Genomic DNA, 71,307 nt, shown 5'->3' with positions numbered 1-71,307 from the left:
CTAGAAAACAGCTGAAAAAGGGAGGAGAGTGTACGGCTGACGAATATATGCTTCGAGATCGATTTTGGTGCAGCGGGACTAGACCACTGCTTTTCGCTGTTCGTGAAAACTGCCCTCGTTCCATTTCACCGGCCACCACTACCGCTAGGGAAGTAGGTTAAAATACGATGATACGAAAGTTACGAGAGCAGCACCTGCCCTACTCCAATGCCCGATTTCGAATCTCCGGAGGCTCTTTCAAAGAGTCATTTTTGCTGGACCAGTGAGATGTGACACCGGTTTTTAGTCATTATTAATATCACAAGGCGTTCTTTGGATGTTTATCCCAACGAATTGTGATAGCAATAAAAGAAAGATATACTTTGCCATATAGGAAAAGTATTATCTCGAATGTGAGAATATTAACACAAAAATATTGACCTAGTGTGATTTACATTAATAATACACGCACAATGAAATTGATTAAAGCCATTTATTGGAAAATTCGAGAAAATTCGCGCTCCATTTATACGGTGTATCGTAAAGCTTTTTCTTTTACAGCAAATGCACTTTTGCGATCGTAGAAATTAATTCATTTTACGGCGGATATGGCTGCAATAATGGAAACGGTGGGTTTAAACTAACGTCGGGTAAAAAGAGTTTCATATTCAATTGTTTTATAATTAAACTACGGCAAAATATATAAACCGTAGTGAGCAAGGAATATCGCAGATTTAAAAAATTTCCATTGTGCGTTTCTTGATGACTTAATTATTTTTAAAACAGCAAGTATTTATCAAGCTTTTAAATATTTAACCAATCAAAACGTTGGCGCTTAAATACTTGACAGAGTACCGTTTCTTCTTGACTTTTGGTCGTTGCTGATAATTACTTTTATCATTGACTTATGTTCATACGTTCAAATTACTCGTTATTCATGAACAGTAATTCGTTTGAGCCTACGTACATCTCGATAATCGACGCTGTTCCGAGATGCCGTAAGATTCGGACAAAATTGGTTTGGTTCAGGAGTTACGACAATGCGTATACGGGAGATATAGCGAAATGATAGATACGACGAAACGTACACAAGTAGCGCACAGCATCGGCTCAATATCAAGGTTAGTATCAATTTTCCGCTAGTGAAAAGTTCGGCGCGCGTGCGTTAGCTTCCACTCCACTTTTTTCCTCTATAGATATTTTTCTATGAATTTTAGGATAATACAAAAAGTTGTTATGTGCTCTAATACAAATTAGTAATATTTTTCTCTCTGTATGAATTATATTATTAATATAGGACTTGTTATACTAATGAAAAAATTATTTGGATTTATATTAGGTTAGAGTTAGATCAGGTTAGAAAAAATATAATCGAGAATTTATGCCAGTATCAGATTGGCAAAATTGAAGAAATGATTGCCGCGTAATCTACGATACCAATGCAGAGATCAAATTTGTTCATTTTTATATCTTGTTATAACATCACTCTGCGGTGAAACCTTTATTTCCATTCCGCTGACAAATTCAGGAGCGCGCGTGTTTATATGAATGTACATCGTGTCGTAATGTCCAATTTCTAATAAGGTTCTCTTCTTGTATCTTATAATTTCCTTTTTACATACGCGTTGCAGCCGAATTATATAATATATGGAATTAATTTATTGTTTTTTATTAGTATCGTCAGTATAAACTGAATAATTTCCATATCTCCAAATATCCGGGTGACCGAAAATTAACACCACTGTTTTCTACTTACGTTCATTGCATAAAGAATACACCGTATGACCAATTATTAAAAAAAACTCATCTAATAAATAGAAAAATTTACGTTTTCTATAAAATTACTTGTTTACTTGATTTAAATTATTATGTATTTAAATTTAAATTTTTGTAAGCGTTTATAATTATTAAGATTTAATCAACTATAAAGATTTGATTCGCCTATAGCAAAATTGCGAAATTAATGCGCTGAAAAGTAGCGCATTTTAGTTAGGTTAGGTTAGTCCTGAATATATCACGCAATGCAATTCCTTATTGGCAGTATTATCTATAGCTATAAGTGCTCTCATAAGAGCAGGTCATCATAACTTCCAGTGTATTGACAGATCTGTCACACACATCTTCTATAAATTGCTTTTATCAGAAATATAACTGACTTCTTCTTTATATTTTATTACTTGGAGATTTTGCTTTCGACATTATTTATCACGATAAATTTTTATTATTTTAAACGATTTTGTGACATACGCCGACTTCGTACTTTTTCCGAGCGTAAAAAGAGCTAAAGATTATATTTGAAATTAAAAAAAAAAAAATAGAAATAAAAAACAGAAATTTATTTAGACTTGTTTTTGTTTCATTCTCCTGATATTTACATTTGAATTAATGTTATATAATTTATTATAAAATAAATCACGCAGATGTTAATCTCCTTATCGTTAAATCTGTCAAAATACGATATCCGTGTGTAGACAGCCGCTCACAAACGAAGTAAATCATGTAGCATCTATCAGTGCCGTAGAAAAGGAGCAACAATGCTTCGATAGTTTTAAGAGAAACTCGACACTTTTCGAATTCGATTTAACATGCCTTTTCCATAATAAGATAAATGACAACCCACAAAAGGACTCGAGAATATTTGAATTTGGGAGAAAAATTAACTTTTAAATTTTATTAGAAAAAAATGTCCACATACATCTAATAAAACGACATACATAGCGCGCATAATAATAGCATGCATCTGTGTAATCGCCCTCGCATTTGCCGGAGGTGTGTATGCGTCATAATATTTACGTATCGTTATCTGTTTCTCAACCGCATAACGGATATTCGCACGAACGTATACCGAAGCGCGATAGTCGATATCAACTTGGCCGATAGTTACGAACGAGTCGCTCGAGTAAATAGACGGGGACAGTTTTGACGTACAAACTTGGCAAGTGAGATTTCAATGTATATCGACAGCCATCACGAGGTTTACGTGCATCAGGCATCATAAATGCCTCAATGCTTGAAATCGAAATTTGAGGTCATGAAAAATTTCATACAATTGTGTTTGTATATTCCGAGTCTTCATGCATCGTGAATGTTGATTAATTGAGGAAGTAACAATAACATCCTAAATATTAGTTTTTCTCATCTTCGGCAATCATGCTTTCACTTTTGAAGGCTCTGCGCAGTGACTGCTGAAGCGTCCAGTTGGATGGTCTAAGACCAAAAAATTGGCAGGTTTTTCAACAATAATGTTAAGGGCAGTCTCCTCCACGTTGGAGCATTTCAAGTCTTTGATAAAATGCCGATCATTTACATAGAAAAATATAACGGGTTATAAAAATATTGACTTATTTTTGTTAATAAAAAATAAACAATTTTTACAAATCAATATATTGTAGAGAATCAATAAAAACATTTAGAGATATGATACAGTCGATTGGGCGAATATAGTGATCGCAGATTTTCAAAACACGCATCGTTTCGAAAAAAAAAAAAAACGCGGTTACATCAATAACATATATAATGTTTCCAATTGTAAAAATCAACTGATTATTAAAATATTATTTTGCATGAGATACATTTTTGCCTAAGTATTACCATCCTTCACTTGAAGAAAAAAAAAAAGAACCAATTACTTGATCGATTTTCCTTTTATTTTTGATAATTACCGTTTGAATATCTTTTGATGCTTCTTTCTTACGTGTCCGAAATGTAAAAACAAGTTTTTAAGTTGTTTGTTTTACAATTATCGAACAATTAATTGCGTTATCTCAATCGATAAAGAATTCCAAGAAAAGACAAAAGGAACAATAGGAACAGGTTATGTATCCGGTAGATAGGCAGGATCATGTAGAAAGCGATTTTACATTCCGCGTATATACATTCTAAACTGACGTGAAATTGCGCATCGCGACAGACTTTTGTAGAGCTCTCTTTGCTACACGATGGAAAACTCGCGAGGTATTCGGAGCAAGTTTAGCAAGCAGTGGCGGATCCACTTGAATTAGAGCGGACGAATATGTGAACATTTAATACTGACCCTCTTAACTTGAAAGTGCTCCGGTCTCAGGTTCTCAATGATTTCCTGGTCGGGTTTAGCGGGCTGCGGGACCGACGATCGGAATCCGTCGAGTACACCCTTGATCGTGAACTTCTTCATCGCGTCTGCCAAATGAGGTCGACCACACGGGAGAATCACATGTGCAACCGCGCCGTTTATTCGTGCGTCCGCCTCGTTCTTTCTTCTCGAATTGAAAAATTCAGCTGTCGTCCTTTTGATTCGAGCTCAAGCTCATTCGCGGAAATCCGATGACATGATAGCTCCGTCCTCGTCGGCTCTTGAGGCGCAGCGAACACTACTACGCTACTAAGGCTTGGAGATTCCTCTACATTTTGACAGTACGTTAGCAGACGTGTCGACGGAGCCTCGCAACGTGTGTCGCGCACGAAACGACGTACACGGTATGATAAGGGCGTTTATCAGCCCTTACGTTAACGATTTATCGAATGCGAACACGGCAGAGACGTGGCGAGAATTGTTTTCGTACTTGACGGCAATGCAGTGTTGTTCAATCGCGCCAGGATCAATAACTGGCAACAGGCTCATGTGGACTTTCGCACGGCCGCGAGCGCAAGCTGCGCAAGCCCAATGCGAACTGCGCTCGGTTACGCAATCATACGCCAATCGCATCCGCGATTGTTCACCATTGGTCGCTTGCACGCCGCTCGTAACTGCGTGCAGCAGATAATCGACCAATCGTGGACGTACGATTTGACACTCGCGAGCTTGCATGAAGATATACCTTCATACGCAACTTTTATATATATGTGTGGTGGGCTGCACCATTTCATGCCAGTATTGGACGGGCGCTTTTTCGCGCATGCGCGGCGCAACAGCAAATGACGTAGATAGGTGTGAAGAAAATGGATATCAAAGTTTTAACGGAACCTCATAAAAAAAAAAAATAACAAAAATAGGTTAAGGCATTCGACCAAATCTTAAGATTCTTTATGGTGAACTTTATAACATACTGGAAAGAGAATAACATGGAAAATTCTGCTCTTTTTCTGACACTGTAGCCACAGTACTTTAACTATATACAGTTACGACAGTAGCTGTCGGTCCTTTTGATATAAGAGGTAATCGTGACGGTCAGCCATGTTAGCTGTACGAGAGCGCTTAATTTGAACGATGTTAAGAAAAACGGTGCCACGTTTCAGATAGGTTATATCGTTGAAAATTGGTCAAGAGCTAAAGAGCCTCGTACGTCAATTGCGAGTAGCAGAGATCAAGAGACAATCCGAGCGGAAACACACACAATTTATGATACAATTATACCCGTTCCAATGAATGAAACAATGTCGTGCGCTTACATCGAAAGAAGCGATTTCCATGCCTTACTGTACTCAACGTTCATTGACGACAATTCTGAAACGATATTGCGTTATTCAACAGATACAGTCACTTAAGTACGTGTTATTTGCAACGAGACCGCTGCTCGACTCTTCAAGGAGCTATTGCGCTCCACAACTACGAACATGAAGACCGGTATTTATAGGGCGCTATTCATATGACGTTTTCGATTTGCTGACTCGACTCGGGCATTGTTTCAAAATCGCTACAATATTGTAAACTATAATATACGTAACATGAATTATAGATTGCAATACTGCAAAGTAAAGATAAGCAAAATCATCGATGTTTGAAAAATATCGCTTATTAAGACCTGTTCTACAATACATCACCGTCGGGTAGCTAATGAAGAGAACTCGTTCTCGAAAAATGAATTCTTTCACTGAATCATCGGTTGCGTTCCGACATACGGAGTATTGCAGAACAAACCTAAGAATGCGTCCGTACTCGAGTTTGTCGGATGTGCCGAATGGCTGTCAGATAGAGAATTTCTAGAGTCCCTAACATTTTCTCTAGGTGAAACACCATCTTCAATGAGCGAACACCGATGGTATTACTAAAACTCTCCCAATAGGGAATTTTGGCAATACCGTCTTTCTGATACGAGAAATGCTAAAGTACGTTCCGATATTTATTTCAGTACTGCGAATCTATAGTTTGTGTCATACATCTATAGATTTGAAGTGTTGGCAGTGAATATCGGAGCACACTGTAGCGTTTACCGTATCTGAAAGACGGTATTGCAAAAATTCCCTAATAATTGTTAAACCATCTTGTTTTAACGATAGTTGCCTTTTCAGAAGTTGTATAATTCAATAATATGAATTAAATACTTCATTCAGAGCATATGTTGAATCAACAGTGACATTTCACGTTGTAAGGTATATTTTCGGTGATTTGATAGTTGATTTATCATGCATTTTTAAAAAACGGAAGATTTTTAGTGTAAACGTGTAATATAAATTATACTTTCTTGTTAACACTTTTTGTATTTTGTTTGCAAAACTATTGCGGGTGAACCTTTGTGAACGAATCGTTTCAGAATTTTCACCAATTGGATATTATTAACGTTTTAGGATCTCAAAAGCAAGACGATTATCTGAAGAACAAAACAAGTTATTCGTCAAAATTACAACACGATGGCAAGCACGGGAGGTAAAGTAGTTGCTAATCTGCGAAAAAAATTTGTGCTTGAGACTCAAAAAGTAATAAGATGGTTTCCTGGACATATGACAAAAGGTTTGAAACAGATGCAACAACGACTGAAAAATGTCGATTGTATTATTGAGGTCCATGATGCACGAATACCACTTTCTGGACATTATGCAGATTATTCAAGGACCCTGACAAGCTTAAAACCACATATATTTATATTAAACAAAAAAGATTTAATTGATACAGACTATTCAGAAAGTATAGTCTCTGTATTAAAAAAAGAAGGACTGTCCAATATAATATTAACAAATTTGAAAGATCAACATTGCAAAGAAACAAAGAAAATTATGCCTTTAGCCAAGAAATTAATATTAAATTCAAATCGTTATAACAGAGCAGGAGAACTTTCCTATTCCATGATGGTTATAGGAGTACCTAATGTTGGAAAGTCTACTTTGATTAATCGTTTAAGACACAATATCCTTCATATGGGTAAAGCAACTAATGTTGGTGCAGTAGCTGGTATTACACGCGCTGTTTTAACCCATGTTAAAGTATCAGAAAATCCGACTATATATTTGATCGATACACCAGGCATTTTAGTTCCTGCCATTAGAGATATCCATACTGGTCTCAAACTGTCTTTAGTTGGGTGCTTGAAAGATCATATTGTAGAATCATATATACTTGCTGATTACTTGCTTTACTGGCTGAACAAAGAAAGCCGTTATGAATATACAGAAGTACTTGGTTTATCCGAACCAAACGATAATGTGCAGTATGTGCTTACATTTATTGCCGCAAAGTTGAAAAAGACCTTACGATTAAAAGAATCATCTGGGCAATTAATAGTCAAACCAGACTTTCAATTTGCAGCAGATTATTTTATTAGTTTATTTAGAAAAGGAGAATTAGGGCTCTGTTGCTTAGATATAGATTTATTACGATCACGGCAAGACTGTAATGTTAAATCAATTAATAACAATGTATAACTATATATGTAAATATATATATTATTATGTACAAAGTGTGTGACTGAGTAGTTTTATGAATATATTTCATCGATGACGTACAACGATGATTCATTAAACTTTGTTAACATTTTATTGTATAAAGAAAAGAGACGGTGAGAGAAAATCTTGCTAGTTAATTTTTATTTTGCCAATTATCATCATATTTTTAAAATTCTGGACATCAGTATGTATGTATCTCTAATATTATTTATTCCAAGTGGTTATTACCACGATGTATTCAACTAAAAATGTCTCATTGTAAAACTACTATATATGTCCTAACATACAATGTACTTATTTGAATATGAAAGTATATGGAAATGAAAGTAACCATCAGTTATAGAAGGTTAGATCTTTTTGTGATATTCTCTTATTACGTCAAGAGTTCTCCCCACTATGGTGTCTTGTCCTGTTACCTTACACTGTTGCTTATCCGAGAGTAGGTCGGCATCGTTTTAATTCATTTCTGCTATGAAAGACGTTGTATCATGCTTTCGAGATAACTGTACATATAAAGATAGGAAAAAAAAGAGGCAAAACGTGAAAATGAAATAAGATCATTCGGTAGTTTAAGAAATCATATTTTTGCTTTTACATAAGTGTTTAAATCCCAATACGAACATTTGACATCGTGTATTCTAAGCGTTTTAAAAATCATTATATAGCCTAAAGCAATATCTCTCAGGATTACTTTTTAGTGAACATGTTTGCGAGAGTAACGTTTTATCCTACCTTGTTTTACAACATCGTCATGGAAAAGATCACAGCTCGAAATTGGTATGATAGAATAGATGAGACTGTCATACTAGGCGCTTTACCGTTCCGATGGATGACGAAGCAGGTATGTGTAGTATAAAAAATCTAAATATCTTTGTACTATCTTTAAAAATTTAATTGAATATTTCGATTTATTTCATATCTAATAATAGTAATTCTATAAAGAAATATAAAGAAATATATTTAATTATATTAGCGTTTGTAGCGCAGCTTTAATAAAATATGAAAGAAATTTCTAATCAGTACTTTGGTCGTAATAATATTTTTAACTTCTCTCTTTATAAATATTAAATAAAACATCATAAAATAGATACCATTAATATATAACAGTAATATTATATATTGTTAGTAATTTCTTCATTCACGAGTACCTCTCGAATTGGTACTAAAATTCATGGGTATTAAAAAACGGATATTCGAGTATCGAGAATTAAAAGTCGCGGATGATACTTCATTAATTATTAACTAACAATTAACCTATTTTTGTCATTCGTTATAAACTTTTGCAGCAATTTAATTTATCCTGAAGTACTTATATAACGGTTCTAGATTACCCAAATAATTTGCAAAATGATCGAGTTCTCGTTATCATTTTTGGAAGATACCCGAATATCCGAATATTGACACTGCTATGTATGCAATAAACGTTACTAGATTATAATACAAATAAATTTGAATTGAAATTGCTACATCATTTTTATTTTCATATATATTACTCTTTTTTTTATATTTCAGTTAATCAATGATGAAAATGTTAAAGCTGTTGTATCGATGAACGAAGATTACGAATTGTCTTTGTTGTCTAATACAGAGAAGGTACGAAAAGATATAAATTTACGAAACAACTCATTAAAAAAATCAGAATATAACAAAAATAATTGAAAAATAATTTTATATTCGTATGAAAACACATCTTTTTCATCAGGAGTGGAACAGGCACAATGTGGAGTTTCTGCAATTAGCCACAACGGACATTTTTCAAGCACCTTGTCAAAAAAAACTACAGAATGGTGTAAATTTTATCAATAAATTTTGTAGCGTACCGATAAGGAAACTAAATGATCCAGGTGCTGTTAACAGTTATGATCGAAATGGCACAGTTTACGTTCATTGTAAAGCAGGAAGAACGAGAAGTGCGACACTAGTTGGGTGCTACTTGATGATAGTGAGATATTTTATATCATATTAAATATAATATTAAAAAAATTTGAATTATACCGATAGACGTTTTTTGTTCATGTATATAGAGAAATAATTGGACGCCCGAACAAGCAGTAGATCACATGCGAAGCAAAAGGCCGCACATATTGCTTCATACAGCACAGTGGAATGCACTAAAGCTGTTTTACGAGAAACATGCAACTATAAAGTTATAATTATTTCAAGAGTTACGTTTGGATGTATTGCGTGCTATTGTTTAACATACATGTATAAAGGATTGCCCAAATTAATTTCTAATTGATATTCGTACTGTTCTGTTATTTTGCCGTTGCATACAGAATGTCTGTGTGTTAGAGGGAGAAGGGGAAGAGGACAGGAATCAAAGTGATAAATATGAGTTTATCACTGCCAACATTTTAGCATATCAATTATGAGCTGATGAGTGCTCATTAATGTTTGTTATTGATGGATTTAATTTCTTTTTACATGTGCTGATGCGAACTTGGTAGCCTCTGCAATCGCTCTTTTCGTATGCATTTCAATAAAATCACGCGACATCTGTTTAGATTTCATACATGCAACTAGCATGGGCTCAAATCCTTTAATAGGTCCATATTTTGCATGAAAAATTTTAAGTACAATATCCATCCAGGTTTGTGCATTAAATACACTAGAGACTATTTCCTGCAAATTATAAAAATTATTCGAGAAGAGGCGATTATTAATTGAATTTAAATGTATATTATATATTGTATAATTTACTATATAAATACACAGTACCTGTGGTACAGAACACCGTGCTTTCATAGATCCATTATTATGCGACAGAACCAGCACTGGTGTCCCAGAGAAGAGGGATACAACCTCGTGCAACGACAGATATGTAGGATTTTTATCTAGACAATGCACGATAAAATAAGACGAATCGGTAGCGGTAGTAATTTCACGAGTTACAGAAGCTCTATAAAAAATATCATTGATTAAGAATTATTCTTCGTAATGAGATTTTGTTTGGATATTACGTAATATATGATATATCGCGTACTTTTCAATCTCTTTCTCCTGCAGCCATTTTTTCACACTCAAATTCTTTAGATGTGTCAAGCAGTCCATTTTAAATAGATAAGATAATGATATTTGTTCAGTCCGGTCATTAATTTTCTCTTTTATTCGATTTATTTTCGCGTTAAATGCTTCGTAAGTTAATTCGGTACTTTGCAAAGTATTTTCTAGCTCCGTAATTTTATGCTGTATTTTTTCAATAGCTTGTTTCATACGCAGAGTTCTCGGACCAACGACGGCTTTAACCGTGCAGTTTGTTGCTCCCTTTGAGGTATGCGTCAAAAAGTAAAAATGTTGTAATACACCTGTATTATGTACATGCGTGCCACAACACGCTTCCCTAAACATACATAATCACTAATTAAATATCGGGTTGAACCGAATTCTATGAATTCGTTAGTTAAATTTTAAACTCACTAACTTTGCTTTCAAATCATTAGCGTTAATCTCTACGATTCTAATATTTGTGTAAGGATATATTTCTCCAGGCACCAATGTAATATCATCCTGTGCTAACAGTTGGAGTGAGTTTAATGTTTGTACAGTCACTGCAACATTAGACTGTATAACATTATTGATGCGATCTTCTATCGTTTTCACTTGCTCCAATGTAAGTTTTTCACCAAACGGATTGAACTCAAGTTTTAGGCTGTCTTTATCAACTGTACAGGCACGTTGATAAACCGTATGCAAAACTTCTTTTATGGCTGCATTCAACAAATGGGCTGCTGTATGATGTTTCATAATATCAATTCGAGTCTGTGAATCTATGTTAACCGAGCAGTCATCTTCCATTGTTAAATACAGTTCTGACGTTCTAAAAAGTGCATGTATTTATAGTTGCATATATATGTAGACTGCAATATACCTTAGGATAACTAAGAGAGAAATATTCTTACGGTATATTTGTTTCTTCAAACTGTCCGAAATGAATCACATAGCCATTTACTTTCCTGACATTGTGTATATTAAAAAGTAGATTCTTGACGTGTATATTTCCTCGATCTGAAACTTGGCCACCCTCTATCGAATAACATACAGTTTTGTCCAATATAATGCCAATCTCATCTTTGCTATTTAATATATCACTGACATTTATAGCTGTTTTGCTATTAACATCGTTAGGTTTTGCAGTATGGGAGTAGTTCATACTTGCCACTAATTTCCCTATAACACATTAAATGAATATGGTTTTTTAGTAAGTTAATAATGCATTCAGTAGAGTAGGTACATCGTATAGAAAGAAACATCCGTATGGGTCTACTTTACCATTGATAATGATACCAATAAGTTTGCTGTTGAGTGCTGAAAATTCATAGTTACTTCCATTATGCATATAATTATATTTGAACGAATCATCTGTTTTAGGTACGTGATTTTCTTCAAGTATCTTCAAATTATCTTCAGTAAATATAGCATTATACTTGTTGAATCCAATCTTCGATTGATATCTGCGAATATCCAGTTGATTTTTAAAGTCAACTTCATCAAAGTGTAATGACTCGATTTGCGCCAACTCTGTTATAGTTTCTGAATTAAGCCCGTACGTATCATACAGTTTAAATGCAACAGTTCCAGGTAAAACGTTGGTTTTACGTCTGTAAAAGTCATATATAAATGAATATGATATACTTGTATCGATGCTTTGTGACATGTAATGGAAAAAATTTCTATCTATAAAACTTTTATATCTGCGTATAAATATCTGTCTTACAAGTCTTTCAACACAGTCTGTAGATTTTTATAGCCATCAAGTAAACCGGAGGCTGTCCAATCAGTAACCGATGCTAATTCAGGACGAATTTTCACCATTTCCTTCCATCTTTTACCAGAGGTATTCCGCAATCTATTGTACAAGTCTTGCTCAAACTGTATTATTTTATCTACCTAGCATTGCATCCAATAATATTAAAATAATATGAAACAAGTCTTACCAAGTCTTAACCAAGAGAATAAGTAGCAGTAATTTTAATAATATTATTTCAAGTTACCTGCTTAAGATTATTGTGTAATTCTTCATGAGCCTCACCTAAATTATCAGCTACATGACGGACTAGCTCGGCAAGTATGTCAGTTTTTCGAAATATTTTCTCTCCTATATCTATTGCATTTCGTAATACTCTCCGTAACTTTGGGCTGAAAAGCGTATGATATTTTTAATTAATTATCTTTTCATCATTATCTATAATACACATTATGCATACATGTGCATGTTTGTATGCGAATGTATTATTGGACAATAGAAATCCAAATGTTAAGCCATACTGTTGCTCAGGTAACATATCATCAGCCAGCGCAACAGCAACCATTCTTGCATGATCTGCTAAGATTCTATAACCATAGTCAATTTTGCCTGTATCATCGTTATTAAATGTTCCCTTGTATTTTGGAGCATTTGAGTACTTTTGTATCGCATGAAACAATGGCTGGAAAAGATCTGTATCATAATTTGACTTTTTTCCTTGCAGCAATGTAACTAATCGTTCAAGTCCCATGCCTGTATCAACATGATGTTTTGGTAAAGGTATTATACATCCGTTTGCAAGCCTAACATAAAATATTAAAAGACTGAATAGACTATTTTATATCACACGATATAATTAATAAGTTTTGTGATAAACAGTCAAGATAATGAAAAAATATATCAATCAAAGATGATTGTGCTTAACATGATTTAAGTGACTTTAGATATCTAATAGATCTAACAATAATGCGGGAATTGATATAACTTACCTTTCGTATTGTATAAAAACTATATTCCATAATTCCAGAAGATCTGCATATCCTTTATTTACTCGTGCAGCCTGATTGACAGATCGCTTCATATAATCTACATGTATCTCTGTACAGGGTCCACAAGGGCCTGATATACCCATTTCCCAGAAATTATCTCGTACATCAAATGGTAAAATTTTGTATTCTGGAAGACCAAGTCTTAACCAAATATCTTTACATTCTAGATCAGGCGCTATGTCCAAATCCTTATTACCACCAAAATATGTTACATACAGATATTCTTTGGGTATACCATACACATTTGTTAAAAGATTCCAAGCATACGAACAAGCATCTTCCTATGTATGTTAAAGAATAAAAATTTTTTTATAATCTATTATATATTTCTCTAAAAAATAAACACACAATATGTATTATACTGTACCTTAAAATAATCTCCAAAGGACCAATTGCCAAGCATTTCAAAGAATGTATGATGATAACTATCTTTACCAACAATATCAAGATCATTGTGTTTCCCACCGACTCTAATACATTTTTGCGAACTCACAACTTTTGTCGCAGGTGGTTCGTAATAATTCAAGAAAATTCCTTTAAACTGAATATATATGTTTTAAGAGAAGTATTCCTTAAATTCATTAATACAGGTAAATTTATCACGATGAGAAAACATACTTGATTCATACCGGCATTAGTAAATACAAGTGATTGATCAGTAATTGGAGAAACAGGACTGGAACGAATAATACTATGTTTTAGATTTTTTGTAAAATAATCTAGAAATTCCTTTCGGATCAGGTTAGCAGATTTATAATTTGCGACATGGCAATACAAGCGAATTAATTTAAAGGAGATTATTCTCTTCGTTACAAGATTGATCATTGTTCACAAATAATACATGACATATAGGAAATTAAAGTAGTCAGTTTCTACAAAATATTGCAATTATTCTTTAATTCCACCGCAACCATCAGATCCACCAGGCACAAATCCACTCAAAGCTTGTTGTCTAGCAAGTGATCCGTACTAGTATATTAATATTCCGTTGGCGGCGTTGAGATCGCATAGTCGATTGCTAAACAATTATAAATACTATATACTCGGTTGCTCAGTTACTCGGCTGCTAAAATAATACAGTTGCTCAGTTGGTCATTGCCGTTGCCAACGTGATGGCGTAAGTTATCACCAGATTGCGCCACTATCTAGTTACATCTGTAGATCTATCATTAGGATTTTCTTTTTTAGTCCTGCTAAGAGTCCTTGTACTTAAAGTGTATTGTATATTTTATAGCAACTTGGTTGTAGAACTTGGTTATTTTTTTTTTTTAAGAATTATATGCGTGATAAACAAAGAGATAATTTAAAAAGATGATTTCGGTACATCAGAAAAATCAGAGATTAAAGTAGCAATTAAAATTCATAAATTAGACTATACAGAGACATTTGCTGTTAGTTCCAATTTTGCCGTTTATTGTTAAAGATTAATCAACGAGTAACTTATATATATTTATTTTTATGCTTAAAGCCAACTGTATACTTCAGGAATATTAAATGTTTCTGTAAAATTTATTCGTGCTAATTTCTTTCAAAGTAGTAATGTACAAAATATACAATGTAAATAATATATGATTAATTTATCATATTTAAAATTGGTTTATTCGAAAGAATGTATGAAAAAATGTTATGCAAAATTTTCGTTTTTATATTTTAAAGGGAAAAATGATGTTTTTTTTTTCAATCATACAGGAGACACCCTATATATCTCTAGTAAAACCACACGGACTTTTCTGGTTAGCTGATAGAAAAAGATAAACAGTCGAGTGGAGTAGCAGAGGAGGCGGCAGATGTATTTCGCATCGGGTCCTTTCTCGGCGTCTTGGCCTGCCTACCAGGACTTTGCTTTATGTGGACACTTTATGCCCCGATTGCGAGCGACACCGGAACGCTCTCAACTTCCCGCCGCCGATCAGAATCCTTTTCTGATCGCAAAACAACGCGCGGTTTAATTTAAGATCTTCGAGAGATCGTGTGTTTCACCTATCCTCCTGACTTACTTAGTTGACATTGTGTTTAAACACGAACTTCTTGCAAAGCAAATTTGACGAAATCGTACGACACAAAATGATCGTTCGAATAAGAGAGGATTGTTGCATCAGTTTTTCTGAATTATTCGGATTAATATTGCAATAAACATAGACATATCGCTCGAAAGGGTCAAGGTAAATGTGTTCTTTTGACGTGGGTTTCGGCGTAGCCGACTGCATTTGAAATTCAAATCAAGCGGTAAGGTTTACGACTTCGGCTTAAAGTCGATGGTAATTTGGTGCAAGAATCGTGGAGAGCCTCGCTGTACCTTAAGTGAGTCTACGTTAACGCGGAACAATTGATCGAACGTTCATCGATCGTTTACTGTCGCACATAAATTTGAACGTTTTTACGATACCGGCACATCTGTTCATACGGCGAGTATTTATTTGCGCTTATCTACTCTATCCAATTCGTTCGTGACGGCTAATGAAATTTTGCTCTTTTAATTGGATATACAGCCGATAGAATAGATCGCGGAGATCGTCTCGTTGGTAGATAGAGACACTTGACACGGGGGATTTGGTCTGTCAACAGAAGATGGAGTGAAACCATGCCGACTAGAGACACCCGCTGAGTCCACGGATTATCCCTACGGACAACTTATCTCCCACTGCAACACTCGGCACTTGAACTGGCCGAGAGAACCCCGAGGTATATCAGATGTTAGCGATAAGGGTCGTTTGAGCAAAATAACAGATTAATATTTCATCAGTTACGGTGTTTAGTTCGAACGGATGATTTCGGGATTAGCACTCGGAATTTTTCGAATAATTGGAATTTCAGGACCGGCGGTTTTTTGAATTTTCGTCAAAATTAGTTATCATCGTATGCTTCTGATCGATTCATTCGAACAAAATTCTATCGCCTCTAATGCCTGATTAATACAATGATTTTTGTGATGTTTCCCGCGATAACACTCGAGATTATTAGTTGACGACAGACGTCGGAGTATGACATCGTATGTAACTATTGCTGATGCACTTAAAACTTAGCAGTTAATCAGAAACCAATTACAGGAGGCGGAACTAAATGAGTTTAATCGCATTAAATATTAAAAGCATTCTGACGATACTGCACTTGTCTTTGTGCCGCGCACACGCGAGTCAGTCATCACACTAGTCAGGGTGGTGCACACGTGCCGCACCGGCTTCAGCTATTTTCTTTTCCCGTCTTAATACCCATGGGAGCAGCGAACCATCCCCTCTGTGCCACGAATACTTTGCATCGAATCTTGTTGATGCGGGGTGGGCGAGTAATTACAGCGATCGAATTTCCGATAGGCTACGATATTTAATAAAAATTTATTAAGAGCGACTATGTACAAGATATTGTAGAATTGGTAACACGATCGAACATAATTACTCGTATACAGATAAATTGTTGAACATTTGATGGAAATCAGCGAGAAAAGTGTTAATCCTCAATTTTGCAATAACTATGTACGATGTAAAAGATTAAGAGCGATATTTTATAAATTAAATATAGTTTTTTTTCGTTTGTAAATACTAACCTATGGTTTCTAACTTGACACAATGTTTTCATCACATTTCACAATGTGTCATAAAATGTTCATTGTAATGTTATATATGTTAACACATATCAGACGCGCGCGCGCTAAGAAGTCCGACAACTTGGTTACAGTTTTATAAAATAGTGTGACAATCACGAATTCGTCTGTGTTATAATTCTATATATAACACAAATAATAAAAATCTTATTCGTATGGATATAAACTGCGAAACGAATTCCTATTAGCGATAGAAACGCACGGTGTGAAAAGCGGTTTAACCTCCCTTCTCTCTTCGTCCGGTATAAATACATAAAATCAGGCAATCATCCTAAATGGGCGCCTCGCTCGCTTGCTGGATCAGAAGCGTCTGCCTGTCGCCTTTTTCGCGCTGTCGTCTGTCGCCTGTCGTTTGTCGCGCGACAAGGGAGTATGCTATGGTAGTAGTGAAAACGAAAAAGCGTGGAACGACGTAGGAAAAGCGTTTGACAAGCACAATTTCCGTCTCGCGCACGTCGCGCTCGCTGCTTTTATTACTTTCGAGCTCGAACTTCTTTCTTCCCGGGAAGATGCGTTATGTTGCATTGGCTTTTATTGTATGCGCACTTTTATCACCAAATTATTCCTACGTATATAATCATTCATTCTCATACACACACATAATCATCATTTATTCATCCGTTTTCTCACTCACTCCCTCTCTCTTTTTATCTCTTCTTCTTGTTATCACTATGGAACGTCATTCGACGTTCGTAGAACAAGTTTACTTTTAATGGCTGCCGATAATCCACGAAAGAATAGAACCGACGTTGTTCGGCGCGCAGCCTATTGAAAAGCCTAGAGAAAAACGAGCTGATTTCGATTTTAACGCGGTCCTTCCCGTCACCGCAGCCGAAACCGCAAATGATCGGAAATAGAGAAACTACTTCACAAGATAGTCGAAGGGAGTCGGTTTTTACGGGTAGGGCAGGAAATGAACGGTGCTTCGACACTGTGTTTTAGGAAACAAAGTATTTAACGGGCAGTCGCGCAGAAATTGACCGGTCTCGATCAAAAGATACTACCATCCAATTAGGTGTTGTTGCGCCGGGCTATTTCCCGAAATGGAAAAGTATATTTTACCGCGAGAGGGTCGCTCTTTTATCTTCCTCGGAATAACGCTTGTTCGTATATTTAGATGTACCCTTAATGAGAATTGACGCTGTTGATGAATCAAAGTGTAACTGCCACTGTCGGAATGTGAATACCTTGGACAAGCGAGTCGCAGTTGAATTTATTTTTCATCCCAACTATCAATTTCCATAAGCGCAACTCGTTGCCGTCGCGAAATTGAGCTGCCATTCGGCGGCGAGCGATACGATGGCGCGGGGAAAAAGCGTATAGCTAGAGCTTTACGCGCGTTTGTGAGGCGCAATCACAATAAATTTTCTACGCTCGGTGTAAATATGGCACAGCGCGCTGCTCATGATTTTATAAACGTATCTCACGCTCCTGTGTGCGCGCACGCATTGCTGTACGGTAATGTTTTAAGAATAGCGATCAAAAGGAACGACTAACGCGACTTATATATTTTATATATTATGCTGCTTTCTTAGCAAATAAATTTCTATTTAAGCGTATTACTCGACCGCAAAAGAGATCGGCTCCCGTTATCATTAATAACGAGTAACTTTGCCCAGCACGTGCTCAAAATCCGATAAAACAGATAGCAATCTCAGGAATAATTCTGTATATTGCATTTGTACTATTTGCAACGTCCAAATATATCATTGAACAGAATGTTTTATATCTGTTTAGAGAGGTATTTAAGCCGAAATCTAATTTCTCTATTTTTGATGAAAATAATTTTGATGTGAAATCATTTACTGGAAAGGGAGCACACGAAGGAATAAGCGTCGTACACTCAATATTAGCCAATCTAATATTGGATTACTTTTTAATTCAACGAACCTTTCCTCTCGGTGGCGATTGCCAGCACGAGAGATGAAATAGGGCGGCATGCGCGTGCATGAGCATAAATTAATTTCGAGGGTGTGCACCCGACAACGGACGGAACAACTGAGCATCGAGTATTTGCATAATTTCGCTTCATTGATGTTCAGGCGTTACACGGCCGATTCACGCACACGATGCGCGCAAATACTGCCAAAGAGCTGGCTTGAGCTGAATTTTACAATATCGTGATATACAGTCATTATAAATTTAAAAAATACCTTTGTGCGTAGCTATTAATAAATTACGTGTGCGTGAACAAATTGACGGCAATTGAAGATATAGCAGTAAAAATATTCTTTTTAAAATTGGAGGATGTTTTTCATTTTTCTCTGCTTTTTTATCCTCCAAGTTACGGTCAACGACTTGTTAGATTGTGGCGTTGCATCGCGGTGGCTCGCAGGATTTCATAGACGTTCGTGTCCTAATTGGTCAGCGGCGTGGCGGTTACGTTAAAAACTAGAAATACCGTAGAAAGGCTCGGGACGAGAGATTAGAGGGCAGCAATGACGCATCGCTCAGAAGCCCAGTAGTATTTGTCGGTGGCTCAACTGCTGAACACTTGAGATACTATGAATACATCGCTTTTCCTGAAATATATCGTCTTTAAGAAAAATCGTACGGTAAAAAGAACCAATGAGATTCCTTCGTTCAGTATCGGCAAATAATTAGTCATTAGGTGAATAATCTTTAGGAAAAAGAAGAAAAATATAATTCTATATTTTATATAATTATTACATCGTTCTATATAATTTTCTCTCGCAAATAATACTTTGTCTCTCTTGCACGTATGAAATTGTCGTTTGCAATATATTCCCAAATTGATTAACCGCACTTACCAAAAGATTACAACAACCACCGCTCATTAATACCGTCTATGAAGCAGATCGTGTATTATAATCTCGCAATCATGATCCACGGAGACGTTATATGCGCGAAGTATTCGGGACTTGAGTTCCTGGCAACGATGGTAGTGTCTCCAAATAATTGGGCGGGACGGCGAGCCGCATCTCCACTGCAATTATAGGCAGTAAACGCGGCCACATCCGGTATACAGGGAGCTCCTAGGTGAAGCGGCGGGATAATTCCACGAGAAAAGACACACCGATTAAGGGGATCGCAGAGAAAAAGGACTCGCGNGGGGGGGGGGGGGGGAAGAAGCGAAAGAGGAAGAGCAATAGAGAGGGAATGGGGAAGAAGAAAAAAAGAGGAGGGAGAAATTGGCTGGTTACTTGTATAAAGGATTGAGATCCTGCGACAAGATAGTCGTTTCAAGCGACAACGACGAGATCAAAATAACGGGAAATCGAGGGATATGTAGGAATTTCTTGATGTTGACACCAAGTGATGAGTTACAGTAATTCAAACATGACACTTCCTCGGTAGTTCTTGAACGAATCAAATGCACGAGCATAACCGGTAGCATCGGAAGAAACGAAATGTGTTTTCACTGGGACATGTAGGAATACGACAAATTAAATTTATAACGAGCGATGAAGATGTAATAAAGAAATCGTGATGAGAATACTTTGTTGTTTTATGTTTTTATCTTAAATAAAGTTCATTGCAGTTGACATAATAAAACATTTGAAATTACGTGGTGCCTAAAGAAATCATTAAGATTGATAATTATCCGCATGTCGGAAAATGGATCAATTAACAGGAATGATCACCAAGCAACTGTGGATATATAATTGTTTCTGCCATAATTAACAGAATTCTTCTCAAGTGCAACCAACCCATCGGCAACAATCATACCCGCGAGGAAATTATGCAATTTCAGATCGAAATATGTGTGTGTGTGTGTATAGCAGTTAAATTATTTTATATGCATTTCGATTCTTCTCCGTATATACAACGTATTACACGTATATACTTACATAACATCACATCGTTTACTATTAATAATAATTACGACTTAACGTAACTTAAAATTATATTTAAAATTTCATACTTGATGATGATAACGACGATGACGACGTGTGTGTGCGGTAGCGATATACATACACACACACACACGCACACACATACATACGGAGTGTCTCGTAATAGTTGCTTAAAAAGTATACCACGATGTTTCTAGATCAAACTGAAGCAACATTTCCGTTTGACATAATATAAATTGAGATAACTTTTTCTTAGTTACTAAATTGTTTAGCGAACGAATTCAGATCAATAAGTAACGATTGCGTTCTCTGTATGTCACCCACCTCAGCGGGCCTCGAGACGATTCAATACATATTGGTCGTCAAAAAATCAAGTAACCAAGAAGACAGCGTATTTAGCAATTTTTGCAAAAGGAAAATGTTGCTCCATTTTGATTCAGGAATACGGTGGCATTTATTTAGACGAGTATTATGAGACACCTTGTGTATAATAATATTCCGGGATAATATAATCTTGATTGCATTTTGCCGAGCTCGCACGAAGTAATATATATATGTACGTATACATGTATATATATACATGCATATGTACATACACATGTATATACAGGACGTATCTGTAACAATTAAAGGGAACGTACGCCGTCGATACGTGCATTGGCACGACAGCACTTTTGCGTATACAAGTATTTCGTATCGTACAAGTACAGTCTAATTACAGTAACTATAACGCCTAATATGTACACAGATATGTCACGTTGGTTGTATTTCCTCCGTTAGGCTCACTCGATACGAGCCTTTGTTTTCATGCTTACGGCGATTAATGATTTCTTCACTTCCTCGAGTTAATCCTGCGATGTCGCATGAGGTTTTGCCGAATTCAAGAATGCATTATTGATTCAACGAAGCGTGCCGAGTATTTAGAACCGTACGTCAACGCTTATTTTTCGAGCATGTAAATTGTATTTTCTATTTTAGAAGATGTCGTCGGTATCGGCTCACATATTTTAGAGTTGATAAAATTAGTAGCGCTGTATGTGCCGATACTATTTCTCTCGCCGATAAAACAATAATTATTATAACTACGATTTTGCGCGTCTTCCTCTTTCCTCCCTGCTGAATAAATATATTTAAAGAAAAGTATGAGACAATTCAGAGAGAATAGGCTTTGACGAAACGATATCTTTGGATATTTGCAAGGACAAAGGCCCGTTCCTTCAGTCAGAAGTCATAGAATATGCAAATATGTAAAAATGGCACATACCACATTAATTAACCGATGTATTAGTAATCAAAGAACGAAACTTGAGAGCCTTTAGATTTGAGAAAATTTGCATATTCTAAGGCTTCCATAAAATTGTGAACTGGAAAAATAGACGCTGGCTCACTCTTTCTAGACGTGCAGGAATAACATTTATGATCGAATCGAACTTCTCTCGCGTCCGTCTCTTCTATTTAGTAGAAAAGATCGAATATGTCAGCTGTGAAGAGACATTATCGAAGAACCGGCCCATTAAGGCGAGATCTGGAAATAACGTTCGGAGAGGCTCTCTTATCTCCGAGACTCTATTCCGTCGCGATTGAAAGACAAGTACGTGTCGATAATGTCGCGTCAACCGAGGCTAATCGGCGATGATTATCCCCATTTCGGGAAGGAGAACCGGACGCTTTTAATGCGCCCTCGATTATTCGTACATGATAAATCCACGACTATTATTAGTGTCGTGTGATACCGGTTGGTCGCACGTTAAAACCACTCTTTTAAAACGTTACGATCATATGGCAATAAAAACCTTGAGCCGTTGGCTAATAAATACAATTGTGGGAGTACGTGCTGTGTAAGGCAATTTATAATTGATTTCGCGGTGCTCCTTTTTTTTTTCCTTCGTGTTTGTGTGATGATGGTTGTAGCCTGAATATCATAAGGCAGAAAGAAGGCAATACTAGTATAGCCTACGATTCGCGCGCGTAATTATTATTCTAAAAAATCTCTTCACTATAATATTATCTTATGACCGATTCTCGTATGCAAGTGTTCTCTATTTTGCGAGGCAAACCAAAAGGAAGTCACACCGAAATCAATATTTATAAAGATAAATGCTATTGTAAAAACGCATTGCAGACATTGATACTTTTTACAATAAACTTTTTTGAGATATTAATTTTTCAAACATTTATCGTAAAAAGTGACGAGCATGAAATATCGAGTTGAAATCAATAAGAAATTCGCACCAAGAGAGACATTATTCAGCTTATTTCGTTTTACAAGACCAGTCGGAAAAGTAAGTGATAAATTTTAATGATCAACGGTATACTTGCCAATTGGTGTAATTTCCTTAGGAAATAATTGCGCTCGGTGGTACCTGAAACGTAACCGCCACATTTGTGTGTAACAAAATTAACGTCTTTATTCAGCACAGATGTTGAATTATTGAACGATATTTCTTAACCGGCCGTGGGATGCGTCTATATCTATAACGTCGTGCGAAGAGAACCTTCGAGAGGGATCGAAATTGTTTCGCGATTTATTTTTGCACTTTAGATCGCAAAGCGAGGGGAGGCATGCATTTTTCCCGTAAGAAAGGACACACAAGGAAGATGCACGCCGAAGATTCATTCGGCGAGAGTCTCTCGAATCGTGGGTCGCTTCAGCAGATCGGTTCGGCGAGCGGCTGCGGCGGTCCATAAGGGGAAGCCCACTGGCCCACCGCCGTCAGGCCTGTCGACGTCTGTTGCCTTGTGTCTAAACTGGACACCGGCGCGCTTCCCGGATGTCCAGATATACCCGTCGTCGGATACGACACCTTGCCGAGAGCTTCGGCCTGCAGAGACAACATTAGCCGATTCGCGGCTTGCCTCTCGGCCTCCCTTTCCTCTGCTGTCTGCCGCCTGGAACAGAGCGCCCGTTGTTCCGTTACGTGTGAAGAAGTAACTTGAAATGTTTCGACGCTTCGAATCGTTCGGTTGCTTGCACTACAAACGGGATCAAGAGGCAGTAAAGGATGACAAAAATGGAATGACAGTCGTTGGGCGGAACACAAAGAGGGGAAAGAAAACGTATGTAATAAAGTTAATTCAATTCGTCACTAAACTGGAGCCACCGGGCGACGTCTGTTTTCTAGCGTTAAGTCTATTAGGGCGCCGCAAAATGGCCGACTCGTTGGTTGGTTAGGTCGATAGAGCTTGCGCGCACGACCATGCAGCAAACACGCGGTAAAGCTTGGTTTATATATCGTCACCCGTTAAAACATTCCTTTTAATCTCTGGACGTAGATTAGTCTGCTAATTAAGGTTTAAAAGTTGAATAACTTGGATAAATTTAAATCTATTACCGTCGAGAAAGATAGTTTTCTTCGAAATTATTTTTCAAAGAACAAGGATAAATATATAATAATGTCGAAATTTATCGAGATTATTTTTCTGCTCCGCCGACAAATCCTCGTGACAGGAAGAGCTAGAGAAATTGGGCGCAGTTGATTCCGACCTTTCCCGATAACGGTGGTGATTGTTATAATTTCCTAAAACTGGTTTTTCTCTGTGTATCTCCCGTGAACGTCTCTCTAAAGACCGGTGGCGCTCGTCTCGTGTCTCCTCACGAATTATGCCGCGTTCCGGCCTATCGCAGGTACCATCCCGCGTTGACCCTCTTTTTGCCTACCTTTTTGGTCACGAGTTGAGCAACGACGACTTGACTCGAACTTCCTGTAATTTTCTTCACTCAATACCTGGATATAACGAGAGAACGATTGTACCCATTGGTACCGACAACGACGATTATTCCGAAATTTACTTTCCGATTCCCAAAAGTCGTCTTTGAGCGAACAGCTTCGACCTACTTCGCCGTAATTCTCGCTGTTTATCGCTGAAAATCGATCTCGTTAACTCTCACACGTTTATCTGGACATAATCTATCCATTTATAACGTAACTTTTGTGTCAAAGCTAGAATATAAAGATACATTAGTTTCTCCCCTCCTCCTCTCTTTTCCTCTCCTTTCTGAGGAGAAGGTTGATTCGATAGTGAAATTTTCATCCAATCAGTTCGGCCGGGTTAATTATCGTGAGTGATATGTAAATCACGGGCAACATTTCGAGAATAAGTTCCAAATTAAATTACACGCACCAATTCGAAAGAGTAGAAACGGGCAAGATTTAGCGCGCGTTGACGACGCTTTTATTAGCACCGCGCAATTGAATTTCACTCACGTTCCCCCACCGCCGTGAAATCCACTGCGGCTACGCCATTGCGCCAGTGACAGGTGCACCTACGCCGCTGCAAGTAATTAACGCGGTTAGCGATTAATAATTGACGACACCGTGCCGATTACATTTTGCAGCCCCGACGCAGCCAGCCTCGCCCCATTCGCTGCGGCCGGCATATAACCATATTCTCTCGCAACCTGGGACACATTACTCTTATCTTTATACTTTGGCGCACACTTTACATGTCGGTATAGAGTTCGCCCAGTCCCATTCTGTTCGATTAATTTCATTTATCAATATTTACTTGCCTTCGCGAGTACTATTCTACACGAGCGACATCTCAGTACGATCGTTTCAAATAATAGTACAATTCTTTTCTCTCGCGGAAATTTAGACAACGTTTTCTTTAACATTTCGACCAAAAAGAGATGGGTCAGCATGTACCGAGCGTCTTTCGCTAAAAGAATGGTATAATTCGGTGCGTCATCTAAATTTTTGCAACGGAGAAACGTTGTTTCATCTTGATCCAAGTACGTTACACACGTTTTATGCAACTATTATGAGATGCTTTATATACCATTCGCTAAATTGCACCTCTTCTTTATTTCTACTTGTATAATTTTTCACGCGCGGAAAATTCACCGTCAGAACTCGACGAAGCCACTCTGGTGGTACCGCGTGATACCGATTGATTTTTTATAGTACCCGCCGCTATATTACGCGCCCTCGCGCGATACATCGTTTGCCTGCCGAATCGTGTTCGAAGCGGTTACCCGCTTGGTCCTACACACTGTAACGGATGAATGTTTAACGAGGCGAATCGGTGGGGTTGGCAGAGATCGGAACGGATTCGAACGTTTGACAGTTTAAAAGCCAAGAAGCTCTCTCTTGCGAAGGAGGAGGTTTAGAGACCGAAAGAGGTGACGCGGAGGATTGGCAGTCAAAGCAGAGGGTGGATGAGAGGCGGGGACGAGCGCGACGGCCGGGGGCCGAGAGGCTACATTATGTACGGGGACAGAGCTAAGCTGTTAGGTACCTGAATTATTGAGTCCGAGTTATCTCATCTCTGCCTACCAGTCATCTCGTTATTTTAAACGCAGCTGCTGGACCGCGTACGTTATGACGATTACACGACGATATCTTATCCGTTCAGACTTGAATCGAAGCTGACGAACGGTACTGAATATAATTCGAAATTCGTATTTTCCAAATCTAAGATTTGAACTTGAATTATTTAGCTGGAAATTTTCTCGAAAAATCCTCTTCGCTCTCGAAATAACGCGGAGAGGACGCACAACGTCTGAATAAAATTGATCGATGGAAGACGAGGGTGATATATATTTCCGACTCCTATTTCTCATAGTACGTCACTACAACGTCGGGAAAGAAAAAGTTTGTCGTGCGCGCGGTGACGCGTTATTGATCGCGCACATGATTACCCTGTCGTGCGTGTATCTTTAATTAAAAATGATGTACTTGTCACTCCGGCGTGAAGTTAACTCGTCGTAACGTTCTAGAGACAAATGTATCTGTCACAGCGATAACATTTCCAAGCATATTGCGAGATAGATAACGCGTGTCGTCGGATTCCAAATTGAATTTTCTCTCTGCTCTTTTTCGCGACGACGAGAAGGTGGACAATTTTAATACATTTTTCCAAAATCACACGGATATAATCGAGAATTGAATAGTCCGCCGTACGAGAAATAGGCTTACTGTGTGTGCAAAAATTAACCTCCGAAAAGCGGAGGGGCTGCTCGTTCCTGAACCATCATCCCAAGCGAGTTTATCTCTTTATCATGACGCTTCGTAGAACGAATCCAAGGACTTCTCCACATAACGTGACGACGATTTTAAAAACGCCGAGGAACGTAAAGTGGAACGGAGAAGAGGAATGGTGAGGACGCTCCTTCGAGAATGTCGTCGCCAGAGTCCGTCTCGCCGCCGTCGAGACGCCCCCGATACCGCGGAGAACGAGCCCCCCTTTTATCTAAATGACGTGTTTTCGTCCTTTCTTATCTTGAAGAGACTCCAATACATTTGACTGCCAATGCGTTTACGGATATACGCGTCAGCCTGCGACTAACCCGCTATTAACATTCCGTTGCCTTCCCTTCCTTCGAGAAATTAGTTGCTCTCGAGAGGAAACAACGATTCCCGTCGTCGTCTCTTATAAATGCTACCACTGTTTATTGACGCCGCGATGTATAATATACATACAAGGATGGATTCTCACCTCCATTTCGTCCGCCTATTTTGAAACCAAGTCTTCACCTGAGCGTCCGTCATCTTCAGCGACTTCGCCAACGCCGCTCGTTCGGCGGAGGCCAGGTATTTCTGTTTGTGGAAGCGCTTTTCCAACTCCGCGATTTGCAGCCTCGTGAAGCTTGTTCTCGGTTTCTTCCTCTTCGGTGGCGTCCGGTTCTGATAAGGATGACCGATTCTCCTCGGAAATGCTCCAGCCACTGCGTCACAAAAAGAAAAAGGAACACTGATGAACGACGTATCTGACACTTTCCGTTCGCCGCATACCACGGTATCGCTTAAAGTACGCATTCCTAAGGTAAGAGTGTTTCAATTCAATAAGCACTCTTGAAGAAAACCGTGAGACACGATAAACTGTGCTTTGTACATTACTGGAAGCTTTACATGGAACGAACTTTTGTTTCACCTTATTTCGCGCGTGTCGATTGTTCAATACCGAAATCTCTAAAGGATATTCAATTTGATCGATCTTTCATGTATCGTTAATGCTATAATCGCGCAATATCTCGTAATTTGTATGTCATTTATATTCTCGCTCGACATCCTTCGTTGTCCCGCCTTCTAAACGACGGCTCGATAGGCGGCTATTAGAGTCATAATAGCGCGCAAGTAACACATTGATTTGCATACGTAACGAGAAAGTACATTGATATTATCAAGTTCAAGCGAGAGCAATAAGAGAGCCGGCCGCTAGATACGCAACCTGTGTAGCGAGTAAATATCGCAAAGGCAAACCGCCGCCCTCTCGTGTGTGACGGTTCCGCTAATGGATTAACCCTTTGCGGTCTAGCGACAACAAATCGCGCTTGTAACCGTACATGGGATTTCATCCGCGATTGTTGCGTATCTTTCATTTATTCGACCGGATAATCTCTTCTCTCATGAAACGCAAAGTCGTATCGTTTGCAAATCAATTTCAAAAGCGTAATAGTCTTATTAGCGTAATCTAACGCGAATCTTTGTTCGAACAATTTTGCGATGGAAAGATATTACAATAATGATCCGCATTTCCAACCTTTGATTTACTGTTAAATAACGCGAGTAATACGTTTGAGAGACCCTCTTATTACTCCTTGCATGATTGAAGGATCGCGTGCATTTGAGCGATGTTTATACGAACGTACGTTGGCTTCCATAGAGACAAAGCTTTTATGTGGAAAAATGCATAAAAAGGGCAGAAGAGACACGCGAATGCCAAATCTATACGTATTTTCACTGTTATTCGTCGCAACAAGATGTATGTGAAGAAGATAGGCCCGTTGGTTGATCGTCTCTTCGTACAGAAGAAAATCAGGAATACAAGGAAATTTTCTTGATTCACTACGAACGCGATACGTAGAGTATTTCGGCTCAAAGTGAGATTGGGTCGAGTAACTCTTCGTCTCGTCGACCATCAGTCGGAGCTCTCTCCCGCGCAATTTGCTGGAAACCGAGGAATCATCGTTAAAGGGTAAAAGGGCCATCGCGGAGCGGATATTATCCCATTACGCACCCCCTTTTTCCCATCCCAAACGCCCGTCCTTTATCGCTTCACCTCGCGTCCAGAAATAGATCCGCGGTAATAGCGAGCGATCCAAATAATAATCGTATTACGCGTTCATTTGCAATTCCTTATCCATAAACGTCAAAATGTGTATCGAGTGAATATCTTGTGCCGAAAATACTCGTAATTAACAAGTGATTGCAGCGGTATACACGACAATGCTTAAATAATATTAGCCTGCGCTAATAATCCCGATTTGATTCCTCACAATTGCTTGGCAAAGACGCGTCACTATGGGACAGTAATCGCGAGCATCGTGAAAGGACGTTTGTGGTCTTCGACCAAATTTCTCTTACATTCTTATTGCGTTTTCGCACCTGAGAGAGACGCGTTCTTGCATCATCGCGTTGTACTTATTAGGACGCGTAACGTAGCTATTATACTTCGTTATATTGTCGCGGCATACTAGACCGCGTGCTTTCTTTCTCTCTCTCTCTCTCTCTCTCTCGTAATTACCTTCGCGGAATGCTCACAAGGACCTGCAATATTCATGATCGAAATTTCATCACAAAGTACAATAAACGCATAAAATTATCGTAAATTAATGTTAATATGTCGAATGTGTGTCGATAGCAAGGCAAATTAATTGATGTTGTGACAATCTTTGACGATCAAACTGTGACCAGAGCTTCTGATACCCAGAAAGAGAAAAGGTGATCGCCTTTCTCTCTCTCTCTCTCTCTCTTCGTAAGACCAATTAGGGTTTGGGTTACCAGCCATAACTCAGCGTTCCACGATAACGTTCTTGATTTCTGTTAATTAACTGCGCTCAAGACGTCGCTTATTTCCCAATCTGATATTCAAACGTAGATGTGAGCACAATTAGCTCACACATTGTGGCGAAACAGACAGCTCATCATATTCAGAAGTAATTTGAAGGGTTGAATAAATTAAAGCAGCCTAATCACTTTTAATTTAATTGGAGACAAATTTAAAGATTTTTTTCTACAATTTTCTGCTCCAACTCTTAAAAATTGTCATGTACATTTGTCCGTATAAAATTAGCTCGCGCTCGATCGGGCTTTCGTGTCTAGAAAATATGGTTGTCGTACGGTAGCTTGGCTGCCATCGTTAATGTCGCTAGCGTGTTTAACAACAGTTTAGTCGGCGCAATGTGTCGGATGGTTAAAGCGACTTCGACATTGTGGAAGAGGTCGTTACCACGCGCCATTTCGGTCAGGATACTTCGGCTGCGAATCTTTGTGGTCGCGAAGCGTTTAACTCCAACAAACCTCGACGCACGAGAATCACTATCGTAGACATATTTCAAAAAGATATTTCTTGCAAACAAACCAGCTGATATCTGCAAGAAAGGAAACTAATGTTGCGTTTCTTCAATTATAATAATCATGGAATTTGTAAATATTTCAAGATAACATATATATTATATTATTTACTAATGATTTACTTAATAACGGAAAAATAAAATTTACGATTAGGGAAGTTTTAGCTTTTAAGGGCTAAACGTATCTTCAGCAATGTAACAGAAATACTCAGAGTCGGTGATGAAGATTCATCTCGCCGAGTTGGAACACAAGTACAGAGGGGGTTTGTTCGCCGCAAAAGACCACGGTAAGGGCATGCTTGTGGAATGATCGTAAAAACAACATGGCCGCATGTCGTCGCCTCAAAATGGTCGACGTAAATAAACGGTCCAGCGCGTACACACAGTGTCGTCTTAAGCAAAAGCTGTCGACTATTTTCTACTCTGGTCAAAACTTACAACTCTCTATAGCGAAAGGTTCTAATATACTATGTATATACTTACGTAAATACATTTTCTATAATAAATTCCAAATAAATCAGGGTAATAATTAGCTTTTTCGTTCTTCCGACGTATCGATCTTGGTTGCGGACATCTCATTATTAGTTCCATTTAGATGGGAACGCTTTCTCATCGCAATAACCACTTCAACAACCCTTTAAGTTCTTTCAAACTGCTATTCATATTTTAATCCTCCAACGATAAGGTGAGATCAAATTGACCCTACGGTTTCGTTTATTTTACAGCATGCTATTTTTCTTCTTAAAGAATATTCCGTGTTATTATTTACTTCTTTTACCCATTTCGTACATTGATTACGTGAAAAATGAACAAAGCATGGATCCAATCCCACTTTCTTGGTTACATTGAAAAACCACCTTGCCGTTAGAGGATTAAGAAGGTTCAAAAGCGCATAGGTTTAGTACAATGTCCGCGCACAACAAGAAGCAGGGCGCGAAATTTAGAAAGAAACCGCGCGAATCTTCTCTCTCAGCTATTCAACGATCGCGGTTATGCCGGCGGTTGTCGTCGTCAAGGAATTCACTGCGCAGAAAACAATTTACTTTGAAGGCCACAAACTCCATTATCAGGTGGAACGTGCTCAAAGTAATGACTTTCTCTAGCAGAGTGTGCGCAGCGCTAGTTGGCAATGTTGCGTCACCAGATGATTCTAGCCTGACTCGTTCTCTCTCGGCCGAAGGGGAAGAATCGTCGCATCGCTTCAAAGGTTACGTTTCAAGCTCAGTAGGTCATCGAGGACGAAACCGCCATCGTGGAAAGTCGTTGACCTTGATTTTTTACTTTTCCACCTCGATCTTTATTCATATCAACGTTCAATTATACGGAAAAAAAATCGATTTATACATTATAATAAAGTATTTGTCAACATTTTTAGCCCGATCATTTACAACTCAGAATTGTCTCATTATTTCGAGTACTCTTAGTGGAAACACACCGTGTTCGAGTCGCTAACTCAAAGTAATATTGTACCACATTATTCGTCTCTGAAAGCGATTTAAATGTTGCGCAATACTATTTGTAACTAAATCTTTGCTAGAAAATAAATATTAAAAAAATTGCTCACCTCGCATCATCTCAGATTCATGGACTTATTTAGGAAATAAGTTAGTAACGCGTTTGGTAATAACCAAACAATTGAATCGACATGGGCAGGCAGACAGTTAAATGGTACTAAATGGATTCGTAGAAAGCATATTTCTTTCTATAAAATTATGCTCTCCAGCCCGCTACTTTTCGCTTCTAATTTCGTCATCTTAGACACGCTTTCCGTATGCTCCGTATATTCGGCGCAACCTCGAAACGGCAGTTTAGTCTCTGCTTAATGCCTTTTGGCATCCTTCCTCTTCCTTATCCTCTTTTGCGGCTGAGAGAGATTGATCAATCACTATACCAAATTGTTGTTTTTAACGAAAAACATAACAAAGGGAAAGACCAATGGTCCTTTGGCCTTTCACCTCGCCAAAGGGTCGCCAAAAATTATGAAACCTTATCTCCCTATTATTGAGTTAATAGCACTATCGAAGAATAATATATGTTTACAATTCGTGGAAGAATGTCATGGACATTTTCGCGAATTATCATATTATTTCATGATTTGTCGTACAAGGACAGGTGGAGTGAACTATAATACTTTACATCCGACTTAAAATTGCTCATCTTTTCCGTAATTAAAGTATTTCGAGGAATCGCGACGGAGCGTTATACTCGTACGTAGGTATATTAGATACGGACTTGCAAGGATAACTGCGCTCTACGCTGTTACTGTAATGGAAGTTGGGTGGTGCTTTGTTAGTACTTAACTAGGGAAATGAAAACTAAACGTTTCCAGGAATGTGAAGCCGATGCAGTTCCAATCGAGAAAATTGCTCAAGCGTAGTCGTGAGGAAAGCGGGAGTGTTACAGTCTTTAAATTTTACTTCGACTCTCTTCCGAGAAAATTAAAGAAATGGATTTCGAGGAAAGAAAAATCATAAAAGGCGTATCTTGTTTTCTGCCGATTGTCTAATCGTAAAGTTAACGAAAAAACGATCGACCCCGATGGGTTTTTCATTTCGCGTAACAACCCGCATTTAGCAACTAGAATACTGTTACTATAAAAATAAGTAGTTTTTACATTCAGGTACTCAAATATCTATCCGGTACTTAAATTCACCGGTACATGACTGGGTGCTCTGATAACCGAAAATTAGAGTCCGAAATTGCGCCTAATATTCAGGTAATCATCCATCTGTTCATCAGTTATTGATTTCCGTAGCAGCTGATTTCCCATCAGCTGATTTCGCCTTTGGTTTCTCGGAGGTACAATATGCATTAATCACGGTAACCCAGTACCGTAAAATACTCAAGTATCCCTGAACATTATATATTAGCAGCATCTCAATACAATTGGTTTAACAAAATGAGCAGCAAGTTTTAATTAAATCTAATCGTTCGTTATGACTAATATTTATATGCAGTATACTACGTGATAATTAATTATTATATACTTTTTACTAATAATCTTCCACGTGACTTATTTCACCTCTATACGAGCTCATCCATTCTATTTGATAACGTTAGTAAGGTACTTGGATATTTAATTGAACCTATCATTACGCAACATTGAAAACACGAACGGTCGAGGCGGGACATTTCTCGCATCTAAGTCGATCGAGAGAGGGAAATGTGAGAGTGGCGAGCAGCGATCATTTCTCAAACTTCATAACTCGATATAGACCCTCGCGACCTGGGCGCTGTCTTGTGGGTGGAAGAAGAGGGGAAGCAGCGGTGCCTTACATTATCGATATTACGAGGCGTCGATAAAAAATCGCATAAAATTAAGCAAGTTCGCACGTGTTCACGATAAAATTCAATACCTTTAGCCTAGTGGGTTCTCACGACAGTGGTTCTCATGGTCTCGCTTTTCCACGACTAACGAGCGTTTAATCGCAAATATCTTTAGAGCGTCGTTACGAGGTTTAACTGCTACAGAGCATCTCTTAAACCTATCGACGCAAAGTTAATTTCTGCAACTCCTTTTCTTTAAGCCACGCGTGATAAAAGTCCCTTTGTTGGGACTTAAAATTTGGTCTAGACTTCACATTTATCACATTTATCTTGCTAACAACAATTATCCTTCTTATTTGTTATCTCCTTACGCGAAGAACTGGCTTCGTTCTCACTGGCGCTTCAAATAAGGCCGAATTCGCTGCATTATTCAATGTTACCCTCCGAACGGTCCATCGTATATATTCTAAACGTATCGTAAACCGCAACATATACGTTCCCTTGCGCCCACTCGTTCATAAAAGCACGCTTTTCATACATTATCATCGATTAAACATTTAATCTGAATATTTGTTAATATCCTACGCTACTGCTACGCTATAAGGTAAGATAGTTAATATCTCCTCTCGTTGTGTTAAAATAAGGACGAGAAAAGCACAGGCGATAGATAAAAAGCATCGTCTTAAATGAACGCGGTCATTCTAGGTCTGTGCTATCATAGCGACTCGAGGAGACTCGTCCGGTGGCAGTCAGTCATCCATACGTTATGACGAGAAAGCGCGGCGCGATCAAGGTCTAGCGAAATTTGGCCTGACGTCCGTGCCGAAGACCCGCCGCCCCGGCAAATCCCGCCGATTTCTCCGGGGACCGGAAAAAAATCGCGAATGATATGCTGGAAACCGTTCCAAACGCGTGATAAAATATCGTCATCGCGCCAGCTCCGCGTTTTTTCGACGTGCGACGCCACGCCGGTCAAAAGATTCGCCGCCCGTGTTTTTCCATAGTCTCGGGGGGATATTCGATCGGTGTGAGAGATAGGGGGATTCGACCGATTTCTCATACAACACTCATTTCCGACGTGATCGGTCGATTGACGAGAATATCACGCGCAATTTGCTCAGGCTATTTCATAATCGCGGAAATAATCGCGACAAGAGCGTGACGAAATCCTCGCGGTGAGAAAAAGTTGACGTAATTAAAGTTATATCACGTTGATAATACAACTCTGTGCCGCGCCATTGTTCACCGCGTGTACAGGGTGATGATGGACGAGCGAGCCTGACCTTACGGGGGCTGCCAAGCTCGCCCAGTGAAATCCCTAACTTAACGTTAACTCGATCAGTCAACGCCCACCGTGGCCCGCAACGCCGCGTTGCTCGGGCTCTAATCTGCCTCCAGATTAATTACTACGTAATGCCAGTCTGAATAATTATCGTTTCTACGGAAACCCACCCCTGATGGATTCGCATGCGTGAGTGCTTGCGGCATTTCTCTTCCTCCTCATTCCTTCAGCATAAACATCTCTACGTACACACCTATTTAGCTCGGACTAGCTCGCTGAGTGAGCGAGCGAATGAATGAATGAATGAGCAAATGTTTTACGTTATGTTACGTGACGTGATTGTTCCTATCGGTGTAAACCGGACTACTTTCGTGTCTGTCTCTTGCTTAAATTCACTATCTAACCGGTATATATTTATCCAAGATAAGTAGTATCGGATAATATTGCGAGCAATCTATCGGTTGATTTTGCATCAACTGATTTTGCGTCTCTATATGCACTAATTATTGCACTCCAGGTAAGATAATTGTGTGGCTGTGAGAAGTATCCGCAAGATTCGAATCTTCTGGTGCTTGGATGCATTGACACTACGTACAGGTCAATTGCCTCTCAATTGCATTTCCGCCCGGCGATCCGAAAAATGAAATGCGCTAGTCTAGCGCTAATAACACGGCGTAACCAGAGCTGCGAGTGCAAATTACACACGCCGCGAATACCGAGAAACGTTTTCCCGCGCTTCGCCTTGCCGGCCTCGCTTCGCTTTATCTCGGTCGTTCATGGGATATTGGCGCAAGAAATTTCACAAATACGGCCAACCATCGTAAGGCATCGTGCGAAAAATTGTGGGATTATACACATCAAAGTTATAGGGGACATCTTGTAAATTGCGAGAAGCGTGTGTGAAACATGTGTAGCTTTGGTAAACTTCGGTTCCAACCACAAGTTCGGAGTACGTTAATATTCATCTTACACCTTCAATCGCGCCTCTTCGTTATTCTCGCTTGGATTTCTGTCTCACGATGTTGTAACGGAAAGCAGTACTTCTCAGGTTATACGACCTTGAACCCGCTGTATTTCGATATCCTACCCTTAAATTCGGTAGCTGAAAGGACACCGTAATTCGACGTATCCCACCGCGCTACCGTTTGCGGCCGCCGAATTAGCAAATCAAAGCAAAACGACTGGTTAAGTCGTGCCACAGGTGCCTACCCCGTAATTTCTGATATTTCATTCAAACGAGGAAAACTCGTACGAGTGGTTTGGCCACGGGCCATACCGAAATAATACAAATTGTGGGTTACATTTAACCATTCGTATAGACTAACGCGCGTGGAGATACGTACGTATACACTTGGACAATTTCATTGGCGGCGGAGGTAGCGGCGCCAGCCACAGCGGATTCTGGTTTTTTCAGCTTTCGGTCACGCGATGCCTTTTTTCTCTGTTCCCGGTACCCGGTTATCTTTGGGCCCGAGGCGTTCCACCGCATCGGCACACACACCGTTCTGTTTCCGTACCTTTTCTTCGTGCTGCTGCCCGTAAATAAGTTCACTTGGAAAGCTCGTCTTTCCCTCGATAACGCCTTCCACTGCGAGATCCAGATGGATTCGAACCCCTTCGTGGCTAATCGATTCACGAAAATTGCGTTTCAGTTGCTTTGTATCACTCGCCGATTCAAACTCGAAATAATATATAGCCTTATACAGAATAAGATTGGCGGTGCTAGCAACGATAGGATGATTTCTCGCGCAAATGTAAGTCAAATATGAGTGAGGCTATTGTCGCAGGAAATTTATTCAAATTATCGTTTCGTCTACGAATATTTTGTTATCACGCTGTTTCGAATATATTCACAACGCTACGCGAAAATCATAGTGTTGAGCAAACAATTGCGATATTTCGCATTTTGAGATCAAATCTTGAATTGTTAGGAAATTATTCGAGAGATATGTTCCAGATCTTTTGTCTGAGCTCTAGAATTTAGGTACGCACTCGTTGTGTTCTCGACAGAAATGACGAATCATTTAGCTTTCGTGCAACGTTGCTCCCATATGTCGTAACCGCCGTTTCCCAGAAGGGCGCAAATCAGAGGAGTAATATGCGGACGTAAAAGTGCGAAGGCCTAATTATTATTGAATGCCTCCGCGAGAGGAGCGTACATTGTAGAAAATTACTGTTGCGGCTCAATAACGTTCTCGGGGCCTCCAGACTCTCGTCCCGGCGCATCGCCCGAGGATCATTGGACCCGTTCTTCGCCGCGTGTTGCGTGGTACAATTGAAACAGTTCAATTAGAAACCGGTCGGTCCAAGTGCCGAGAGCTAAACAATTGTAGAGACGAAAACAATAGTCGGAACTGCTGGCGCGCAAAGACGAGCTGGTGTCATTGTAAAACTATCCAATCATTCGACTTTATTATTCCTAGAAGCCGCACACGAGCGGAGGAAAAAAAGAAAGCAACATGATGACCGAAAGAACGAAATTGCCAAAAAAGAGGCAGAAAAATCGATAACGAGAAAATAAGATAACGAATAATGAATATATATATTGTTCCTCGGAGAAAATGTGTGAAAATTATAATTTTTTTTACGCTTCTGACATTTAAATCCAGTTTTAACAAGACTCCTCAATACCGATCTATTTTCGATTTAATTGATTTCCAGTCAATAAAGTGTCGACTTACCGGGAATAGAAATAAATTCCTTCGAAATAACCCTGTTTCTGAAGGAGTCCCGATATGTCACGGTTAGTATCCAGAAATTGATTGACGATATAAAACAATTGTAGAATAAAATAGTCTTTTGCAAATGTTGGAGAAATCATTGAAAATATGTGTTTAACATTTCTCTCTCCCTTCACGATTCTTGTCTAGTTATTGTAATTTTCAAAATGCGTTCTCCTACCGCGACGAGAAACATTGAAAAGTGTGTTGGTCGCGAGTTTCGAAGCATTCGTAGAATCGTTCGAGCCCACTTTTAACGACGAGCGCATTCTACCAGTCGCATTGGCGTAGCATCGCATACTGTTCCCTTTTTTATGAGAGAGAGAGAGAGAGAGAGAGCAGTTTTTTTTTTCTAGAGATCAACAATGTGCAAAGCCGATATCAATAAATACTTTTTGACAACACTGTATATATCAACTACATTCTTTCTTCGCATCTTGTATACATATATTATCCAAGACAATAAAACTTGAAATGGACATTTGGACGAAGAGGAAGTAGATTTGATCCTTATGTGGATTTCTGGCAACAGGATCTCCTACAACTCCACTTCGCTACGCTATTGACTGAAATGAGTCAGAATGTTTTGGCTTATGATCAGAGCGAGACCATTGTGCCGGAATCGGCAAAATTGTTTCTCTGAACATAAACTGTAGCCTAGTTTCGTGTAGCAGTTACACCCGAATTTTATAGCGTTAGTTTTGTAACACCTAATTGATTGGAAAGCTTTCCAGCAAATCCCCTGTCTGTTTCGCACGCTGAGTTAAAACTATCCAAATAATCGATGCCGCGAAAAACGTTAATGTTACACATACGATAATGATGAAAATAATAACGACAATTTTTTTAATGCAATATTCTACGTGCAATATGTGAAAAAGGAATTTAAATTCAAAGTATTTTTCTACAATTTTTATAATGTGATAACACTGTGAGAGTCTTTTTAATACTGTGTTTTGTAACACATCGAAATTATAAACACAACGTTCAAAATAATGACCATAAGTAAAAAGTGTGGTCATTACTGTAATTTATTTATAAATTCCAGCGCAGAAAGAATGCTACGAAAGCGTGTGAATCGATTAATTTTTCTCTCAGCTACGATATCGTGTCGTATAACGTGTAATTCTTGGTTCAAGCGATTTAAAGAGGGTGATTTTTATCTCGTTGACCGACAGGTTACTCTGAAAAGTGTGAAAGTAATGGTATAAAATGAAAGGAATGAATATGCGGGCGAGACAAAAATAATTATACACGAAATGGACTCGTCTTCATAATGCGGTAGCGTCGTTTCCGGTTGAGTCGGTGCCCTCGGCTCTAATCGAGCATACCGTTTGTCACATCGGTGTCAAAGATGGCAGGTGGTAGCGTTATATAATCGGAACAAAAGAGATAAAAAACAAGTAACGTTGGTTACCACCCAAGCTCGTCAAGCAGAACGCGTCGCCACGCTTTTATATATTTCACGGGAATATAAATCACTGTCGGATAGTGCGATCGATACGACTAATGCCGACCGATCCAATTGCCGTGATATGCTAAATAAATAGCAGCAAACAGAAAATTTGCATTTTCGCCTCGTTCGTTCGTCCGACACGCTTGGTAAAAATATCTTTTAATTATGAAGAAGTAAATGTCATATTAATTACAATACTTCACGCGTCTTTTTTCCCCCGGAAAGAGCAATTATAGGGAAATTAATTTCCTCGCGTTACATTACATTACATCCGTCGCGTGTTTTCTTTCCAACCTTCTTTGTAACCTTTCGAGGTGCAACTTTAGAACGTCCGCAGCTCCTCGATAATAATAATTAACGGATATATTATTAGACAACGTCTTAAAATCGAAATTTTAAATATTACATCAGCTGGTCTATCCACAATGAAGAGAAGATGCATGACATTCTTTGCATCTTATCATACATTGGAATCGACACTTGCCGCGCGGAATAATGTTACGTGGAAACGGCTGGTCATTTTAACGATTACTTTGTTTCATTGCGCTATAGCGTGTCGGCGCTCTTCTCTTTGGGGCATCAAGCGTACTTCGAACAAAATAATCGCAAGGAGTAATATTGCTCGTACGCATAAATACATTTCACTCACGCCACGCGAGTAATAGCTGGTTTCATTACCCGCACGAAAAAGTCTTCGGGAATGCAGCAGTACGCGGACGCTAATTATGTATTTTGCACGTACCTGTATCTTAACGTCTTGCCTTTACGTCCTTTTTCCCGCGTGCAATGATGACCGCGCCCCGTAATGATCCCTCGCAACATTTCCCGTACCTGTATTTCTCCCGATTAAAGCAATTTAAAATTATACCTTCCACAGAGAGACAGATATGGTGTCCAAATTGCTTTTATAAATGATCTCGAGAAAATATAAGCCGCATCGGCTAACCGAGGGAATATTTTGGGAACGAGGAAAAACGAATTTAAAAGAACAAATCGTATTCGATTCACTCGATTTTATGACGCGTTCAACTCGAAAATGCAGTAATTAGAAATTTAGCAAATTTTCAGATATATTTGACGTGCAGTGTAGATTTTTAATGAAGATAGAGAGAGAGAGAGAGAGAGAGACACACACTGTGCTTCTAAGAGAACAAAAAGGGTTATCGGCGGAGCTGGCGAGCTAATGTAACGTGACGACTTCGACTTGTCCGCACACCATTAAAGTGTCACTCGCCGTCTTCGACGATTTCGTACGTGCAGGTCTGATCGCGCGACGACGGCGCGAGTGAATAATTCGCTCCTAATACATTATTGATAATCCTCTACTATATACGGTTAGCAGCGGCGTTGCAGTAGTCGCAAAGCTCGGTAATGATGACATCAAGACAGAAACCCACGTCTAGTGACGAGCTGAAGGCACATCGCGGATGTGTGACATAAATCCCGACTCGTCCCAATTATTGGGAACACGGAACCGGAAATTCGTCAAGGAATTCGTCTTGAGGAATATCACGAAAGTTTTCAACGCGCGTTCAACATAATCTCCGTCACAATAACCACGTGTAATTCTCCCCCTATGGAATTTATTGTTTATCTATCGATTTTATTCAAGAAAGAAGCATCGAACAGTTTTACGTTAATGCGCGTGTTAAAATAATACTTGAACTCTAGCAGTCTAATTACTGCGGCGTTCAAACTATTCTGGCGCACACGAAACTTTGAGGAAAAAAATTAGCCGAAAATCAATAACAGATAGATGGTTTTTGGTTCCCGTGATTTTTGATTGCCAGTATTCGGGTAGTAGACCGAATTTGAATAGATAAAACTGGAAACTACCCTATTTATACCGATATCTTTTGTCTCCTATCTGACAAGGCTACTTTGTCGAATAATTATCAAAGAATTTTCAAGACAGATATTTCAACACTCATGCGTTACCATTATCTACGACGTTGTCATCCAAAGATGTACCCGACATCGTGCCTCTCGTCGACGCTCGCTTTATATTTCGTCACCCGATTCGCGCCGCTCGGTCGTCGCTCCAATCTTCGCCGGTATAACGTGGAATTAATAATATCTGACAATCTCTCTGGCTAATTGCATGAATCATCTGTTCCTCCTGCATCGTGTTAGCGTTAAGTAGCATGCGGAGACACGTATAATCGTCTTACATGTACTTTTCATGTACGATTGTTATCTCGGAGAAATATTCTAGTAATGATTTGCGAGAGAGAAATGAATGTTTCAGCAAACTTCTTTCTTTCCTTTCGCAAGCTATCGAAACTGTGTGCATATACGCTTTCGTTAGATATCGGGCTTATTTTGGTTCATTTTCCAAAAACGATCCAGTTGATAATCAATAAAGACATTGCTCCGTCAAGTTAACCCTAACTTGAATCGACGAAGGTTGGGCGCGAGATACCTACCTGCTAGTCTGTCCTTGAGATGCGGATGCGCTTGGAGAGGATGAGCGGCGAGGTTCGCCAGGAGACTCGCCCTGTGAAGGCCGGCCGCCGCCGCCTGCTGCTGCTGCTGGCTGTGTTGAAGAGCTTGCAGGCTCCAGGGTGCGGACATGAGCGCAGCCTGTGTCAAGGCACTGCCGGTGGGCGCGCCATTCGGTGGTGGTCTGTGAGCCGGTACCCGTATGACGCCACCGCCGGTGTAGATGAGACCAGCGGTGGTACCGGTAGGGAAGAGTCTGAAGGGGGCGAGAAGATCCGCCGCTGCCGCTGCCGCCGCCGCCGCCGTCGCCGAGGCACAGTGAACGGACGACGAAGAGGAGGAGTTGGCACGCTGCGTGTCGGGTGTACTGCCGCCGGTGTCGTCGTCGTCCCTCTCCGACAGCTTCTCCTCGACGTCTCCCCAGGACCGCCTGCCGTCGTCCGCGACACCGCTCGTCCGGTTGTTGTTGCCTTCCTCCCACGGCCACTTTCTCTCTCTGTCGCTGTCCGGCTCTTCCGAAGGCGATGGGCTTTTCAGACTCTGAACGCCGCTCTCGCCCAGCAAACGGCTTATGCTGAACGGATGGCTGCGCGGGGAAGAATCGTTCGTCCTCGTGGTTTGGCTGGGAGGTGGCGAAGTGGAGCACTCGGAGGTCTCCTGAGACACGTGGTGGCGGTCACCGCCATCGTGGCTCGTGTAATTCCGCGGACTGCAACTCTGCGAGTCGGAGTCGTCCACGTTGATCTCCTCCGTCGCGTCCACGTCGCTGTGCTCCGACATGATGATGCACCTTTTCCTCGCAAGCTGCTCGATGTGCTTCAGACAGCGGATATCCTTACTGATGATTCGCAATGCGACATTGCGAGTGGAACATTGATGCGGTATGTCTTGAACCAGGTTGCGCTTTGACGAATTCACGCTCAATACTGCGAGTGTCTTGATTCGTTACACCGACTCGATTCCGACTATCATACCGACCGCCTCATGAATTTTCCGCTGAACGGCGGCCATTTTGTTCCTATGTGCGTACACCACGACTGGTATCATTTTTATCTCGGATCGTACCAAATATCCATTTTTCTACAGTGTATCTTACGAATTCACACCGCGCAATCTGGACGCTAATTCTATCACTTTCATTCATCGGTTCTCAGTCAGTCATTGTTTTCCTATTTTTTTTTTTTTCTTTTTAGCATAGAAACATCAATCCTGTCTCTATTATTATATGTAAATTTCGTCAAACAAATTTGGTCTTCAGCCAATGAAACTCTCGAAGAATCCACGATCCTTGATTTTTCTTTCACGGGGCACGTTCGGCCGCTGAACAAACAAACGGTCCTGTTGTCATCTTGAACAAAAACAAAAAGTATCTCCGCTCTTTTCCAACGCAGGTGACCACTTCACTCTGATTGTTTTAAACTTCCATGGAAAAGAATCCTTCGGTCTTCGAGGAAATCTCTTATGAATTCCGATCGCACTATTGTTCACAGTCTCAGCTGGAGCCTAAAACTACGGATTCTTGACGACACTGGGAGCAGAAACGCGCGCACGAAATAGGGAAATTCCGCACCTCATGCAAAACGTAACAGGTTGCCCACGCGATCGCACCAATTCCACCAGTCTTCAAAAATCAATTCCCGAGGAAATCATTCGTAGATAAACCGCGTTCTCTGGTTCGGCGAAACTCCAAGTTTCACCGACTAACTAATCTGAGCACCAGCAGCGAGTGCGTGAATCGGTCGCGTCGAGAAAGACGGCGGGGACGTGTATGAAAGTATCGGGCGAAGAAACCAGGTGGTTCATCCCTACCTAACTACTCAACGCGGTACAGCGCGGCGCGTCGCGATGAGAACCAGCGATTCACATTGAGTCTAGACGCCCTCAAAACCTGCCCACCGTTCTCCGTTCGACCAATCCGACCGAGGCGTTATACGCCCACGAGCGCGCGCATTGGTCCGCCTGTTAAATTGATACCTATTTAACATTTGAGCAGAATGTTGCAGCCGCGATCGCTCGCTTTTTCCCCTGTATTATTTATCGCTCGATCGTCGTTGTGCCTCCTTTTTCCACCTCCTCTTCTCCTCTCTCTCTCTCTCTCTCTCTCCGTTACTTCTTTCTTTGCATCGTTTCTTCTTCTGGCTATCCTTATATAGTTCTTTCTTGTCTTTCTCCCCCTCTCCTCTCTATCTCTCTTCCTCTTTCTTATTCTCTTCGACGCCGATTCGCATCGTCGTCGCGTCGCGCCGCATTGAGCCAAGGAAGCGACGAGACTTAATTACGAAGAATATTCTTACTCTGCTCTCTCCCCTCCCCCTCATTTCCCCTTCTTCCGCTCTCGTTTTGTTCGTCCACTCACCCTGCTGAGTTATCGGCATCATACAGAAGCAAAATGCATGAACTATGCTATTTGCGTGTCTCTTGGTTTTTAAACATACAACCTGAAACGGTTAGTAAAAATAATGTCGGTTCGTTAACTCTTAAATCGGAATTCAATGAATTTAAACATTTCAAAGTGTCCCCAATTTCTAGGTGTCCGAATGATTTTTAAGCATTAATTGGTATTTCAAAACAATATTCGAATTACTTTAAAAGATAATTAGTATGTTTATAATTAAAGAATAAGCTTGTAGAAATGTTTCTGTAATTGTGCAAAATGGAAAAATGAACATTTTCCTTCCGAAGTATCCTGACCGGCACAATTGCTTTAAAACATGAAATTATACCAGAGCGCAGTATGGATTTACGCGATAGAATAGTACAGCTTCATGTGTCAAGACGATTATGTCGGTCTGTGTTGTGTCGTGTGTATAAAAATATCTCGACTTCTGTTTTTCTAGACACCTGTTTACTCTGCAGTAAACTTATTTTTAACGGATTTGCAATTTTAAACATAGAAAGAAGTTTAACTTGAGGAGATGGGCGAATGACATCGCAATACGTTACGAATTAATACACATTAAGCTGTGAATTTAGCAAAAAATGAGAACTATTGGAGTCGACAGCAAGCCGTGATAATGACCTATCATCTAATAAATTCCCTCGTTGTTCCATTATTGTCCAACTGTCTCATCTAATTATCGTACAAATCGGACGTTAACCGGAGATCCTTCTCTCGAGGAGTGGATCGATATCTCTTACCGAGAAATTCCTAATGACCGATCGATCCACCCCGTGCAGTCGGGGCGGCTGTCCCGACCGCGTAAATGCGCGGGCGCGTCCTTTTATACGAGCTATGAGTTTAAAATGGTGACAGACTCGACCCGCCATTTTCCGCGTCCTATCGGGAAGACGTATGCTCCTTTCCCCTTAACTCAACGAGGTAGCGTTTACGCTTTTTTTCCTCTATCCACTCTAAGAAGCTACGATGGATTTCACGACGCACTTAGAAGTTTATCACGAGTTCCATAGCTTCGTAACATTTAACCTTCAACATTTAATTTTTTCATATGAATTTAAGATGGTTTGACGTTAAAGATGAAATGAATGCATAAGTTGATCCAATGATTTTTGATCATTTCTTGCTATTCTAGTATAAATATTTGATTAGTTTTCAACCTCGTGGATAAAAATAATTATTGTAACAAATTACTCGTAACATAGGAATGATTTCTTTGGTACGTTGAAAGAGTTGGCGTTGAGAAACAACCATTCGTACCCCAGCTATTGTTCGACGTATGTATATATTCGATCGAGGCAAACGAATGAACCTGTGCGCCATGTTGCGCAAGAATGTTTCGATTCATTTGACCACCACGTTATATTTGCGCAATAAACATTGTGGTTGCTGTCGTAATAACTGCAAAATGATTCGTCGTACACGTAGTGAACGGCAGTTCTTTCGCCTTTTGCATTATACCGCCACTCGGACTTTTCTAATGGCACGTATTATTGCACAGTTCTCCAGGCGCGCGCGCGCGCGCGCGCGATTTAAGCTCTGGACGAGTCGCTGAGCATTATATATGGTAGTGGATACTACTACAGGAAAGAAGATCGACTATGACAGCTGATAGTCGCGCGTCGAAAGATTAGTGTGAAATACTAATACAGTTGCAAATGATGAACGGCAGATATTCAAAGTGATCTCGAACTGTATAGCTGCATCTTCAGGCTATTACTCTGCGCGGTTATTAACCTCAATACTTTGCGGGGTTTCAACCATGCTCGAAATGGTTCCATACTTATTCAAGTACATCGACAAAAAGGGGGAAGGAAGGGAGAAAATATTTTTCGACGTCTATACTTGGAACCGACGGCCTGCAGTCGTTACTCCTCGGAGGATATGGATGTTGCAATGCGAACGTTAAAAATGTCGTCACGAGTGTGTAAGACCGACCGCAGACGTTAATGCCATAAAGTAATACCTACTTCGTGAAAAAAAAAGCCCTCTCTTATATGCTGCTATTTATTCGTATTTTCTCCGACCGGAACCAATTTCATTAGTTCTCAAATGCGCCGAAGGGGATCGATTTTCTTCATCACTTTTACACGCAAAAGTATTAGAAAAGTAAACAATACAAAAGTATCGTGATGTGAAAGCATTAAAGTAAGTTGATCAATAGATTAAGTCAGATTATACGTTAAGCAAAAGACTTTCTTTCGAATGATTTTTCTATATTATCGACATTTTTCAACACAATCCCGAAAGGTTCAAATTGATCCATTCAGCGCGTATTAACATGATTTCGCAAGAACTTGATAAATTATGCACGAGACCTTACCCTTGAACGATCCCGTATGCCTCCTTCTTCCTTCCTGTGTAAAATTGCAGTCGCTCTCTCAGAGCTACCATCGCATCGTTGATGCGTCGTCCGATCCGTGCGTCCCGATCGAGGATCAATTCGGGTGTCAGGCATCCATGTGTCACTTAGACGTTTTCACCGACGCACGAATAATTTATGCTACCCTTTGGAGAACTGGTGCTAAACCCCACATCGAGGAGCACGAATAAAGTGCCGGTGAGGAAAAGAGATAGAGAGAGGGAGAGAAGAAACAAGAAGTGGAAAAAGGTACAAGAAAAAAGCCGGGTTGACCGGCGACAATGCGAAGGGAGTCGCGCTGACGTGAAAAACCAAGCATATGAGTGTGGTCCTCGAAAGGCAGCGAGCATTTTTTATTTAAAACTTTCCGACTTTTATCGCATCTCAGCGCGAAATCGTGATATCACGTTGAACTATAACGCTAATTTTCGCTTTTTAACAACTTTCTTTGCATTTAATCGACATTATTAATTAATTATGTCACACTGGTCGATTATCAGTGTTTCTCTTGATAAAAATATTGACAGTTTGTCCTCTCTCACCATGCGCAATGAACGGGAACAATTTCCTCGTAAAAAGAGTCAATCGAATGACAATCCAGTTCGCTCGGAGATTGGTCTCTGGCGATGCGATTGGATACTGTCGCTCGCGTAATCGTCGGAACGTTCGTTGCATCAAGCCCCTGTCGCTGTTCGAGTAGTTTCGCATTACGCGGACAGAATATTTATCTCGTAACAGAGCACAGTGGCAACGCTAAATAATTGATTAGATCGAAGGAGAGAGAAAGAGGGTGGGCTGTTACACCCAACAAGCGCTGCCTCACTCTATGAATAGGGACGGAAAGGGGTGGAGAGCAGTAAAAAGCGATCCCCAGCTTTGGTGTACGTGGGAAAAGTACTGCGCTGTGTATTTGCGCTAGTAAATATTCTATAAAGAAACATTATTTTCTACGAAGATGCAACAATCTATGCAAAAGTCTCGTACGAACACGATAATTCCCCCCTCTCCATGCTCACGAGCGGAACGTGATACGAAACAGAGACATCAATTTCGTTATATGGCGCACCCATGTGAGAACCGTGACCACGCGACACCTACCCAACGTGCCGTGCCCCAAATTGTTATAATTCCCCGGCCTGTATGTCCCAGAGGAACTGGCTCGTGCGAGCGTATCCGCGGGGGGTCTCTCCCCTCGAGTCTTTTGTGTGTGAAGTTCGTTGCCGAGGGATCGTACCCACAGCCTAGAAAGGTGCATCCGAGAGAATCTTCCTCCTGAGAGTTTATAATCTTACGCTCGAATCTTGCTACGTGAAAAATAACCAATTACACACATAATTACACAGATAATACAATTGCTTCGAAGTGACGATTGATCTTTGTGTTTCAATTAGCTTGACGTCGTGTGTATATATTCAAGCGAACCTTTCGTTTTTAGGACTCCATTTGTTACCGCGATGACGTATCGATCAACCGGAGTAATCAGAACGAACATTACTCCATTGATGGTAGTTCAGTTGCTGATGGCAACTCTTCCGCGAAGTAAGAGGAGGATGTAAAAGCACTTTGCCTGAAAGGGAAATAAAATTGGGCAATTTACGCCCTATTTCAAATGTCTGCAATTTAATTTCTGCCTGCTGCAATTTGTGCGCTAAACTCGCGGAAACATTAGACGGGCAGCAACATCTTGCGGTACGTGGTGGTATTTGTAAAGGGAAAGACTTCACGCTAATAGATACTTTTGCTTTACGGATAATCTATTTTTAAATTTCACATTTTTACGAGCTTATCGTTAGTTGGATAGCGTTGACGATGGGCATATAAAAACGCAAGAGACAGGTCGAGAAACCGTTCTCTTTCTTAGACAGTAAGCACTTACAAAGCCAAATGCGCGGCACATCCACACGGAATAATTTACTTTTTTCCGTTTTTGCGCACACCGATGTTATATCGCTACATTTTACTCGGTGTTCCGAGGCAATACAATTGTCGGCAGATTTTTATTCGTCCGTTTGGAAATCGTATAAGAGCAACCGACATTTCTCTCTCTCTTTACGGGTTGCGAAAAATAAAAAAATTGCTGAAAATATTCCTCGCAATCAAAGGTAACGAATGTACAATCACGAAATGCACACAACAATAAACAAGGAGACAACAGTTGTGAAAAAGAAACGCGAGAGAAACAAAATGGTCTGTCAAGTAGCAGCCGGCGAAAAAAAGCTTTATAAGGAAAGCGTGTATTCGCCAAGATGGTGAAATTAATTTTACTCGGCGAAACAGCAGGACGGATCGTAGAGCCTTTCGAGTGGACCGATCGGAAGTCACTTTGGAACAGCTTTATCTCCTCTAAAACATTCATGCGCGGGACAGTCACGCGGACACCGGAGAGTCGGGAATGGAAAATCGACGTATCTCCGAATTACCCCCGGTGCAGACTATACGGTGGATGGAACGAAACTTTCTGTCTCCCCACGGGCTTTCCCCGATTTGCGCTGCAGTGCGCGCGCGACTGCGGAACTTTAAACTTCGGTGGCCGACCGAGAATCGGCCCCTGAAGGGGCCTCTGAGAAGATCCTACGAGTCTGCGACGGCGAATATGTATCTGCAACATTAAAGGGAAAAAGTTTGCGCCCATCATGCTGTGATAGATTCGAGTGTTATGGCAATCGTTACGGATTCGGCCGTAAACATAGAGAGAGACTTCCATTTTTTTTTTTTGCCGAGCGACAATTCAATATAGAAAAGAAAGTCGCGTGTTACCCCTTTCGCGAGAGAGAATCACCAACGCTCGTTTACCTGAAACATTCACGCCGGGATGGAAAAGTTTTACGCGAGGAAAACGATAGTCCCATACGTCTTGCGAGCATCTATATCCACCCCGCTTGTTTCCCGCCGTTGTTGCGGCTACGTGAAACTACCGATGCCGGTCCGAGACCTTCTCTCGTCGGGAAGTATGTACATATGGCAGGGGGTGAAGGCGTACTGGGTGGCAGAGGGTAACATCGCCGCCGCCGCCGCCGCAACACCGCATATAAATATACCGAGCAAGTCGGCCAGAGTGAAACATTTATTTAGTACCAAGGGGATTTTCCAAATGGAGGGAAAGCGGCGGGTGTGCAGTAATTCGGCGGAGGCCACGATAACTCGGTTAGCCGGCAGACTTTCGATCTGTATTCTGTCTACCGAGGAGTTTATCACCATGAGCGCATTCTCTCTCCTCCGTCCGTCCTCGACTTTCTTTTTTTTCCAAGCATTGTTATCGACAAGGAATTTTCCTTCTCCAGAAGAGGGACTTTGCGTGCTGCTTGCCAATTTACTCTTTTTGCAATTTAGTGGACATCAACCGGATAATGAAACACACGTGTCGCGCAACAATAATCAAATTAACATTTGCTATGCGTACGTATGTCGCCTTTCCAAAGACTGTTTTGGACAAATGAAATCAAAATGTCGAAATGCATCTTAGCAGAGATTTTTCGCTCGAGAGATCAAGTAAAGGAATCCCGTCAGTTATTTTTTCTTCACGAAATATCCTTCCAAGAGTTGCTACTTAATTCATTTCTTCATGATCTTTTTGATTGATTAAAAGCAACTCCGAGCTGAGACCGAGCGTAGAAGCGTTGTGAGAAGATAAAAGAATGCTTAATTTCCACTGACGGAAAGCCGGGGGACTAAATCGATTAAATAAGAATTCCTCGCATTCATTTCTTTCATCGTTAAGAAACCAAGATAATTGCCACATGTACCTCTGAAAAGGAATTGTACCTAAATAAAGCGATCAATTTTTTATTCAATTTTCACGCACAATTCAATTCAGAGTTGAAATTGAGATTTTCAATCATTAGCGAAATCAGAAATTCAAGATAACGTTATGTTCTTGTTTCGGGCGTTATTTTATTTGCCTCTGGCGCGGAATAATTGGACTATTAACACTATAGGATGCGCGAGGACTGTGCATTGTTATGTTAACTTATTCATATTGTGAGTGAATAAAATTAAGAAACGCATAAATATTATGCTCACCTGGCATTACGGCACAGGTATAAATTAACACGTTGCTCCCAAGGCACGATGTAATTAATCCAGTGGATTTACATCTCGGTCAAAGCATTTCGCAACGACATCCGAAAGCCTCACTGGCATTCTACCAATTAGGAAAGTTAATTCATTAATTATTTAATTAATTAAATTCCTAATTTGTATAACACTTGCAGAGTTAATTGTAGTTTAATTGAATATTACGTCCATTTGGCTTCGCGTGAAGTACCTCTAACTTTGTCTTACGTACCCTCGTAAAAAGAGTTTTAATGCCGTGCGTGCCGCTTCCTCAAGAGGTAAAGAAATGAGGAAAGTAAAAGATGAAAAAGAGAAAAATTATTCAGCGTCAACGTGTTTGTCGCAAACTCATCATTATTATTGATACGTATTAAACTCTTTATTAATTACAAAAACTTGATATCTCATTAGCGAAATCAGTTGTACAATGTCGATTAAATTCATGAATCTCTCAATCGTCGCCCCGTCACAATGTGGTTTAGAAGAGGTCCCTCCGTTATTTTTTTTTTTCTATACATAAAACTGGCTCCGATATACCACATAAAAAAATTAATCCATTCAGATGACTCAGAGTTTATATTCTTGGAAATGATTTTTTTCTTCCTAACTCTTTAATTAAATCTGCAATGCTCTGAACTCAAAGGCAGTTAAAAACAAAACAAACGCGCCGTTGTGGTACCAACGATCTTGTCATATGGGAGGGTGGAAATGGAAGTCAGGAGAGAGAGAGAGCACCGTCGACTGTGCTGTGGCACGATCGTGTGCGCGGGGCGAAAGAATGTACCCGAAACTTAATAGAAATACAATAGACTACTTTGGGAGGGTGGCCGCCCTCCCCAGACAGTAGTTTGGCCTGGAAAATAAATCAAACTCCAATACGCTAAGTGGTTACGGATGATGTAAAGCAGACTTGTGTGTACTCTGGGTTGTACGAGCGTTCCGAGATTAAATTCTATTTAATTTCGAGCTTCATGAAATTCGAAGGATAAATCATCGTTTTTAAATGGAAAAATTCAACAAATACGATCAAGAAACGACTCGTAAAATACTCGCTCTGATGAATCCGCAAGATCCGCACTCTGTCACATATATGCCATATAAATATGTATTATATCTGTTACAATGATTAAAAATCCAGCCAGTTCAAAAATATCGTTTCTTCATTCACAAATATTCAGTCAATGCACTTTAATGATGTTGCACTTTAATGATGGACAGTTGATAGATTGCGAAATAACAAAGTGCTTGCTTGAAGGCATACGCTGTTAAGAGAGAGAAACTTAAACCAGACTTCCTTTTAAAGCCATCCGGGATTTTCAGGTGGCGGCCATGTTTTCATTATACCACGCTATGTCCGGTGCTCGATCACAATGTCTCCTAGCGAATTCTGCTCTCACCCCCCTTCTCTCTCTTTCTCCTGTTTCCTCTTTTTCCCTTTCTCGGTCTATCCCTCCCTTTCTCCGACCGCACGGTTCGAGTGGCTGCTCCACCTTTTGCAAAAGCAGTGATATTTCAACAGCTGCGCGTTCTCGGTGTGTTGTGGGCCTCGCCTCAGTCAACGAGAACTCTAATTTCATTATGGCAGGTCTCTCGGGTGAGGAACAGTGCTGTAGTAACCGCGCTATGGGGATAACGTAGTCGCCCCGTCGTACTTCCAAGTTCTTTCTGCCCGTGAGACGTCTTAGATCGAGAAACTAATCAGCTTCCAGCTCTGTTATTATGTCCACTTCCAAACGACTAACATCGTGTTCAAGTTACTTGGTTTTTTTAGAAGCTGATTTTCACAATGCATAAGATGTTTCGGAGCATTCGGTAGATTCAGAACGAAAGTAGATGAAATAATAAGTTCGGATCATAGAATAATCGTTTGTTTTCTTTTCATGAGAAATCTCGTTTTTCAGAATAACGATTTATTTATCGAACGATATTTCGATCGTACCATAGCAACTACAAAGTATCGCCGTTCTTAGGATCGGCCTGGAGAAATTGGTGTGATGAGCACGCATGATCGTAATGTTTCCGTTGGATCTGGGCGCTGCGCACACTATACCTTATTCGCTAGTAAAACTGCCAATTGTCTCAAAAGCTCAGCCTCGGCCCAATAATGAGGGATTAAATATTAAGGGGCGTATCCTGCGTGAGGTTTCTCGCTCAATGTTCCTTTGTTTTACGGCGATACGTGACCAGAAAGCAACATGGCGAGCCGAGCACCTAACGCGATTAGACCCCTAACGTTTTCTTTTCTCTTACAACAGTCGGGAGTAGGAGAGAGAAAGAGAGAGAGAGAGAGAGAGAGAGAGCTTTGCTTCGGGAGAGATCGCGGTCGTCCGAGATTGGATGCGATACTACCACTACCATTGCGATCACGGAGGGCCATCACAGGAGAGGTTTAAGGCCGAGGAAAACAAATCAACTTTAATGCATATTGCTCGTCGAAATAATTATTAACCCAAAATCAGTCGTATCGCTGTAAATAGATAGATGTATTTAGTTGGTGAGTACCTCCATCCTTTTCTACCGCCACCTTAATTACCGATTTTTCTTAGCGCGCTTGGGGTTAATAGATTCACGAAACTCAATCAGATTCTTAAGCATAGAACGACGTATAATAATACAGAACGAGTAAAAGAAGGATTAAGTATTTAAAGACAAACCATGGTGCTCAACAAAGGGTCAAGAAATAATATTCTGACACAACCGTGTTAGTTTATGAGATTTCCAACATATTTATGATTATTCCTGGAAACATACAACATTATTTTAGAAAGGAATTTCTAAAATTTTATACACGAAAAATGTCATACATATTGTTGGGTTGTCTGGATATTTTTAACGCAAAACATCGAGCGTTTGTCACGTGTTCGTTTTGGACGAAGTGTTACTCTTCTCATGAAGAATGCAGTGTCGACAAGGATACTGGCTCATTCGCATTAAGCCAACGATAGAGATGCATCAATGAACTTTTCAATGTTTCAAGAACTCGTCGCGTCAACATTGATCGCGCAAAAGACCATTCGACTATAAAAAATTATTTCCGGCGTGAAACAACTCACAACAAACGATAAATAGGTGTTAATTGAAGGGTATCGCAGATGCAATGAAAAATATGTTTAAAAATATATTTTCATTGAGCTTTCCATCGAAGTCAAAATTGATAAAATTTAATCCTCTACTTTTGTATTCAGAATATGTTTCTCGCACGAATAGATTCGCATGGTCGGCATTTGATCTGAGTAATTTCTCAAAATTTCTTTGTAAAAAACAAGAGTTGAGTAAAAAAATGGTTTTTTGTACTTTAAAGTTCAATTTAACTTATGTATTTAATGCATTCTATATTGTTTTTATCATTTCGCTAAAGTAAATTATAAAAAATGGTCCACGTTTTCAAACATCCAAGATGGCCTGACTCCTTAAGTAACGTTTGTTCATTTTCTCCAATTTAGTGTTAACAATCATTTCCCACAAGAATTTTATTAGAAAGGAAATTGTATTCATTCTTCCTCGATGGAACGAATGTGATGTTTATTCCGTACAAGGCTGATCAACAGCAACCCTCGCGGCAAATCAAAAAAGGAACAATAAATTGAGGGATTTAATAGCGACGCACAGCTTGGCCGATTACGTGTAGGCCGCATATCAAGAAATGAGTATGCCCGATGTTCATGCGCGGGTTCACAAATTGCGTGATGTAAGTAGCGAGGATTGAAGCTTTATCTCGTAAAATCATAGCAGACATTCGCAATCAACCGTAATTAACGTTGCGTTATTTCGCATATGTAATCTACTATGATGATGGCGCATGTGAGTCGGTGCGGTAGTAAGAAATAAATATAAAAATTAAATACGTAACATTGTATTTTTTTTATAAATGTTATATATATATTGAAAAATCATTATAAATTCGCTTTTACTTTTTCCGAGAAAAATTCGATTTTATATTGTCCACAAATTTATAGTCGAAGTAACGTACAATTGATGAGAATACTATATAAATATGAACATCCTATAATGTACACTTCTTGGTCACGTTTCTTATAAGAATAAAACATTTTGGCAATTAAACAGTCAAGAGGTTTTCTGACAATGGCCACTCTTGAGACGATCGCGGCGAAGGGAGCAGCACGCAAAATGTCTTGTCGATGGAAGACAAAAGGAAATAGTATGCAAAATTTTGCAAAAAAGATATATTACATTGATTAGATTACATTGTATGAGCAGAATGAGAGGATATATGAACCCTATGACAATGTGTAAGAACGAGCGAGAAGAAGAAACGGAGCAAACTAGAATGAAGGCAGACAGCAAAGCGCAGCAACGCGTGCGATACGAAGCTGGAGAGAGAGAGAGAGAGAGAGAGAGAGTACTAAGCTAGAAACTCATTACAGTCGCTCCGCCCCTGCCGTTCGACGAAGCGCCGACCAATCGCATACTGCCGGATCGTAATCGCGTACTGGAGCGTAGTGCACCGTTTAATCTCTGCACCGCGCCCAAGTACTACATGTATACAGAATTCTTTCCGTTAAAATTTAGAAGATAACAACTTGGAGAAAGGGAAAATAATTTACGGCGACATTGAAATTTTTCGATACACTGGCTATTGTAGACAGTTTTTGGTTGTACAACTAAATCACTGCACTGAGACATACGAATGTAAATAGTTGGCAAGCAAGTGGAACCAAATTTGTAGACCTCTAGAAATGATCCTCTAGATATAATTTTTGGTCTTCAATAAAAATTATAAGATGTATTGAAATGGATTATTAATATATAATAATATATATAATAATGCTATTTCAGATACTAAGTAGAATAATACAAAAGCAGGATTCACACACACACACACATACATACACAATAAGAAGTTCTCAGATGTTATCTAAAGGTTTCCTAACAAAGTATATCTATTGTGCGTTTTATCGTTATCGAATCGATGTCATTGTGTCATATACATTTAAATAAATAAAAGAATTGGTTGTAAAACGTCAAGCGTAACATTTGGTTTTGTCGCTCGTGGAAAATTCCTAAAATACGTCTCATTGCAGATCGGCGTTAAATAAGAGATAATGAAAAAATACGAGAGCAGATTCGGAACTCGACTAATGCCATGCTGGGTGTTAATTGCATTTCCAATTTACGGACGGCGAAATATTTGACGTCCCGCAAAATATACGAGTGTACCTTGCGTGTCGCATGTGTCGATAACTGCGTTCGCGTTTGTCACGAAAAGAGAAAATACGTGCGAATACACACCACCGATCGAGTAACAAAAAGAAATTCGGCCACTCTCTAGTCATTGATTTGCCGATATTCAGCGATTTAACTGAATAATTGAAGAGAAATCGATTTTTTTTTTACTATTTGCGCGGCCATTCGCACTCGGCGATTGGTACCGATTGTATCTTTTTTTTTTTATTTTTTAAAACCTTCGACGGGATGCAACACGATGCGCACATTACGCGTACTTTTTCATTATACATTTATAAAATCGACCAGAATTTAGATTTCTCTCTCTCTCTCTCCCTCTCTCTCTCTCTCTCTCTCTCGTAGGACACAGTTTCCAAGCACCAGAATCAGAATGACACACCTTTAAACGTGAAATAAATATTCAACGCCCATCGGAAATAATTCAGCAGCTATGGAAGTGGACACATGTATTTGATAAATTTACGTATGAGGAATTTACATACAGCAAATTTACATACGTGAATAATTTTAATTGTTATTGCCGCTTATAACGTACATAATAATAAACAATTTAATAAACGTCGAGAAAAATTAATTAATTATAAAAATAAAGAATTCTGCAAATGGTTGTTATAATAAGATCATTAGTTAATTCAAAGTTTTGATTGTTTCTTCAAGGTGTAGCCGAAATAATAATCTGTAGTACTAGAAGATGAACTAAGTTTCAAAACATATTGTACACAATTTCGTCCGCATAATTTCTATCGATAAAAGTTTTGATTGTACGATTATACGCATGGCAACGATGTTTTTATATTCATTTATGACACGAGTGTGAAATAAAGCAATAATTGGCCGCGAACAACCCCATGTTATGTATGTATCGCAACGTGCGTGCCGAAAATAATGTACGCGTCCGAAATTATATCTGTTTCAATTCCTGAAATAAACTGTTCTCATATATTACGTTCCGCGGTTTGTTAATCGATCGATTTGCAGCATCGTCGTCGACGGATCAATTTCATCGGTGCGATGAGAGAACATCGGTGCGCCGCGACGACACGCTCTCGTTCGTCCCCCCCCCCCTCTCTCTCTCTCTTGCCCTTTTCCTTTCTCAATTCCATATTCCAAGATGGCCGACGCTTATACGCCAAGTGCTTGTGAACGTGCGCGCGAATGGAGGCCGTGGATAGCAAAAAAGGATAAGCGTAATAACATAGTATCGTTAATGGCTGGGCAATTTGAACGTGTACGAGTGCCTTCCCTTTTTCTCCTTCTTTCTCCCTTCTTCATTCTCCCACCCGTCTTCTTCTTCTTCTCCTCTTTCCGCTCTGTCATTCTTTCTCTTCCTCCTCTCCCACACACATTCTCTTCTTCTTTCTCGAATAATACTTTACTTTTTTCAATTCTTTTCTTTTATCTCGCTGTATTGTGTCACATTGTACCAACTCGTACCAACCCTTTATTCTATATTCGGCTTCCTATTATTTTATGGATTTTGTCAAAGAAGGATCAAACTTGTGTTTTTCAAAGGGAGATATGAAAGAGGTTCATTAATCTATATACATAATTTCATATATAATATGTGTATATATAAAATGTACAAGTGCGAGAGCGAGTACGTGTGTGAAAACGTACATCCACGAAAGGATTAACGGGAATTGAATATAGCGTGGTAGGCGGCAAAAGGAAGAGGGGGGGCTGGTGATCGAATGCTTCGAGCAGCCTTTGAAAGAGTTCTTATATGTATACCGACGGAGATCGAGACTGCATTATTAGTCGTTACCTATAATCTCTCCACTTGGTCCTATCGCTCCCATCGGTATCGATAGTCATTTCGTTTCTTCGACTTTTGACCTATGTTTCGCTGGGCTATAATCAAAGCGTAAATCGTGTCCAGCCATTTTTTCACGAAACGTTTAAAGACAAAACAAGTTGATCACGACATGGGTTCTATTCCACCTTTTCCCTCTTCTATTATCATAAGATTCGTCTCCCACCATCAACTATTCTTTCTCTATGCTTTATTCTACACAACCTCACGTTGTTTCACTACGGCGTCAATTTCTCAAGACCGCCATTTGCTGAGCATTAAATCGTTCCTCGACTGGCATTCGCTTGCAACTTGCTCATGACCTCGGTCAATTTTTTATCTATAAGTAGTGCGTAATATTTGTCGTCCTTATATTGGGAGCCAGTCAGTATCTGCGACAGTATTCTGTCGATAGGGTTCGGAGAATAGATTCGAACGAATTACATATAATCGTACTATTCGAATAAAATAAGAGCACATTCTTAATTTTAACTGACATTTCAAATTAAGCTAATGATTGATTTTTTCGATCGACTCACAACAAACTTAATGATTTTATTGTTGGGAAAGTTGGGATATTAAATTCAAGCCAAAATAATATTTATTGCAAACAAAAGCCAAATAGCTTTTATTTTTGTACTTTTTCATAATACACATATCGCCTGACGTTAGTTACAGTTTATTCAAATACATTTTTAAGCATGAAAGATCTAGATAATTTAAATTATATTAACGATGCCGTCCAGTTTAAGCATTTTTGAATTTCTTCTTCAAAAAAGTGATATAATGTGATACGGTTTACCTGGCATAAGTTAAGGGTAGAAATTTTCATTGAGAAATTACGGGGCAGTAATAATTTATTTTGACCTGACTATAATTAAATAACTAAATCTACGATCCGAATAGTTTGCATCGATAAAACGGATCAGTTTGCGCCGACTATCATGACGAATGTATTTCTTTCAGTAGTTATCATCATTTTGTCCTTTTTCGCGATGTAATTGAGGAGCATAATTATCCGAATGAAATAGTTTTCTCAGTTTATCCATGAAATCGCAATGAATCAACAGTGGCTGCAAAGAAGATATTAAAATATTTATTGAAATATCTCATAAAATCTGTTGCAACTTTCTATAATAAACAGAATTATCAACAAGATTATATTAAATCGACATTTATCGCCAATGCATTTATATAATTTGTCTAATACATTTAATTAGATTTTAATAAATAATTCGCGGATATCACTTTGCTATAAATGATAGACTTTACTTGTTCATCGACATTTCCATGCATCAACATCTTCAGCTTTTTGAGCTCGTTGCTGGTGAAACCCTCGTCTGAGATTGAATTGGATACCTCCGCGGAGTTTGGAAACTCCGACCTTTTTCCGTTAGTCCACCCGCGACTATATTGGAAAGTTTGGCAAAATACGGCATTCATAACCAACAATAAGATGAGAAAGGCGAGTATACATCTGTAATTGGCCATCTACAAGAAGCAAATACGACGGTGAATGAAAACATGAAAATGAGAAAAAAAGTTACTTTTTTAATTTGTTTATTAAAAATACATTGAAATAATGGCACGTTATTTTGCCTACACATTTATCGAAACATATAAAGAGAGGACGTTAGTCTTCATTTAAAGGATATATTTTTATAGCGGAAATATTATTCTGAGCTACATTTGTATTGCTTTTATATGTTACTTGATCGATGTACCAAAAATATTGTTCGATTTAACGTTAAAGAAATATGTACAAATCCATATTTTCCAAAAGATCCTAGATACGGAAAATTGATAATAAATTCGTAAGCACACAAGACCAATTTTTCAAACTGGTAAATTCTTACAAGTTGCATGCCGGCTATATTCGATTATTTGCAGTTCGATAGCTATGGAAAATAGGACAAGGGATGCACAGTTAACACGTAGATTATTTGTACAAAGTGAATGACGTTTTTCGAAAATTTGGAGCGCATGCTCTCGGCGTTCCGCGCGCTAATTTTAAGAGGACCATTAACGCTACGAGCGTCCTCCGAGTCATTAAGATAAGGGTAAGTGCTACTAAGTGTCCGAACAGATAAGCGACGTGACCGGCATCTCCGTTGCATAGAGATGAAGCGTCTCTTCGTCTCCGAGTTGCCGCTGGAACGCTAACAAACACGCGGTGCACCGAGTGTGCCAATAATATCAATCGCTATTTAATTTGTAGCGAAATGAGAAAGATAATACTTCGGATTTAAGTTAAGGCAAAAAGACGTCTCGTTATATCATACGCAGGCTAATTTATATTTAATAAATTCATCGATTAACGCGAAGCGTATCGCGGTGTTTTCCTGAAATTAATAAAAATTAATTAATTGAATAAGATCGTTTCGAATGGAATAAGTCATCTCTTAGCTCTTGCAACTTTTGTAGAATGCGCGAATTAATATGTGTACTCGCACTGTTTGATGAAACGGGATTAAAAAAATGCAGGGAAATAATCTATTTTGCGGTGTACATTACGAATGAACGTCGAATGTGTATTGCGGATTTTCCATTTTACGGCCAATTTGTTTCGTAATCCATTAGCTCTACAACTGGATTGGTCCCGTCTTTACGTTTCCCGTATAAATCTATCATGTATCATTTTCTCTATTGATACCTCGATTGGTACACATGATTACTTCCCACGGCACAAGAATCTATAATAACGGCGACTGGCTGAATTATCCCGTTAAATGACTTTGTTTGCAAAAAAACAAAATTGGTTTTTTTTTTTCTTAGAAAGTGAAACTACAGCAGATACATCAAGTATTTGTACATCTCAATATTTTGAGACACCGTCGCATAACAAAACTGTTACAAAAAAGAACCTCGATTTACAATGTATTAATATAAACGAAAAGGACTAATCTAGTTAGCACAATATGCTTCAGAATTATGCCATGCATGTCCTGGGGAGTACTCCAAAATGCATATCTGAGCACATCTTAAAATGTGTTATCAGGATATGTGCTACCTGAATATAATACAAACGAAATTCTTGGTGTGGCATTATTTCCCATCTCTGATATAGAATTATTACAAAGAAGACGTATTAATATTATTTTTACTCACTACATATATAATGAGTAATTTTTCCCCCTTTTTTTTAATTACTTTAAAATTTAATTTCACGAAGAGTAGTGTTTTTATGCTGTACCGACAGTAAAAATGATGGAAAGAACGTTTTTTCTTTACCCTTTTCCCTGTCAATCTTAAACTTTATATTTATTTTCTTTTAATCTCAAAAAATGTCTTTTGTTACTCTTAAACTTTAAAATAGAATTGCAAATGCCACGCCATCTTTAATACACGCTGCACTTTTGGATGCTCGTATTTTTGTGTCTTATTCTAGAATTCCTCCACTGCACAGTTACATCAATGGTCGGTAAGAGAGAGACTTTCAACGCGTCACACGTAAGTTCAACGATCAGTGTACTACAGTGAGTAAATTAGAATTCCAACAAGTTAGAACCTTCTCTAAAGAAGGAAACTTTTCTTGAAAAAAGAAAAAAGAAAAAGATTTCTCTAATTCGAAGTAGAATATAGATTAAATTGAAAGCATTATTATATTATATAAACAATATAAAATAATAATATAAACAGTTAAAACATTATATTATAGATTCTTTCTCAGTGCAAGGAATATATAATATGTATTAATATATTTATAATATGATTGTAAAATAGCATTATCCGTTTTCCAAATAAGTGATCGATGACTGATTGATATAAAAATAATTTTTCAGCGCTTTACATTAAATTGTAAACGCAACATAATATATACACACCTTAACACAACGGGATTTTCGTTCTCGTTGCTCGGAGTGTGTTTCAGTATAGGGTTCTACCGAAGAAGTGACTCGGTTTGTCAACCGACGGGATGCTTTATATAACCCTTCATGAGGCACTGACCTGCGGTAATATATATGTGGCAGGCAAGCATGTTCTTGGCGCCAATGATAAGACCAGTTATTACTAGCAATTAATATTAGTTGATATTGTGCGAAAATTGGTCCAACACACAAGTCACACTGTATGGCTTATCAAGCCAGATTAAGTAATTAAAACAGTGATTACACATGCGTATAATAACACGTAAGAGATTATTTCGTGAATTCGCATGATTTTAAAGTTATACTAGATTGAATCATCATTGTTTCTTTTATTTTATGTGTGATAATATTAATAAAATACCGGAGCATGCGTGCTTTCGTACGTTCATGATGTCAAAATATGAAGTATTCTTAAAGTGCGGATGAAAACATTGTATTCCTACATTCCCTAGAGATTGTCCTGTTTAGCTACACTATGCTGCACTTTTGAACTTGAAATGTAAAAACTTGAAGAGAGGGAAAAGGAAAGAAAAGTACAGAAAAAGTGCAGCTCCGAAAATAACAGATCTTCTTTTCGGTTCTTTGCACATCACTTGAACTCACGTACATGGGAGTTTGATTAATAATTGAATTTAATCGTTTACAGAATATTTTGAAGCCGTTTGTACACACCAGTGTTTTACTGAAATCTGTAGCAAGTATGTGTATCTAGGCGGACAAGACTGTCGCGTTGCTTCAATGTACGCATGCGCTTTAAATGACTGCGTTTTTCCAGATTGACTTGAGCGCTTGTCAGCTCACTTTTACGAACGCGTGATTCGGTCGACACGCGTTTCCGCGAGTGAAACGAGCAACGCAACGCAAGCAGACAAGTCGCAGGTTGTTGTCGATGCTCGTCAAGTTTTCGAGTACCGCGCGGTACACGTAAGATCGCGTCCTACCGTCGTCGCCGTTGATCGTCATCATCATTGTCGTCATCGTCGTACCTCTCATCATCGTCGTCGCGCGCACTTGTCTTCATCTTCACTTTGTCGTTGTCATCATCATCGCCTGTCCAGGCCGGAGACTTGTCGCTTGATAATCTTTAGGACATGTCATCGTCGACAACGCGAGTGGTGTTTCGATCGCGGAAAGTACAGTGACGACGATTTCGTCAGTGCAGCACACACGCTTCGTCGCCATCGATGACGTCAGCTGCCGTCTCGCGATATGGAGTCCATCAGAAAATGGTTTTACAGACCTAAGGTGAATAATACGTCACGCATTGCTGTGTGTTTAGCTTACGCTCTTCTCGTTCGATTCCACTTAATCATGAGGATATTTAGGTTCGCCTATCTATCTATTACCCTTTTCCACCTTACACATTCATTTGTCACAAATACAGGTTATAGATCCAACATCAGAATACTAAATTAATAATAATCATGGTTGCTAAAAAAAAACTGTGCTTTTAACGCTCTTTTATTCTTGTACGTTCTGTGACCCTCTAACTTCTCTTTACAAAGTGCTAAAAATATAAGTTAATCCAAAGTTATGCATTCTAGTATTATTTCTTTCCTCGCTTATATTTTGAGTTGAAGATTTATTGAAACTGAATTTAGTTTTCTATTTTTCTGTGCTTTTCGCTCTTTTTCTTCACTCTTCTTCCGTCTTATTCCATACAGCACAAACCTCCAAAGGACGTTCTAAAGAATGTCCTTATGTTTTAAGGACGTTCACAGGATGTCTATCGGATAAAGTATATTATATAAAATTTCGGATATAAAGTTCAAATCTTATAGTGAAATGAAACAATTCCTACATTTTCTAATATATTTTCTTAAGGAAAAGGTTATATGACTACTTGTGTGCTGATGGTGGTGGTGGTATTGGTGATGGTTAGGGAAGGTTGGTTCGATCTATAGACAAATTTTATAAGATGAGAATAATATCACGGTATTGCAAATTCAAACTGTGGACCTAACATTTAATGCAAATTATCCCTAATTTCAATAATTATCAAGAAGAAAATTTCTTACCGAGAATGTTCCAATCGAAATTATAATCCTCACAAATCTTATGTTCCTTAATCGCTTAATGTGGTGAAAAATTTAATCTAAAGTGGATAAGATATTAATTGAAGAATTTACTTTTACATCGTCAGTTTATATTTTTAATTAAGGATGCGTAATGATTATACAGATATGTGGAGAGTTCTTTCTAATCTCAAAAGCATATGATTCGATTTTTCAACAGTATAGATTTAAGACGGTTTGAAAGCAAATTCTTCAGTCAGAGCTTGGATCCAAATATGAATGTTTATATCTTTGTAATAATATATAACAAGATTAATCGCAAATAAATGACAAAAATCCGATTTTTCTTCTTTTTTTTCGCACACACGACACTGCGCTAATCGAACGTGTGCACTTGTTCTTTTTCTCCCTCCTTTCCTTCCTCCTGCGTCATCACTCTCTGTGAACTCTTCACGCGCTGTTGCCACTTGTTTGGTGAAAATTTCACACGATGCATTGCGGCTCTCCGGAGACTATACGTGCGTGTACATAATATAGAATAAGGCTAGAAATGTGTGTCAAAAATCTGACAGAAAGTAAAAAATGCAAATTTCTGGAAAAAAACATTATGTATGTATAATTAATTAAAGACACATTCGCGTGCACCAATCAGTCAATTTGAGCATCTATATTATTATTATAAAGTAAGATTTCAGGCTCAAAGTCCGATACTTTCGAATAGAACGCGTTATACTTAAATATCAGTAGCGTCGAATATTGAGGAGTTGAATCGTTCCCACGAGAAAAAAGATATTTCAAGTTTTCGTTTGTGTTTTACGCACGATTTAATATTAAAATGTATATCGCGAGCCATTAATCTCATATAAAATTTACCACGTGCATTACTTTCTTATTATAAACATATTTTCTATAAGATAATGAATGTACCTCTCCATCGATAAGACAAGAATAAATCCGTGTTTGAACTTTGCACAATCGATGATCCGTGAATAATACATGTTGAGCGATCTCACGATTAGTTTAACTTCTTTTTAGGTACATATTTCTGTTTATTGAAATTACAATATGCCAAGGAATCCCCAAACATACGATTGGAATTTTCAATAGTCAACATTAAAATAAAAATTAATAAGTAGATGAGATATGTTGTGTTAAGATTAATTTAATAATTCATCGATAAGATATGATTCAATAATTCGTTTTCTAGCGATACAATTTCAAGCGGTACAATTTTAAGCAGTTTACTTGTCAACACACTCGTATTTTACGAAAATTATTTTCTATTATTTAATATCGATAAGACAGGTATGGAAGCGACTCGTTTTTTCACGTCATTTATTTAGAGACATCTTATTTTTATTTTTCTCGTAACTTTGAACTTCGTAAAAAAAACTCAATCCCAAAAAATCATGTTTAATAACTGGCTTCTTTAGGCAGAGCAAAAAATACAAAGAAAACAAGAAGTAATAATGACTCCGACAACACAATATCCACAAAGTACGATTTTTCATCTATTAGGTTTGTTAGAAAAACAGACAATGACCGCACACTGAGCACAATGAGCACACTTATAACTGTGTTTTCTTTAAATTACGTAATGGAATCAATTGACTGCGATTTGTCCAAGTTTGTCTAACTAAAATTCGTATTTGCCCACACAGCCAACATGAGTTATCAACGAACGAATGCAGGAAAACAGATCGTCACGAACGTATTTTTCTTAATTGAATATTAATGAATATTATTTTTAAAAAGTTGACTAACTTTTAATTTCAGCGGAAAATATCGTAGTTTAATATCTTTGTTTCTAAAGTTTATTTTTATTTAAGGAAAAGATCGAGGATATTTCAACATTCTTATATATTGCAATAGCAGTAACTTAACTGGACTGAAATAATGTTTTTCTTATTTCATTTCATTAAATATATTTGAAAAAAATACGAAGAATCTGATTTCTGTTTTTGAATGAAATTCCTGTTATTGTATTAAAAAATTTACAAGAGATTGAGCAAAATAAATTTAATGTATCTTGTAACATTTTTGTTCTCCCAAATGAGTATTTTGCTCTTCGTTGAATTTTACTACAAGACCAACGTTTTTAATCTCTTAGAGGAACAGTATAATTAGACGAACAAGCTAATTTTTAACGTACAAATTATTTGGAAAACTCACTTTTCGCTCACTTTTTTTCAAAGCTGACTCACTGCTTTCTTACTTTTTCAAGAACGAAACTCATTTTCCCCACTATTTTTGACAGCTAAACCATACAAGCTTGCTTCGTCATATTCTACGTATAGAACAAAGCAATTGTCAAGTCGATGAATGAAAGTTGGATGTTTCGATTAAAAAGACTTCACTCTCGAGTCTGTATTGGCAGTAACAGGCCCATTCAAGAGGAATGAAGGGTCCGATCATCACCGCATTACCCTTTAATTGTGACGTGATCGTCCCCTTTCATTATGACGTAGGTGCGAACAGTGTCATTGTTCAGATAGACGAGTGCCTCATCGTGTTATCGTTGGTTTATAAATACCGCGAGTACCCAGACTTACCCGACTTGCACTTATATACCAGCGGAAAATCACCATTCTTTTCAAGTCACCACACTTTTCAAGGACCGAGGAGAACGCAATCTTATCGCGAGCATTATTGAGTTAACCGCTCCAATATTGAAACAATGTTAATCATCGTTGAATTATTATTGAAACAATATTAATGAAAGATTTTGGTATGATAAAAATAATAAAGATTTCGACGTCTTGATAATTCAATTAGTATTTTCTAAAGAATGTAAAAATATTGGGGAATATTTCTCTCTCTCTCTCTCTCAAATGAATACTCATCTCTGTAGATACTTTTCTTTCATGCACAAATATCTTATAAATAAATGTTTTCCGTGTAGAGGGATGACACGAGTTTGCTGGCTCAGTTCTTTTATGCCGATGAGTCGTTGAACGCGGTCGCCTGCGAGTTGGACTCCTTCGACGGTCGCCAGGAACCAGAGAGATGCACGTCGCTGGTGAATCAGTTGCGACATTGTCAGGACAAGGTGTTGACGATCTGCAATCAAATAATGGACGACTTGATCCCAGAGAGCAGAGCCAATCGGGATTTCCGGGTAAAGTTTCCTGACGATGTTATGCAGGAAAATCTGGCCGGACAGCTGTGGTTCGGTGCGGAATGTCTAGCTGCTGGTTCATCAATCATGAACAGAGAAGCTGAAAGTTCAGCCATGAGGCCGCTAGCGAAAGCTCTGACTAAATCGCTGGAAATCGTGAGGAACCTATTGAGAGAACATGCACTCAAGGGCCACATGAACTTAAAAGTACGGGCATTGACTATCAATGATTTGATTTGGCACGATCTCGTGAATAATTGTACGTATTAACAGTATCTTTTTCAGACGCAAAATCCACTCGAGCCATCTCTGGAGAAGCTTGTGGAGTCCTTGAAGATTTTCGATCGACTCTTCGCCGATTTTGAGCTATGCTATGTCGGCGCCATGGTGCCGGTGAAATCGACGAAGGAATACGAACAGCAGGAGCTTGTATGTGTGTTGTTCTCGGAAACTTTACAACGAGCACTCGAACGTGGGCTGTTGGACCAAGCGGACGTGGATAACTACGAGCCAGCTTTAATGTTCACCATTCCTCGTCTGGCCATTGTCTCCGGACTCTTAGCACCGCCTGGAGGACCGTTGTGCCTCAATTCGCCCGATACTATAAGCGAGATGTTTCGACCGTTCAGGGTAAGAAGCTATTTATCTTCAAGCTATTTATCGCTGAAGAAACCACTTTTTCTTTTTGCTGCTTTGCATTTGGATAATAAAATGACTACTTACTTTTCAGACCCTTCTCCTTAAGATAAGAGAACTATTGTGGACATTAAACAATCGCGAGCTGTACATGTTGGAGAAATTATTGTGCTCGAACGAAGAGCCATCAAGCTCGATTACGCAGTCGACAAAATGTCAGGATATACCTGACCTGGAGGAATTTGTTCATAATTTTTATACCGGTTATCCGAACTGTAAAGAATTTATCGTGGATTTTTACACTGTGACGAGAAACGCGGGCAACAACATGGATGAGGTGGCGAGCGATGCGGTGCAGTCGCTGGACGAAGAAAGCGGTAAAATGTCCGATCGACCGGGGGCGAAGGATCGTAGGGAAGAGAGGAGGGATGCAGAAAGTAGGCACGAAGACTTAAACGTATGCTTGAGAGATGATATAACGTCGCAGAGCGACGAAGAGAATTCGAAATTCGACAGACAGTTTCCCTGCAATTCGACGACATGCGAAAACAACAGCTTCGACTCGATGGTAGATGGCAGCGACAGATTGGACGTAGCGGGAAATAGTGATACCGTCCAAGACGCGATGAGCAACGTGCGAGATAGCGAGGAAAACTTCATCATCCCCAACATAGCTCAGATGTTGGAGGACGCCAACAACATTCCGCAGACCACTCGGTATCTGCTCAATCAGGTCTCCCGCGAGAACACTTCCGTCATGAGCGACAGCGCGACCGCGCACATACAGAACTCTCTGCCCGACATGGACTCCAAGAAGCTCATCTCGGAAGCGAATAAGACTCTTTCGAACTTCCTGTTGGACGTCGCTGGCGAGTGCCAGAACGAAATCTCGGAGCAAACGGACTCCGGAATATGCACGGTAATCTCGTCCGAGAACACGAGTTTGTACGACAAGAGCCCGGAGGAAAAGAAGACCTTCCAACCGGATGACGAAGAGAGACGCGTGTCCGACGAGGAAGAGGACACGCAGGAGAATACCAGTTACTCGTGCTCGAATCTGAGCTCGCCCACTAAGAGAACGAATTCCGGGGTTTCGGAGAAATGCGTATGCGGCACGAGAAGTAAGAGCGCGCCGTTGGATCATTCCATTGAAGCGTTGCACGCCGAAGAGATGACAACCGGCAAGAACATTCCACGAATATCGTCGAACTTCGACGGCACTAACGAAGAATTTATCGGCATGGCGTACGGTAACGGACACCTCGCGCTTTGCGACGCCAATCAGTCCTCCACCTTTCAGATCAATTACTCCGAGAACTGGGAAAATCTCAATCTGAACATCGACGCGTCGAGCTCCAGAAAAGAATTCTGGGGCGATCTCAAGTGCGAAAACTGCCCGTCCACTTCGCAGAATATCGACAGGATAGGCGATACGATTGAGAAGTATGCGCAGGATAAGAGGAAAACGAGAGACGAGAGACAGCGACGGCGGCATCATCAGCATAAGCTGGATCGTGCCGCGCAGAGAATTCATCATAGCAGACATCAGGGGGAAAAGAATCTGCGGTCAGCGACGAGTACCGAAAGTTCTAGGTAAAAATTCCCGTTTAATTGCGTGAAATCAATATATGTACTATTCGGATGAAAATTAGATTAGATTTGAGAGGAAAAGCGGACATTTTTCAAATGTTATTTTCTATCATTTTAACGAAAAGATTTCGACGGCTGGTTCCAGGTCAAACTCGACGGATCGTTGCTTGAACCCGTCTCGGTTGGCTGGGTTTGGCGCTAGCCTGCATCTCGGCCAAAACACCAGGCAGATGCCAAACTTCGGAAGTCACAGTCCGCATATGAGTCCTAGACTTCACCACTTCGAGTCACCGCGTAGCAACACGCCCGGACAACGCTGTTGTAACGTCGGAACGCAGGCGAACCGAAGCTCCGCGTCGCCGCGAAGCAAGAAGTTGCTGGACCACAGAAGATCCAAGTCCGAGCAGATCGTTAAAATGAAGAGGAAGGACGAGAGAGTGAACGCACATACAAAGAGGAAGTTGGGGAATGCGAGTTCGAATAATAATCTGATGATGAACGACGGGTTGGGCCCGAGGACGGATAAAAGTGGCTTAGTGACGGAAACTTCCTCGACCGCACGTTCGAACGTTCGGCGTGAGTTTGCCGCGAGAGGCGATCATTCGCGGAGATCGGTGAGACTGGTCAACGGTGTGCAGAATTTCGATCAATCGCTCAACTTCAATAAAACCACCGACGTGGTTTCGAGCTCCAGTTGCTCGAGCTGTTGCGGCGATTCTAGTTCAGAAACTAGCGAGTTTCACAGCGATTGTCAAGACGATGAAGAGATTGCGCTAGCGATGCAGGCCGCCGAGATCGCAAACAGGAATCAGATCCGTGCCAAGTTTCGGTAAGGAACACTTCACACGCGCTGTTGAACAACGTCATTATATTTCGACGGAAGAGAAAAGATTCGATAGATTGCACAACGATAAGAATTTCGTTTTTTTTTCTCTAGGTCCTCGGAAGATCTGGTTCACCGTCTCTTCGTCTGTATAGCCGGTGTGGCGGATCAGTTGCAAACGAATTTTGCATCCGATCTGCGGAACATCTTAAAATGCGTTTTTCTTATGAACAGTAGTCAAATCATTGAAGACGCGGAATCGAAGGATCGCGAGAATTCAGCGGATCAGTCTACGACGGATAATACGTTAAGCGAGGCGATGGAAACGGGAGATAATCACGATCGGCAACAAGAATCGATGCCAGAATTCGAGGAAGATATGGAAGAATCCATTTTGACGCATGACCGAAGTACGCAAATTAACTTACCAAGTTTCTCTTTCAGGAAATATGCGTGTCGTACGAATTCAATATCAGTATATTCTTACATTTAGCGAGTAAGTTTAAGCAAAAAAACAAACGGCCCATATATCACCATCGTTTACAGTTTCTCCCGTCACCGAAAGAGGAGAGGAGTGCGTGGAAAGAGCACCCGCTTGGGTGCCGGACAACGATGCGCCGAGATGTATGGCCTGCCAAGCAGGATTCACGGTGGTGCGACGCAGGCACCACTGCCGAAACTGTGGCAAAGTGTTCTGCGGCCGTTGTAGCAGCAACAATGTACCGTTACCTCGTTATGGACATACGAAACCCGTCAGAGTGTGCAACAGATGTTTCTTGTACCAAGTGACGCCGTTCACTGTTTCTCAAGTCACTCCCGCCAGCTGAACGTGCTTGCCGCTTTCTGCCTTTGACTTCCTATTTGATTTCACTTTTTTCTCATGCATTTTCTTACGGGTTGTCAGGAAATCTTTTCCTTCGATGGATTTCTTCCATTCTCCTTTTCATATTATCTAAATTTTTGCAAAAAGAAAAAGTTGCTTTTCTTTATTCGTGGATAAGGTGGCAAATTTTTTGCGCAATTATCGTGATATCGTTATCGATAATCGAGGAAAGATAGAAAAAAATTTTCTCTCCTCCTCCTCTTCTTTCTTTTATTCATCTTTGCATTTGTTTATTAGATCGAATCCAAATTTCTGGACAACCTAGTATATCTCTCTGTTTCATTATATTTACTTTCGATGGACGTACTCGCGTGAAAATCTGATGGCCGTTTAATAAAATCACTGTTTTTATCATAGGATTGACGCATTAAAGTTCTCTTGGCGAAACAGATGGAATTGTGTAATTATGTAATATATTCCTTCGATATTGAAGAAAAACGTAATGAAAAATCTCTTGGCTTCGTAAGTCAAGGCATTATTCGATTATTCAAAAAAATTAAGCGAATTATCTCGAGTGATTGCTCCTTTTCTCCATTTTTTTTTTTTCCATAGTATATAATATGTATTGGAAAATTTGATGGCATTCGGTTTCTTCAATATATTAGTTTGTAAAAAAAAAGAAACCTTAAAGGCATATGTGTGCGATAATGAGAGGAATCGAAGAGGAATCGTTAGATCATTACTTCGCTCTCATTGTTTGTACATTCGCGTGCACTTAAAATATAAAATTATACATAAATATCGGCGCTAATCGCTCATATTTTTACACATTGTAATTAGATTATAGTTTGAGAAGGTGTTAGTCGAATATATGTAACAATGCGATTTGTATAGATCTTACAATTACTTACAAATCGTTCGAATTTTATTTCATAAAAGGATCTTGTCTTCGTGTTTTAATTAAACAATTGTACAGAGGACAATAATTTGCATATCAAGAGTATCTTTACGTTATTACTAATATTCTTCCTCTACTTATATTATTAGTGTGAAGATTAATTATCATTATAAATTTAGTTTTTAAAATTGTTTGTCTTGGTGAACAATTTGTTCTTCAATTAGAGAATTATTAGAGTTTTTTGAATTATAAATGCAGAATATCTTATTGTAAAGCGATTTATCTTGGAGTTTAGTTGGAAGTAATAAAACTTCTTTTCTTCCCGTGTTATTCATAAAATAACTCTATTCCTGAACATAAGATAAAAGTAAGATTAATGCATCATTGAGTTTTCGATATATTTGTAGTAATAACAATGATATTTTTTTATTTCATTCATTTCATATAAGCTCTTACGATATATTACTGTTTAGAGTTGCCGAAGAGCGCTGATCGCACATATA

General features: G+C 39.3%; 7 protein-coding genes across 15 annotated transcripts in view; 3 read left to right on the top strand and 4 right to left on the bottom strand.

Annotated features, from left to right (window-relative positions):
- Positions 1-4,590, bottom strand: part of LOC106742295 (syntaxin-binding protein 5) — a 28,883-nt gene extending 24,293 nt beyond the window's left edge. For 3 of the 5 annotated variants that reach the window (XM_014615109.1, XM_014615111.1, XM_014615110.1), the window contains exon 1: positions 4,013-4,589. In XM_014615109.1, the coding sequence (XP_014470595.1) occupies positions 4,013-4,132 (120 nt within the window). In that variant the 5' untranslated portion in view covers positions 4,133-4,589. Of the gene's footprint in view, positions 1-4,012 lie in introns of all 5 variants that reach the window. The other 2 variants (XM_014615112.1, XM_014615114.1) reach the window with 2 other exon arrangements.
- Positions 4,591-6,171: 1,581 nt separating this feature from the next.
- LOC106742311 (mitochondrial GTPase 1) lies at positions 6,172-7,584 on the top strand. The gene is made up of 2 exons (XM_014615148.1): positions 6,172-6,262; positions 6,463-7,584. Exon 2 carries the CDS (start codon positions 6,526-6,528, stop codon positions 7,531-7,533), a length of 1,008 nt encoding a protein of 335 aa, XP_014470634.1. The 5' UTR covers positions 6,172-6,262; positions 6,463-6,525; the 3' UTR covers positions 7,534-7,584.
- LOC106742312 (phosphatidylglycerophosphatase and protein-tyrosine phosphatase 1) lies at positions 6,457-9,963 on the top strand. 2 transcript variants are annotated; one of them, XM_014615150.1, is made up of 5 exons: positions 6,457-6,541; positions 8,253-8,395; positions 9,067-9,147; positions 9,257-9,496; positions 9,579-9,963. In XM_014615150.1, exons 1-5 carry the CDS (start codon positions 6,526-6,528, stop codon positions 9,705-9,707), a joined length of 609 nt encoding a protein of 202 aa, XP_014470636.1. In that variant the 5' UTR covers positions 6,457-6,525; the 3' UTR covers positions 9,708-9,963. The 2 variants fall into 2 exon arrangements, with proteins under 2 accessions (XP_014470636.1, XP_014470637.1); XM_014615151.1 differs by lacking the exon at positions 6,457-6,541 and adding an exon at positions 7,894-8,118.
- Positions 9,943-14,298, bottom strand: LOC106742310 (alanine--tRNA ligase, mitochondrial). Of its 2 annotated transcripts, none has more exons than XM_014615146.1 (12): positions 13,966-14,298; positions 13,715-13,888; positions 13,288-13,628; positions 12,820-13,101; positions 12,546-12,690; positions 12,269-12,441; positions 11,824-12,152; positions 11,454-11,721; positions 10,976-11,371; positions 10,538-10,894; positions 10,273-10,453; positions 9,943-10,176 (listed from the first exon to the last, which is right to left on the bottom strand). In XM_014615146.1, the coding sequence occupies exons 1-12, from the start codon at positions 14,170-14,172 to the stop codon at positions 9,964-9,966; spliced, it is 3,066 nt and encodes a 1,021-aa protein (XP_014470632.1). In that variant the 5' UTR covers positions 14,173-14,298; the 3' UTR covers positions 9,943-9,963. The 2 variants fall into 2 exon arrangements, with proteins under 2 accessions (XP_014470632.1, XP_014470633.1); XM_014615147.1 differs by having other exon boundaries at positions 13,977-14,058.
- Positions 14,299-23,411: 9,113 nt separating this feature from the next.
- LOC106742229 (homeobox protein HMX1) lies at positions 23,412-42,005 on the bottom strand. The gene is made up of 3 exons (XM_014614974.1): positions 41,210-42,005; positions 27,202-27,430; positions 23,412-23,652 (listed from the first exon to the last, which is right to left on the bottom strand). The coding sequence occupies exons 1-3, from the start codon at positions 42,003-42,005 to the stop codon at positions 23,412-23,414; spliced, it is 1,266 nt and encodes a 421-aa protein (XP_014470460.1).
- A 15,674-nt stretch (positions 42,006-57,679) lies between these two features.
- Positions 57,680-61,968, bottom strand: LOC106742302 (pro-corazonin-like). Of its 2 annotated transcripts, none has more exons than XM_014615125.1 (4): positions 61,888-61,968; positions 60,857-60,980; positions 58,305-58,523; positions 57,680-58,105 (listed from the first exon to the last, which is right to left on the bottom strand). In XM_014615125.1, exons 1-4 carry the CDS (start codon positions 61,920-61,922, stop codon positions 57,995-57,997), a joined length of 489 nt encoding a protein of 162 aa, XP_014470611.1. In that variant the 5' UTR covers positions 61,923-61,968; the 3' UTR covers positions 57,680-57,994. The 2 variants fall into 2 exon arrangements, with proteins under 2 accessions (XP_014470611.1, XP_014470610.1); XM_014615124.1 differs by having other exon boundaries at positions 61,843-61,945.
- A 91-nt stretch (positions 61,969-62,059) lies between these two features.
- The window catches only part of LOC106742301 (lateral signaling target protein 2 homolog), an 11,188-nt gene continuing 1,940 nt past the window's right edge, over positions 62,060-71,307 (top strand). The window contains exons 1-7 of one of the 2 annotated variants that reach the window (XM_014615123.1): positions 62,060-62,146; positions 65,819-66,241; positions 66,320-66,664; positions 66,765-68,263; positions 68,406-69,089; positions 69,198-69,493; positions 69,630-71,307. The exon at positions 69,630-71,307 is cut by the window's right edge and continues 1,940 nt beyond it. In XM_014615123.1, coding sequence (XP_014470609.1) covers positions 62,111-62,146; positions 65,819-66,241; positions 66,320-66,664; positions 66,765-68,263; positions 68,406-69,089; positions 69,198-69,493; positions 69,630-69,910 — 3,564 coding nt within the window. In that variant the 5' untranslated portion in view covers positions 62,060-62,110 and the 3' untranslated portion in view covers positions 69,911-71,307. Of the gene's footprint in view, positions 62,147-65,818; positions 66,242-66,307; positions 66,665-66,764; positions 68,264-68,405; positions 69,090-69,197; positions 69,494-69,629 lie in introns of both variants that reach the window. The other variant, XM_014615122.1, reaches the window with a different exon arrangement.

This window comes from Dinoponera quadriceps, unplaced genomic scaffold (genome assembly GCF_001313825.1).
Source record: "Dinoponera quadriceps isolate SergipeBrazil2010 unplaced genomic scaffold, ASM131382v1 scaffold628, whole genome shotgun sequence".
Taxonomy (NCBI): Eukaryota; Metazoa; Arthropoda; class Insecta; order Hymenoptera; family Formicidae; genus Dinoponera; species Dinoponera quadriceps.
This window is presented reverse-complemented; position numbering and strand designations above follow the sequence as displayed.

Coding starts and splice junctions, on each gene's coding strand:
- LOC106742311 (XM_014615148.1), top strand. CDS start 6,526: ATGGCAAGCACGGGAGGTAAAGTAGTTGCTAATCTGCGAAAAAAATTT.
- LOC106742312 (XM_014615150.1), top strand. Junction 8,396..9,066: donor TCCGATGGATGACGAAGCAG/GTATGTGTAGTA, acceptor TTTATATTTCAG/TTAATCAATGATGAAAATGT. Junction 9,497..9,578: donor TTGGGTGCTACTTGATGATA/GTGAGATATTTT, acceptor TCATGTATATAG/AGAAATAATTGGACGCCCGA.
- LOC106742310 (XM_014615146.1), bottom strand. CDS start 14,172: ATGATCAATCTTGTAACGAAGAGAATAATCTCCTTTAAATTAATTCGC. Junction 11,722..11,823: donor TATTGGTATCATTATCAATG/GTAAAGTAGACC, acceptor AATGTGTTATAG/GGAAATTAGTGGCAAGTATG. Junction 10,177..10,272: donor CACGGTGTTCTGTACCACAG/GTACTGTGTATT, acceptor TATAATTTGCAG/GAAATAGTCTCTAGTGTATT.
- LOC106742229 (XM_014614974.1), bottom strand. CDS start 42,005: ATGTCGGAGCACAGCGACGTGGACGCGACGGAGGAGATCAACGTGGAC. Junction 27,431..41,209: donor TCTCAAGGACAGACTAGCAG/GTAGGTATCTCG, acceptor TTTGTGACGCAG/TGGCTGGAGCATTTCCGAGG. Junction 23,653..27,201: donor AATAGGCGGACGAAATGGAG/GTGAGAATCCAT, acceptor GCTCTGTTCCAG/GCGGCAGACAGCAGAGGAAA.
- LOC106742302 (XM_014615124.1), bottom strand. CDS start 61,922: ATGAAGACAAGTGCGCGCGACGACGATGATGAGAGGTACGACGATGAC. Junction 60,981..61,842: donor GACGATCAACGGCGACGACG/GTAGGACGCGAT, acceptor ATATTACCGCAG/GTCAGTGCCTCATGAAGGGT. Junction 58,524..60,856: donor GAAAATCCCGTTGTGTTAAG/GTGTGTATATAT, acceptor TGCTTCTTGTAG/ATGGCCAATTACAGATGTAT.